Source organism: Dipodomys merriami, unplaced genomic scaffold, assembly GCF_024711535.1.
Source record: "Dipodomys merriami isolate MVZ:Mamm:240054 unplaced genomic scaffold, mDipMer1.0.p SCAF_43, whole genome shotgun sequence".
Taxonomy (NCBI): Eukaryota; Metazoa; Chordata; class Mammalia; order Rodentia; family Heteromyidae; genus Dipodomys; species Dipodomys merriami.
Window position 1 is genome coordinate 9,698,796 of NW_027205937.1, and position 72,089 is coordinate 9,770,884.

Consider the following 72,089-nt stretch of genomic DNA (forward strand, 5'->3'; position numbering starts at 1 on the left):
CTAAAAGCTTCTTGTATCTGAACAGGTCTATCTTTTTGCATTTTTGGGAAGTTATCTGCTAGGATCCTGTTAAACAAATTTCCTAGACCATTAACTTCTGTTTCTCAGTGCTCCTCTACACCCATTATCCTTAGATTAGGCCTTCTGATCGTGTCTTCCAAGTGTTGAGTAGATCTATCATATTTCCTGGACTTGACTTGGATGGTTGTATGTTCTTTCTCTATAATATCTAGGCTGTCTTCAATCCCTGAGATTTGATATTCTGCATGGTCTAACCTGCTGTCGAGACATTCTACATTGTTTTTTATTTCTTTTACTTCTAGTTGGTCAGCTTTAGTGGTTTCAAATTCTTTGTTGAAGCTTTGTTTTAGATCTTGTATGAACTTCTTTACTTCCTTAATTTGGTGTTCAGTGTTTATTCTCAAATCACTTAGTTGATTGGTTATGGTTTCCTTGGACTCCCATTCCTTCTGTTTGGTTCCATTCAGCATTCCCTTTGTGGTCTCCCTGACTTCCTTCAGCTTTTTATTAATGGATTCCATGAATGCCTTTAGTGATCTTTGAGTATTCTCATCTTGCTCTCTCAATTCCTGTATTACTCTTTGCTTACCTTCCTCATGTTCACACCATTCCTGCAGTTCTCTTTGAATGTTCACAGCCTGCTCACACCATTCCTGCCTTTCTTTTTGAGTATTCTCAAACTGCTCACACAAATCTTGTATCAGTTTTTGAGTAGGTTCCTCATGCTCATTATATTCCTGTATAAACCTTTGGATTGCCTCCTCTCTCTCACTATCATGCTCATACAGAGTCCTTTTTTTGTTTTCAATCTTTTCATTTATCATATTTGCCAGCAGTGTTTGTAGAGTTATTTGGGAACTCTACTCTGAATTATTCATTATCTATTCTGTCCTTGATTATCATGAGTGGGAGTTCAATACCCGGAGTTGCCATGTTTCTTGTGTTTCTCTGGCTTACTCTGCCCATTTGGGATGAAAATAACACCAGTTTTGTGCTAGAACACTATCTTAAGGCAAGCATCAACCAAAGTCTCTATTTGCACAGTCTATAGTCTGCAGATACAATGTAATTCAACAGATAAATCTATTCAACATCAAACAACTATATATTAATGGGCTACGAACCGCAAAGAAGAATTTGGTAAACCAGAAATTATTAGGTTTAGGGAGAGATGTGAGTAAAAAATAGGAATAGAGTGATGTTGCAAGGCACAGGGAGAGTTAACTTAACTAAGTCCTATACTCAAAGCAGGAAATAGGTTGGATAGTATGAAAGGAGAGAGAGAAAATAAAGAAGAAAGAGAAAGGAAAAAAAAGAGACCCGATAAAATAGAAAAGTAAAAATTAAAAATATGCAGGATTGAAAACAAACTATTCAGAGAAGAATGTGCATATAATGAGAGAAGAGGAGGTATATAAAGGAGATGTGAAAAACTTAAAATTAGAAATACTTAAAATATCATATAGGTTTAATGAGGTAGTACTGCTATTAAAGAATTTAAGCCTAAGAGGTTTTGAATTGAGTAATAAATTTGTGGTTAAATGTGTACACAATGGGGGATAAGGCCTAATCATCCACTACGGGTTTATCTGAGGATGCGCAGAACAACAATTAAGTCACATAAAGAAGAATGAAGGAGAAGAAAAGGTGAAAAGGATAAGAAAGAAAGAAAAAAGATCTGAAGTTTAGTAGAGCTAAACAAAAAAAAATTAAAGAAAAAAAAGAAAGAAAGAAAAACGCACACACTCATATACCCCTAAAATAAAAATTATAAGAGGAAAAAAAGTTACTAGAAAAAAAATTTTTCAAAAAAGGTAAAAATTAAAAATTTAAAAAAAAGTTTTAGAAAAAAAATTTTTTTATAAAATGTACAAAAAAAAAAGAAAAAAAGTTATTTGATTTTTTTTGGAGGGGTGGGAAAAATTCTGTATCTCCCTTGTGTCCATAACCAGCCTCTTGTTGGAGTCTCTGGTCTGCTTGTGGTGATTGATTTTCCTGTGGCTTGCTTGGTTTCTTAAGTCAGTTTGTTTGAACAGGCAGAAAAATGCTCTGCTTTCTCCAATGTTTTGCCATCCTCCTCCCAGGTTAGTTCAATGGGAGGGAGATCTGCTTTGAGTATCACAAAAGATGGAGATGGGTTTTTCCTCACGTTTGTAGATGCTGTGATGAGGCTAGGTTCTGGGTAGAGTTGAAGCCTTTCAGCAAACAGTAGCTTTTCCCGGGGGCTGGTTTGTGAGAAACTCACAGAGCCCAGCCTGGAGCCACTCTCAGGGTTTATGTTACTCAATTTCAATTGATTGTCAAGGCTGCTAAAGGGAGGGGCAGCCTCTGGCTCTGATAACCCAGTGAAGAAATCCACTCCTGGGGCTGGTGCCCTTGCTGGGTGACTTTTCCCTGGGTGGAGCTGAGTCTGGCAGGTCAAGTTAGGTTCTTGTGACCTGCTAAATGACTCTAGTTTTCTTCCAAGGGCTGAGTTAGAGCTAGCAGCTCCACTGAGCTTTGTCAGTATCCAAGATGGAGATCTCCGGTACTGGGGGGGGGGGCAGTGGCCTTCCCTCCTCTGCTCCCTGAGAAGGAGTGAGGACTGTTAGGCTTCTACTCACTCTGAGTCTTGGTTCCTGTGTCATCTGTGGTCTGCGAACTGCAGGATGAAGATGCCTGCTCCTTGTCTGTTCTTTCTGTGTTGAGTAGAATTTGCTTGCCCACCATGTGTGGCTCCTTCGTCCCGGACTCTGTTTTGCAGGTATGGCGGCTACAGCCACCACTGCCACCGCTGCTGCCACAGCGGCAGCTGCTGGCAAGTGCTCAGATCTGTCTCCTTGCCTGAATTTTCCCTCTCTCGCCTAACTCTCTGTACTGTGATGGTACACTTGGTGTGATTCTCTGGCTTAGGACTGTTCACTGGAACTCTAAAACTGCTTTCTATGCGAGAGCTTGTTTAGCCTCCACCAACTTCCCAGAACTCTGAATATATTTCTTTTTGGAAGTGTCACCCTTTCCCTTGCTCTCTGTTTTTCTCACTCACTGGTTTAGTTTTTATTATCATTATTATTAATATTATTATTATGGTGATGTAGAGGGGTTAGTTACATTCGTGTGGTTATGACTACATTTCTTTTGTCTTTGTGGCTTGAACCTCAGGCCTGGGAACTGTCTCTGAGCTCTTTTACTGAAGAATGGCACTCACATTGAGTGACAGCTGTACTTCCACAAGTACATTTCTTTTTGAACAATGTCACCCTTCCCTTCATCTTTTCCAGTGTTCTCCTCCATCCCTACCAATAAGTTCCATAGTTCATTTTGAACATAATATCAACTGAGTACCACTACGCATCTGTTCATCCTTTGTCCCTCATTTCTAGGTCCCCTTTACCTTTCCAAAGAGATAAATGAAAAAAAATTACAAAAATGAAAGAAAGTAAAGAAAAAAATCATCTTGATTCTGTTCCTGGTCACTGGTTATTTTTGAAGAAGGTTTTCTCTCTCTCTCTCTCTCTCTCTCTCTCTCTCTCTCTCTCTCTCTCTCTCTCTCTCTCTCTCTCTCTCTCTCTCTCTCTCTCTCTCTCTGTGTGTGTGTGTGTGTGTGTGTGTGTGTAAGTTTGTATGTGTCAATACTGGAGCTTGAACCTAAGAAGCTGACTAGCTTTGTTACTCAAGGCTAACAGTCTATGACTTGAATCAAATTTGCACTTCTGGATTTTTGAATAGTTAATTGGAGATAAAGTTTTCACATATTTTCCTAGTTGGCCTTACTTCAATCCTCTTTCCTCAAATTTCAGCCTTCTAAATAGCTTGAGATACAGGTGTAAGCCACTGGTGGTGCTTGGCCTACCTTCTTTATGTTAAGTAGATGAAATTTAAAAGAAAGTTGCAACAGTAGTTCAAATGAAATTAAGTTTCCCAGCTTCATTAAGTTTTAATACTTTGTCACACTTAATGTGTACAGAACAACATTTTTTTGTAGATGTTCCTGCAATTTGGTTTTCATCTTGGTTTTTCCTCATGATGAACTTGATTTTATAGCTTTTACATACGAAATATTGATAGGAATATGTCCTGAGTGCATTAATGATATCTTGTTGGCTTTCATAGGAAATGGTGCAAGCTAAAACTTGTCATGATAAATTTCTGTGCCACACCCTGATGATATACCCACATTCTTACCCAGAAGACAGTAGTGCCTTTTACAAATCATTTAGATGTGACAAAACCTTGACTCAGGCCTTTTCTACCACCTCCCTCTATGTCCTTCTCTTAGCAATCCTGAGTCTCCAGTGACCATGACAGAGCCCTGATGGACCTTCTCAGTACACACAGCCAAGGTCACCAGTCAGGCATGGCATTCACATTGGGATGCGAGACCGGTGTTTGCTTTCTATGATTGCATGAAACAGGAACTGTTAGGTCCCTAAGCTGTCCACAGTCCTAAGGGTTCCTCATTGAGCATTCGAACATAAGAATTAAGGAGATATCAAATTCAGTCTTCTTTCTGCCAGTTATGCACGTTTTTCTTCTGCTGCTGTCATCTTCTGTTGAAATAAATGATCTGGACTCTATAAGCCATTTTGCTTATTCTAGACCCTTAGGGTAAGTCTGGGCTTTATACTTAGACAAAAGATATGTAGTGATAAGAAACTTAACATTTTTTCTATTCTATTATTACCCAAATATGTTTGCAAATTCTACCAATAATGCTTATTATTAAGAGACATTTATTTAACAGTCACTTTCTCAAATTCCTAACTTCCTCAATGAGCTAAGAGAAGCCACAGAAACTCTCAGGGGCAATTCAGTTCGACCTCTTATTCAGGAAGTAGTGCCAGTGTGCTAGACCTCCAAATTGAACAAAGAATACTGCTTATATCTCAGATTACCCACCCAAACTATACCAAAGAAATCTAAGGACAAGAGATTAGTCTGACTTGGGAACGAACAACACAGATTAAAAAAAAAAAAAAGATGAGTTCTAAGTTAACAGAAACAAAAAGATATTTTTGTTTATTCATATAAAAAAGATACTTGGGTAAATTTGGGTGCTCCATTGTGTGGTGAATATTTAGAATTGTAATATCTTCCTGAAGGAGAGATCATTTTATTAGTATGTATTGACCTTCTTTAACTCTCCTACATAATTTTAATTTAAAATCTATTTCATCAGATATTAAGACTCCAAGTCCTGCATTTTTATGTGGGCATCTTGTATATACATTTTTTCAAATTTGGGGAGGGGAAGGGAAATAACAAAATGATGAACAAAGGATATAGGTTGACCCACTGTAACAATTAAATATACTCAACACTATGTTGAAAACGAACTTTACATCTTCAGGGGTGGTGGGAGAGGAGTTGGGAAGTGGGGAAGGAGGGTGGCAGGAGAAAAACAAAGGAGGAGGTAATAGCACTTGATGGGAAATGTACTCATTACATTACTGAAGTAACTGTAATCCCTCTGTACAGTATTTTTACAATAAAAATATATACAAATAAAAAGTTACATTTCTCTTTATCACTTAATTGTGGTTATATGTATTTGGTACTAGCTTCTTGAAAGTCCTAAAGAACTCTTTCACATGAACTCATCTTGGTAATTTTTTGTTGCTGTTGTTGTTGTTTTTTGTTGTTGTTTTTTATTGTGAAAATACCATACAGATGGGTTACAATTACATGGGCATGGTAATCAGTACATTTCTTTTTTTTTTTTCTTTTTTTTTTTTTTTCAATCGTGGGCCTTGAACTCTGGGCTTTGACCCTATCCCTCAGATCTTCAGCTCAAGGCAAGCTCTCTACTGCTTGAGCCACAACACCACTTCCGGTTTCCTGGTGACTTTTTGGAGATAAGAGTCTCACGGACTTCCTCAGTTCACAGCCTCCTGAGTAACTAGGATTACAGACTTGTGCTACTGGCACCCGGCATGAGTACATTTCTTATCAAGCAATGTTTCTTCCTCCTTTGTTTCCCCTTTCCATCCCTTCCCATCACCACCGCGACCCCCCCCCCGGCCAAAATTGTAAAGTTCATTTTTCAACATAATGTCTTTTACATCTCATTGTTGCAATGGGTCCTGTATCCCTATTTAAACAATGTGTTTTTTCTTTCCCCTCCAAAAATTATACCAACATCAAACACAGTGAAAACAGGGGTTGTACCATGGGGAAGGGACATACAAAGCAACAAAGAAATCATCTTGGAAAAAATGATATTAAGTGAAGTAAGACAGGCCCAAAGAAACATAGGTCCCAGGGTTTCCCTTATTTGCAATAACTAGTATATGTCTGAGACAAGCAGAAACGGTCAGATAAGTTGATATTAGGTGAAATGAAGTCCAAGCTTGAGTTTTTTTTAATACATTTTCATTTGAAAAAATCTGTAGAGAGGGGTTTCAGTTACATGAGTGAGGTAATGTGTACATATACTCTCAGGAACTGTTACCTCATCCTTTGTTTTTCCCCTACCATCCTTTCCCTCTCCACCTCCCCAAATACTCTCTCCTTTCCCTCCACAAGTTGTAAAGTTCCTTTTCAACATAGTGTCCTGTACATCTCATTGTTACAATGGGTCAACATCATATCCCTATTCAAACATTTTTTTTCCTTTCCCCTCCCCCAAATAGAAAAATGTATATACAAGATGCAGGGCACGAGAATCAAACCCAGTGAAAACATGTATTATACCGTGGGGGAGGAACATACCAAAGGAAAAAAAATCACATAATACATTATAAATACATTTAAAAAAACTGTAGCAAGCAACAAAAAATACGTGTTCTTGTATATTAACCCCTCTGTACAGCATCTTTACAATAAAACAATTTTAAAAAATATAAAAATTAAAAAATATATGAAAACTCTAGCTAAATAACTAGTGTATGTTTAAGACAAGCAGAAAAATTCAAAAGCTATGTACATATGACCATATAAGATGACAGTAATTCATTGATTTTCTCCCTCTATGCCTTCCCTCCTACCACTCCAGCCCCCATCATTGCCCGCCGCCACAAACTTATTAAGTTCATTTCCAATATAGTGTCTTGTGAGTATCATTGCTGTAATATGACATCTTTTGTACTTCTTTCAGCATTTTGTTATTTCCCTTCTGTTCCCCAAATCAGACAAATACATGTACAAGATGGAGAGTACGATTCAAAGACAGAAATTGCAGGGATACAGCCAATGGAAAAAGAAAAAGGAAATAATAAAAGAAGAAAGAACTAGCTGTAGTACATTGGCTACATCAAGATTGACAAATAAAGAACTACTGTTTCAAAGTGTTGGCATTCATTTAATTTAGCATCATTTTATGTGGTCATATGTTCATACTTCTTGGGATATTATGATCCTCTGTTAGGACTAACTTAGGCTAACACTAATCATTGCAAATGAGAGAAATCACAGAGCCTAGGTTTCTTTGGGCCTGGCTTACTTCACTTAATATGATTTTTTTCCAAGACTTTCCATTTCCTTACAAAAGGGACAATGCCATTCTTTCTGATAGAAGCATAAAATTCCATTGTGTAAATAGACCATATTTTCTCTATCATTCATCTATTTTTTTGGGGGGGGGGTCCGGTCATGTGGCCTGAACTCTGGGCCTGGGTGCTGTCCCTCAGCTCTTCAGCTCAAGGCTAGCACTCTACCACTTGAGCCACAGAGCCACTTCAAGCTTTTTTCTTTTTGCTTATGTGGTGCTGAGGAATCACACCCAGGGCCTCATGCATGCAAGGCAAACGCCCTACCACTGAGCCACCTTTCCAGCTCTCATTCATCTGTTGAGGGGCATGTGAGTTGGTTCCCTATCTTAGCTTTGGTAAACAATTCTGCTACGAACATAGTTGTGCTCGTAGCATTAGTGTGGCCTAGTTTGAGATCATTGGGATAAATACTGAGGAGTGGGATTATTGCATCTTAGGGGAGTTCTATATTTAGTCTTTTTAGGAACCTCCATACAGTCTTCCAGAATGGTTGAAACAGCTTACATTCCCACCAACAGTATAGTAGTGTTCCCATCTAGCCACAACTCTGTCAGCATCTGTTATTATTATTATTCTCTGGATAATGGTCATTCTAACTGAGATGAGGTGGAATCTAAAGGTGGTTTTGGTTTTGATTTGCGTTTCTTTTTTAAAAAATACGCTTTTTATTGTAAAAATATTGTACAGGGAGTAATAGTTACATGATTAAGGTCATGAGCACATTTCCTATTGAGCATTGTTGCCTCCTTTGTTTTTGTCCTACCATCCCTTCCTTCCTCACTTCCCATACTACTCCCCTCCTCCCCCTTGCCAAAGTTGTAAAGTTCGTTATCACCATCTCATTTTTACAATGGGTCAATTGGTATCCCTATTTAAACATTTTATTTTTTCCCTTCCCTTCCTCAAATTACAAAAATGTATATACAAGACACAGGGCACTGAAATAAAACACAATGGAAACAGGGGTTAAACAGTGGGGAAGGAAGTCATCAAAGAAAAAAAAATCACATAGTACATTATAAATACGTTAAAACCATAGCAAGAAAAAATAAACCACTTGTGTCCCTGTCTTTGGCTTCATTTCGTTTAATATCATCTTTTATTGTCATATGTACATAGCTTTTGAACTTTTCTACTTGCCCTAGACTTATACTAGTTATTACAAATTAAGAAAACCATGGGACCTATGTTTCTTTGTCTTACTTCACTTAATTAATTTTTTCCATGTCTTTTCATTTCCTAACAGAGGGATGGTGTCATTTCTGACAGGAATTGCCAGTGCACACTGAAAATAAACAAAGATTAACACAGGAATTTCATGAGCATGAGGAAACTAATAAAACATTAATGCAGGAATTGCATGAGTGGGATGGGAATAGACAAAGATCAATTGAAATTCATAGAATCCATAAACAGACAGGAAAAGGAATCTAGGGAGGCCACAAAGGAAATGCTGCATGAAACTCAACAGAAGGAAAGGGAGTCCAATGAAATCATAGTTAATCAAGTAAGGGATTTGAGAATGAACTCTGAAAGCCAAATTAAGGAAGTAAAGAAGTTTGTACAAGATCTAAAACAAAATTCCAACAAAGAATTTGAAGCCACCAAAGCCGACCAATTAGAAGGATAAGAAATAAAAAAGTAAACAAAGTAGAAAGTCTTGACAATAGGTTAGAGCATACAGAAGATAGAACCCTGGGATTGAAGATAGCCTAGATATTATAGAGAAAGAACAGACAACTTTTCAAGACAAATCCAAGAAATGTGATAGATTTATTCAACATTTAGAAGACACCATCAGAAAGCTTATTCTGTTGATTTGCATTTCTTTTATGACCAGCAATGTTGAACATTTCTTCAACTGTCTATTGGCCATTCTTATTTCTTCTCTAGAGACGTCTCTTGTTTTTACAAATTTCATTCTGTTTTTCTCTGAGGAGCTGGAGAGAATTCTTGTGAATTTCTCTCATTTATTTAATTTTTCTGTGTTTATTAGTAGTGCTTAGCCACTTGACTTCAAGCTCTCATTGCCTATCCCCACAACACTGGCATTCTACCACTTGAGGCTTTTAGTTGTTATTTGGAGAAACAATCTGCTTGGCTTTTCTGCCCCAGATGGCTTTGAATATTGAGGGATCAACAGATCTCAACTTCCTGAGTATCTAGTATTGTAGGCATGAAATGAAACTTAGAAGTTGTGATCCTTAAATGGAGAAAATTTGCCTAATTGCAAAATTATTTGTTTTTTATTTTATTTTTGGAAAAAAGTGTCTCTCACACTTTCCCTTAGGCTGGCTTCAAACTAAATCTCCCTGGCTTCATTTTCTGCATGTTGTGATTACAAGCATGCACCATAATATCTTGCACAAAACAAGTTTTTGAATAACAAACTAGTAAGTCAGAGACCTTCACATTCTCAAAAATAAAAATGAAATGTTACACCAAGACTTCCAAGTAGGAGTTCTCACCTGTAAACCTAGCCACTCAGGATGCTGTGATCTGAGTATTGGTGTTCAGAGCAAGACTAGGCAGAAATATCTGAGAGACCCTTTTCTTCCAATTAGCTAGCAGAAGTCTGGGCCTAGAGCTGTGGCTGAAGTGGTAGAGCACTGTCCATAAAGCAAAGAGATAAGGGTCAGCACCGAAGCCCTTTGTTCAATCCCCCAATGCTAGCAACAGAAACAAAGAGAAAGGCAAAGCAAGGAAAATGATATTTTTTTCTAGGAAGTCAAATGCAAGAGGATTCCTTTGACTAATTAGACCTCCAATTATCTTTCTTTTTATTAGCAAATATTAATTATATAAATTATAAAAATATTAATTATTATATATCCACACATGGATACAATGTATCATAGTCATATCCTCCTCCATCACCTACCCAGTCTTATTTCCAGTTAACCACTAAACAGCTAGAAACAAGAGAGGTAGCACAAGTGGAAGAGTCCTAGCCCTGAGCAATAAACATAATAATAAACATAATAATAAACGGGACATTACCAGGTCCTGAGTTGAAACCCTAGTACAAGGACCCCCCACAACAAAAATAAAACAAGCTATAGCATATAATTGTCTACAGGAAATAGTAATATCTGTCATTAAGCTCCCACACATTATAAATAACATGAGGAAACAAATTTTCAAAGCTTTTTGAATAGCATTTTATTCTCTGAGAATAACAGAGTAACAAGACATTGCTCTTGTCTGTTCTGTCGCATGATATTGGATACAAGTACAGGATATTCTCCAGAAAGAGTCTCTGCACAACTTCTAAGGAAACAGAGGCTGCCTTCTTTTTTAAGGGTGAAGGAAATACTTTGTATCTGGGTTTTGATGCCTGTGAATCTATGGGAATTCATCAACATATTAAAATTACATATAATTTATAGCATTATATCATATAATAATAAAGGTCAATTAAGGTACTTTAAAACTAAGCAAAGAATAAGTTTAATTTCTAACAAATCAACAACAAACAAGGAAAAAGGAAAAGAAAATGAAACATATCTTAAGCAGCAGGCTGGTGGCTGGAACCTAAAACCCCTGTTTTTAAGGTGAGAACAGAAGGACATTGCTTACAAGGCAGCAGGAGCAGCCAAGTTTTGGGGAAATAATATGAAGATCACCAACATAAATTTTAGTAGAATTCAAATGCTGCTGGTTCATCGCTATAATTCAAGCAAGTCTGTAGGGTGAGATCTGAGGACCACCTTTTGAGGTCAGTCCTGGCAGGAAAGTGCATGAGGTTCTAAGACTACAATAAAGCCACAAATGCAAAAAGTAAAGATGTGGGCAAAAGAGACCATGGACAGAACTCTAGTCTGGACTTTAAGCTCTCAGAATAGACAAAAACAAAAACGAACGAAGAAAAAAACAACAGAAAAATGGGTGGGAATAGAACTGATGAGGTCCTGGGTTACTAAATCCAGTAATGTAAAAATGTAGCCTAATCCAAACAAAAAAGAATAAATTTATTACACACTGGTATATAGAAATTTATTTAGTGAGAATACAAAAGGAATGTCAAATGTAAAAAATGCCATAAAGGTATCTTTCTTTCTCTTTCTTCTTGCTAGACGGGGACTCGAACTCAGGACCTGACACTTTGGTTCATTGGCTATCTGTCTACCAACAGGACCACACCTCCATCACCACATTCTAATGGTATCAGACTCTCATGCTTCTCTCTAGCAGCACTTGCGTCCTTTCGTGTGCCTATTGGTTTTGCATGTGACTTTCCAAGGACTGCTCCAGCTGTAGCCTCTTGAAGAGGGAGAGGTAAATAAGGGCCCACTGCAAAATCTCGTCTAAACTGAGTGGGGTTCTTCTTACCTGTGATCTTGCTATAGAGGAAGTGAGGTGTGTGGGTGATGGTAGGAAGGCAGCTCAGATGGGGAAAAGAATCAACTGGGCTCTGCACTTACCACCCTCAGCCCTCAGTTTGCAGGGCCACAGCTGTCTGGAGGTTGGCCTCAGGAGGCCCCACTTTTCCCTGCTCTGTGCATTCTCATGGAGCTCCCCATGAAAGCATGAGTTCCAAAGATTGCAGTGACCATGCTACAGCCCCTCGGATTTCATTCTGCAACTGTAGCCACTACTGAAGCTTCCCCTGCACCTACTGCTGCCTCCTTTTTGGCCACTTGCCCTCATTCCTCGCCTGTCAGTTCCAATAAGGGCCTCCATGATCACCCCTCCACCCATGCACCAAATGTCCTCTGGACTTCCAGTGACTCCTGGTAGTCAGTAGGACCACATGTCCATTAGAATGACATAAAGATAAATGTTACACAGAAACATGAAGAACTACTATGATGGATTGAACTTCATGGCCTCTGATAATGGAAGCTTTATCCCCATAAGTTTTGCATCACTATGAATTTTTTATTTTCCCACAGAACCCAATATATTTTCCTTCTGCTTCCTTTATTGGGTTTTGTCTTACTATTTCCAAAGAATTATGCTATCACAGACTGGTGCCATGTCTCTGGTGAGAAGAACCAAGAGGTAAAGGATATGGGACCTAGAAAATCCCTCCTTACCAGAAGAGTCCACCGCAGGTCAGAAATGCAAATCTTAGGAGAGTGGGCACAGCGGCTGCCTCCCTCTCTAAAGTATGGCTCACATCTGGAGAGGATTTCAGAACACCTCTAAAGCCTTGCCATTAGTTGCCTAAAGGCAGCTATTGCCGAACAGTATATTGAATTAGCTCCACCACCAAAGAAACAACCACATCTAGTACATTGAGCTCACAAGGATAGCATGGAGTTCCAGTGAAAATGATCTTTAAAATGAAGAAATGACACTGTCTAAAATACCAAGAAAGAATGGCAATGACACTGGAATAGGCCGAAATACTTTGTGTGCAAAAGAGGGGGACAAAAGAGATGAATTACAGTTGATTGGGAAATGGGCAGTGACAGAGAAGAAGCTAGTAAAGACAATGAATGTGAAGATGGAGAGTGTGTCATGGAAATCACAGATGGTGCTTCTTGTGCAAGTAGTTAGTCTTTGGCAAGTGATGATAGGAAACCTCAGCTTCCTAAGGCAAGACCTGGCTTTATTGCCTATCTGCACTGAAAGGGAAGAATCTCCTGCCTCAGTTTCCTAAGTTGTGGTATCACTGTCATGCACTACCACATTCCTCTTTGAAACATTATCTTTCATGATAATTATTGATTTTCCACCTTTGACTTTGATAGTCTTGCATCTACATTTCTTTTTTTATGGAGGGGAGGGGGGGGTCTGGTCATGGGGTCTGAACTCTGGGCCTGAGCGTTGTCCCTCAGTTTTCAGCTCCAGGCTAGCACTCTACCACTTGAGCCACAGCACCACTTCCGGCTTCTTTTCTGCTTATGTGGTGCTGAGGAATCGAACCCAGGGCCTCATGAATGAGAGGCAAGCACTCTACCACTGAGGCTACTTCCTAGTCTCCATCTATGTTTCTTGACCTTGGTATAAACATGTCTCTCTTTGGATATAAGGAAAGGAACATAATTCCAACAACTTCCCATACTGAAACACCTACCTTGGATACTGTTAACTCACTTTGCTCATCTGGCTTCTGCGGAGACTGTCAATTTGCTCTGCTCCTTAAGAGGCCTGCCAGATTCTCAGCTGTGTACTAGAGGAACACGGAGGTGGAGGGTTTAAGATGGAAATGTGAATGAAGAAATTTACTTCACTGAAACTTCTGTTATTTGCCATATTTTTGCTTGTCATGTTTACCTTGCTCAGAGTTTACATTATTTTAATAGTATGATGAAGTAATAACATTTATTTTCCTCAGCATTTAAGTTTAGTTCTTCGTTTTCTTTGAGACAAAGTTCTAAGAAAAAAACAACTAACCTCATGTGCATTTCCACAAATGGATGTTTTCCTTTTCATATTCCCTTGTAAGACAATAATTCTTGGTTTTTGGAAAGTTAGGAAATAGAAATAGACTAAAACTTTAAACAAAATTCATTTATTTGTGATGTCAGTAGGCTTTGGATTTTTAGTCACTAAAATGTGTGTGATTGTGTTCAGTCTGGTCCACTCCAGTGAGAGCATCCTTCTTTACTAAGTTATTAACAAGTGAATGGATTGCCTGACAAAATTTGGAGATTTTGTTTTTGTTTTCTTGGCAGACCATTAAAACTTTCTTTAGAGAAAATAAAAATCACACTATCTTATCTTCATAGAGTCCACTATGCTTCAGGTAATTCATCTGTAACCTTTAGCACACAATCCAGTATATTTGCTTCTGGATTTATTGGAGCATTCTAGCTGCCACAAACAAGGGAAAATATGCAGCCAGTGTTCTCTGGGTCTGGATTACTTCCCTTAATGTAATGTTTTCCCAGTCTTTCCATGTTGTTACAAACTGTAGTCTATCGTGCTCTGTGATGGATGAGTGGGATATCTGTGTTTGTGTGTGCATGTGTGTGCAGATGTAAACTTATACATATATACTACATTTGAGTGTTATCTGGGTATTGGAAAGTGAGAGACATGAGCCTTATCAACAGTCTTGAGTCTTGTTACCCTTGTGCATGGCCTGAGGTGACAAGAGCTGATAGGCTATGAGGCATAGAAAGAGGATGTTTCTCTCACCATCAACTTTAAGGTAGATATTGAGCTCAGCTTTCTCTAACCACGGGTCTTCTATTGTAGTAATCCAGCTAAAGATTCAAAGAAACTATTTTATTTTATTTTATTTTTATAGTCCTGCGTCTCTAATTCTCACCAGGGCACTGTCCCTGACCTACATTTTGCTTAAGGCTAGCACTCTACCACTTGAGCCAAAGTGCCACTGCTGGCTTTTTCTGGGATTAACTAGACATAAGAATCTGCCTGTGTATGCCTTGAACTGCAATCCATAGATTTCAACTCCTGAGTACCTAGGTTCATAGGCATGAGACACCAGTGCACAGCTAGAAACTAAATAATGGGAGTATCCATTATATACCTCCACCTATCTTTGGAAAGATTTTCTAGCATGTTCTGACCAGACCAATGTTAACTACTAATCACTAAGAAAATAATTCTTGACACACTCATTACTACAAAAGAAATCATTGAGCTAATCTCCATAATATGACGCAACATTGTATAACTCTTACATATAATACTCCCAATTTATTTCATTCTTGGATCTTCAAACCAACTTCTAATAAATATGAACATTTGTATGTGTAAAAGCGAGTGCATGATTTTGACCTGTGACTTAAGAAAATAGAACCTTGGGTTGGGAATGTGGCTTAGTGATAGAGTGCTTGCTTAGTATGCATGAAGCCTTGAATTTGATTCCTCAGTACCACAAAAAAGCCAGAAATGGTGCTGTGCCTCAAGTGGTAGAGCACTAGCCTTGAGCAAAAGAAGCTCAGGAGCAGTGCCCATGATCTAAGGTCAAGCCCTTGGACTGGCAAAAACAAACAGGACTAGAATAAAATGGGAACTCTTAATCTTGTATGCACTTCTGAACTTTATAACTTGTAAAATATAATTTTAGCAAATTAGATTTGTTTAAAAATTGAAAACCTATATTACATGCTATCTAATATATGTGTTTTAAAATATAATTGATACCAATGAACCCATATTCTTTGAATAACATACTAATCAAACTTATATGCACCTTTGAAGAAGCAAATTAAAAACTTGGAAATTATTTGATTAACTGAGACTTGGAGGATTTTCTACATTCTCAATATACCTTATTATGAACAGGAACACTTAATGTAGAAAGCAAAAAAATAGTGGTTCTCTGAAAGGAAGATTAGTAATATATACCATTGAAAAAATAATTCAGGTAAACACAAATAGCACCCCAATTGAGTGCTCTTGGGGGCTAAAAAAGGTACCTCATTCCCTGGATTGTGAACAAGCATTCTGAAATGTATAGCGACAGATAAATACTATTATTAATGATTACCATTTGGTTTATTCATCTACAGGAAATCTCATTCCGTCTAGTTCTTTATATTGAACAAACATTCAAATTACTAAACTATACACAATGTTTCAAAGTTTACATTTTATGAAAATGAAGTGAAACAATATTGGTGCCCAATGAATGTGAGATGATGAGTTTTAAAGGGTTTCATATATCTTAAGACATTTGACTTACATGAATGGTCTGGGAGTATTTAAGATAAATGGATAAGTAGATTACATACATACACACACATACATACATACACATATATGCATGTATATTTCAACAAGTACAATAAAAATCTTTAAAAACAAATCATGCCACTGGTAGCTGCAGATCAAACAATTACACATAAAGAATTCTTTTTTAAAAGACTGAAAATGGCTCATCAGAATACTTGATGAAATTCATATTAGATGCCCATTTCTTCCAATTCTATTACTGATGTGTCACTTCAATATGTGAATCCATTTATTGAAAGCATTTGTCCCTTCTTTTTGAATTTAATTCTAGGAGTCTCTACGTTCCTTGTTCTTGGTGAATAGCATCTTTTTTTATGTTAAAGGTCAGGACAATGGTTGGGGGGTCTTTGTAGTTATCTGATATGGTAAAGATAGAGCCATCAACTACATCATCTCAAAACTGTTGAAAGTCACAGTGGCTGTGATCCTGGGACGCACAGGTCTATCTAAGTTTACAGGAAAGCCTGGAGAAATCTTCATTTGAACACATTCTCTAAGCTCGATAAAGGGCTTGAAGGGAGCTATCACTTCTGTAACATTCAATAATTCACTACCTAAGGGAAATTCGTGACTGATGGCAATTGTGACTTCAAATATCTTCTTATTTTCTTTGAATACCAGTTCTCTTCCTGGATGAGGAGCTTGTCCACTTCCAGCAGATCTATGCTCCTACTGTGTAATAGTGCTCTGAGGGACTGTTTTGGAATGGGGTCAAAATTCTGTTCCATTGAGCACTGTCTCAGCCCCATAGGCTGAGGAGAGTGGGAGGAGGTGGGGATGGAAGGGAGATGACTCCTTCTTCTAATACAGGAAAGGCTGCTCTGAAAAGAAGTCAGAGGATCCCTCTACAGATTAAATGTCCACAATTAGCCAAGCAGGAAGTACCTCAGCAGGGCTGAGTGAAGGAGTGATTCTAGCGGGAGCCATGACCCTGGGTCTTGGTCTGGCGCAGCCTTCAGCTCTGTCTTCTGCAGCTACTCCAGCTATTTCTCATGAAGCTCCAGTGTAGCCCAGCAGCTGCATGTCTGCTTCCAGCAGTGCCCCAGCTCCCCAGTCCTTCTTTGCTAAGTCACCAGAGCAGACCATGCACCGCTACAAATACAACATGCAGGAGATCATACCCTTGAAGCCCAGTATTCCCCAGACAAAGCCCCTATTCCCTGGGCTACCGCCCCAGCTTCAGCTCCAACTCCACCGGATAAGAAGGGACCTGATGCTCCCCCTATAACTCAGGTCAGATTTGTCACTTCACTAGCCCAGGAGGGGCTGTAAGAAAATATCCCATATTGGGGAAGGCAGCAGATGAGACAGTTCATCTGCAGCCCAGTTCTGGCTCCCAAATTTTTGTGGATTTGGGGGTCTGTTGAAAAAGGTGGCCTGTAATTTTCTGGCTAGAAAGTTCATGCCTTCTCCATTCATAAAGTGTTTGGTGATTCCCAACTTGCCACTGATTACTGGGTATAGACTGGCAATCTAGGGATTCCCTTGCTGGTGGTTCAAGGCAGAGGCTTTCAGGGAAAAAGGACAAAGCTGCTCTTCCTGTTATGCCTGGCCCTTGTCCCTGCTTGACCCCCTTCTACCCTGAGAGAATCCCACACCGTGTTTGTTGCTATGAATGGATCTGTTAACCAGGTCCTTTACCTTGTGTTTACTCTGAAATTGGAGAGAAGTTGAGCCAAAGCTGCCCCTATCAAAGCTTGCCCCCACCCCATTTTGCCTGCCATTCATGGTATTGCAGGTTTGCCTTGGCAATATGTATATTGCCCTCTCTCTCTCTCTCTCTCTCTCTCTCTCTCTCTCTCTCTCTCTCTCTCTCTCTCTCTCTCTCTCTCACTCTCGCTCTCTCTCTCTCTCTCTCTCTCTCTCTCTCTCTTGCTCGCTCACTCTGCATCTCTCCATTTCTCTTTTGCCTTTATTTTATTTACACTACTATGTATATACTATATCTGTATAGTATAGATATAGTATATACTTGTATATAGTATATATAGTATATGCTATATGTATATACTATATATATGCTATATATATACTATATACATAGCAGTGTACATATACTATTATAAATTTTGTGTTTTGTAACTTTGTAGCATTTTAAGTAAGGTTGTGTTTATGCTTTGCTGGGTACAATAAAGATATTCTATTGAATAAACCTAGCATTAGAATGCAAAAATACATGTCTTCTGTTACATTTTTCCTTTATTCATGCTTTCCCTGATTTTTTGAAAAATATCCTCCTCACTGAAATATTCTTTTGTTCCTTGATTATAAAATGAGTCCATTCTCCAGATAGAAGTCTACCAATAATTTTCCTATTCTTTCTGTTTTTATCTTCTTGAAAAAGCCCTCCAATTTGGGCACATGTGAAAGAAATGAAGTTGATTGATAAAGTTGCAGAATATCACTTTCATTAAAATGTTAACCTCTTATAAATACGTTAGAAACAATAACAAGAAAGTAAAAAAAATACTTGTGTCCCTATCTTGGGGTTTATTTTGCTTAACATCATCTTATCTGGTTGTATGTACATAGCTTTTGACCTTTTTTGCTTGTCCCACATATATACTAGTCATTGCAAATAAGAGAAACAGTGGACCCTATGTTTCTTTGTGGCTGGTTTACTTCCCTTAGTATAAATTTTTCCAAGCCTTTCTGTACCATGTGATTTTTTTCTTTGTCTGTTCCTCCTCCATGGTATAACCCATGTATTCACTGTTTTTATTGTCGATACTCTGCATCTTGTATATATAGTTCTATAATTTGGGAAGGGAAAATGCTTAAATAGGCATATAGGTTGATCCATTGTAACAATGAGATGTACAAGAGACTATGTTGAAAACTGAACTTTACCATTTATGGGGGGTGTGGGGAATTGTAGTTGTGGAGGTGGGAGGGGAGGGATGGTAGGGGAAAAACAAAGGAGGAGGCAACAATGCTTGATAGGAAATATACTCATTACCTTGCTCATGTAACTGTAACCCCTCTGTACAGAATTTTTACAATAAAAAGCATATTTTAAGAAGTCAACCTTTTCTGTTTCAATTGTCTATCAATAAAAATGATTCAGAGGCTGTTGCTTCTCCATTGAAGATGAAGCTCAAATGCTTTCATTGGCACTTCATGTTAGTCAAGTATGTGAGAGTTATTTCAAACCTGACATTGAAATCTTGTGTATTTTACATTCATCAGAATGCAGAATTAGGAAAAAGAAGCATTTAACTTTGAAAATAACAGAGAAGTTCTAGATAAAAGTCACTGAGAAATTGCACGATTTTCAATAACAGAGGTAGTACCACATCTGGTTTTTACTAGGGATAAGTGTCATGAATTCTTTTGCCCTGGCTGGGTGCAAAAATTAATCCTCACGGGGCTGGGATGTAGCTCAGTGGCAAAGCGCTAGCCTAGCAAGTGCAACGTCCTGAGTTTGATCCCCAGAACCAAAAAAGAAAAGACAAAAAAATACAGTTAAAAAAAACCCAAACAAAAAATTAATCCTCACATCTCATCTTCCTAAGTAATCTTTACCACTCAGAGTGAGAATCGAGTTTAGAGTTTGTTTTCAAGACTAGTGCTCTACCGGTTGAGCCACAGTTCCATTTCTGGCTTTTTATTAGAGATGTGTCATGGATTTTTCGCACAGGATGGCTGCAAACCTTAATCCTCAAATCTTAGCCTCCTATGTAGTCCTTACTACTCAGGGTCAGATAGAGTTTGTGTCTGACCATTTGGTTCAAGACTAGTGCTCTACCACTTGAGCCACACTTCCACTCCTGGCTTTTTTCCCTGGTTAATTAGCGAGAAAAATCTCATGAAATTTAATACCTGGGTGGTATTTTACCTCGATTCTAAAATCTTAGCCTCCTGAGTAGCTAGTGTGAGCCACCACTGCCTGGTTCTACACTTGGTCCCTAGCTTCAGGCCCCTGCTCTTCACTCCCTTGATATTATTGGTGGTGTCCTCGTTTCAGATTTCAATTGAGCTTAGTGTCCTGCGTCATTCAGTCTCTGGTTCCAGGAATCTATAGCAAGGCTGTTATGACATCTAGCCTAACCATAAGGCAATAAGCCTGGGATAAACAGCGTGGTGTCCAAGCCTGCGGCTTCTTACATCTGTCACTGGGCGAATGATCCCAGGACTCATTTAATGCCACTGCCTTCTTGGAGGCCTCCTAGCTTCCTTACGATCTGACTGCAGGCATGTCATGACCTGGGGTGCAGGGCACTAAGGTTTCTCCTTCATTCCACTGCCATAAATGGGACTTTCAGAAGTCACTTCTCCCTTTTGAATCTTCATTTCACAGAAATTGTGCTTAAAACCCTGCATTCTGATCCTTCCTTCTTCTGGATCTTTGCCTATCTAGCAACTTTGAGCTTTCTTCTGGTCTCAGAAAAGCCAGATGTTCATGCCAACAATTGTACTGATTCAACACCCAGTGACATGGGGGCCCTCTCTACTCCTCCACTTATGCCAGGCTCAAAGGTCTTTCGTACCTAGCATGCATCTTGATTCCTAGGAACCCAGGGCTATGATTTCCCTGAAGAGCCATGGGCTTAAAAACTTTGATGGAGTTAGGCACCAGTAGATCACATGTATAATCTTAGCTACTAAGGAGGCTTTGTTGTAAGAATCAAGGTTCAATTCAGGTTGAACAAGAGTCAATAACACTCCTCTTACAATACCACTGCATTCCAAGACGTGACCCCCCCAAAGATTCAAACCAACTAGAGATGTTCTCATTGTGTGTGGGCACTAGCCTTTCTATGAGCGTATTCCTGAGGGCTCCTCTTGATCCAGGAGCCTTGGAAGGGGCAAAAGCTTCCTCCAGCAGCAGGCTTATTTCCTGTCTATGACCAGCATAGGCCACATCCTCTAGCAAGCAGAACCTCCTTGTCCAAGTTGGGAGAGATGCTGTCTCCAAGATATCTGCTGGGGAGATGCTAGGCAGCTTCATGTGCCTGTGGGTGAGTGGAACCATGGATTCTGCTAGTCCATCCAGCAAGGCTTCATCCAGAAGTCTATCTAGTGCCCAGCCAGCAGAGCCTGGTATCTCCTTGGGTTCCAGCATCCCTACTCTGCAATGTTAGGGAACCCACAGAGCCCACTGTGATGTCTTCGCACTCCAGTTTCAACAATCCATTGCCAGCCACCAGCCTGTCCTTTAACTGTGGGCCTTGGCAGTTTTACCCTCAACAGCATGGGACATATCCAGATAGCAAGCAAGTCTAGATCTTCATTTGAAACCCTGAAGACTACTAATATAGGATCATTGCCTGCCCCCTGACAACCTGGACAGCCTGGCCCTCCCAGCTCCATTTTCCAGCATGTGCTTAGGGGCCTTCGGAGCTCGGCTTCTGCTCCCTACAGCTACACATGTCTCCTGGAAAGAGCCCTTGAACCTGTTGCGCCCCAGAGGTCAGGCCACAGTGAGGTCTCTCTGCCCCCAGCCTGGCTCCTAGCACAACCACAATCAGGGCAGCACTCCCGGGCTCCACTGCAGACCTCTGACTTGGGTCAAAAAAGTTCCTGTGCTTGTGCAGTCCACAGTCAGCAGTCGGTAGTCCTGGAACAGGGGCATCTACTAAGGCCACTCCAGAAGAACTTTTGCACCAAGCAGGTTGATTTTGGAGCAGCTCCTCTTCCAATTGCAGGCCTAGTTTCCATTGAAGCAGAACATGACACTGCAAAAGATCACAGTGCACAATAGAAGAACCTGACAAGCAATGGTCCTGTGCTCAGAAACCTGACAGAGACAGTAAATCAGAGAGAGAGTAAGGCTAGATTGTACCTGCTTCAATATCCTTGCCAAGAAATGTTTATTTTCACCAAGATATAAAGAGGAAACTTCTAACTCTATCTCTGACAAAGTAACTTGTACGAATCTAGACTTCCATAAACAATCACAAAAGTAGAAGGTATGTGAAAAATAAATATATGTATGTAAATATATATATAATACAAATATGTAGGAATATATATTTATATTAGCGTATTCACATATACAATGTGAATATGTATATAATGTATGTATGTATAATGTATAATGTATATTTATGTGTATATATCTATATATATAATGTACAGGAGAGAAAAACTGCATAGTATTTGGAGGAATAATTACCAAAATCTTCCCAATTTTCATTAAAAGCATGAACCCTTATATGCAGGAATCTAGCAGCTCAACAAAAGTCAATTAGCATAATCCCATAGATCCACACTAAAACACATTCTAATTAAATACTCAAAGACAGCAATCCTCCCAAAGCACAGAGACACAACTCCTCACACACAAGTGATCTTCAATGATATTATGACCAATTTTTCATTAGAAAAAAGAGTATTAGGCAGCAAGGGCAACAAATTCAAAGTGCTAAAAGAAAAGGACATATCTAACACCAACCTTTCTTTTATAACATTCCCCCCACCCCAGAGATAGGGGCTGAACTCAGGGCCTTGTACTCACCAGGCAGGCACTCTTCCATTGAGCAAAATCCCCAACCTTACAACTACCCTTTCTAAAACAAAACAAAACAAAAAATATATTTCTTCTAAAAGTGAGAGATGCTAAATACTGAAGGCTCAGGCCTATAATCCTAACTACTCTGCAAGCTGAATTGTGAAGATTGTGGCTCAGAACCAGCCTGGACCTTGTCCCTTCAGGAGTAAATTGTGGGAGACAGGTGTCCTTAAGAAGGATGGAGGACTTTGTGCTGTGTCATTCCTGGAACAAGTCATAGGATAAGGTGGCCATCAAGAATGGAGGCTATTGGCTAGTGTCTCCACAGAAGCAATTTGTAAAATGCAGGAGTGCTCTCATAGGTCAGAGGACATTGACCACTGTCTTAGTGGTTTCAAAAATTCCACGAAAATAACCATAGTAACCTCAAGTCCTCCTGGAATCTCTAGCAACAGTCTTGGAGGCCTAAGAGCTACAGTGTCAATGGTGGCAGGCTGTAATTGGTCCACTTTTTCTCTGACCTCACTTGGTCTGAATCTGATTTGTCCATTTCCCCCATGATGTCACTATGCACAGTTGTGATTGCTCCATTGTGATAGGTCATGTAGGGTATATAGGAAGCCACTGTGCCCCAACATTTGTCAGTTAACAGTGCTGGGAGCTCTCGCTTGGTAAGCTGCTGGATTAACTCAAAGCTAGATTGATGATCTGTTTGGTTGCAGGTTTTGTTGGTTGGATTTTGGTATTTCTTTTTTACTTTTTGCCGGGTTTCCCATTATTTTATTGAGTTAATTTTTCGGAGACTTGCTACCTGCCTTCATAGCAGGAGGATCGCAGAATACAAAGAATCATCCCCGAGCTGCTTGAAGGAGGAGATCATCAAACAATACCAGACAAAAGAACTCCTTGACCAAGTTACCTGAGTGAAACTGTCCCATCACCACTTCACAGACACCGAGATGGCAATTTAAAATACGTCATATGGGAGAGTCCTCCAGGCATTGAATAGAGAATAAGATGGACATTTTTAAGGCTGGATGGCCCAGACACATCATCAAGTTGTACCTGGTGATGGAGAAGAGTATGTATATCTCATCATGGAATTGGCCACTAGGGGCTACCTTCTGAAGTCTATCTGAAAATCCCACCACTTATATAAAGTTGAAGCCAGGAGATTCTTCAAACAAATTGTACTAATTACAGCAGAACACAATCGCACATTGAGACCTTAAGCCCAACAATATCCTTTTGGACAGCAAAGGCAATATCAAGGTTAGTTATTTTGGTCTAATCATCTGGTTCTCCCCGGGGCAGCTGTTGACAAATTTATGTGGTGTTGTGCTATTCCATACCCCTGAAATGTTCCTGCAAGAAAGAAATGATGGCTGGAACTGGCTTCACACCTGTAATCCTACCTACTCAGGAGGCTGAGATCTGAGGATCATGGCTCATTGCCAGCCCGGTGAGAAAAGTCTGTGATATTCATCTCCAATTATCCACTAGAAAACTGGGAGTGGCACAGTGGCTCAATTGGTAGAGTTCTAGCCTTGAGTTGAATTGCTCAAGGACACTGTTCAAGCCCCACAATTGGAAAAAGAAAATATGCCTACAAGGTGGAAATCTGGAGCTTAGGTGTCTTTTTATATTTTGTTATAACAGGAAGATTTCCCTTTGAGGGGAGGATGTTATCCAGGTAGAGTCACTAGTTCTGAGGGCCAAATATGTTGGTCCATATAAACTGTCTGTTTGAGGACAAAATGTAATCTGCCAACTGGTAATTGAGGACCTGAGGGAGAGACAAATATTGAACAAATAATGGAGCACCCATAGCTTAAACAAGTTGCACAATATTCCCTGTGTTCTGATGAGCCAAGACTCAACAAGCTGGAACCCATCATTCTTAAAGTAATGTGTGACATGAGGTACTACCTATATGAGATCCAGGGATCTATAGAGGACAGATCATTCAATTATGCCATGGGCATGTACCTTTTAATTAAAGAAAACTTAGGCTGTCCAAGTAAAAAGAGTACCTTCAACAGTGCCACCGTGCCCAACTCTTGCAGATCCTTCCAACTTACCTCTCCCTATAGAAGGAGAGCCAGTTTACTTACCTGGCTTAACCATTACATCTTGTCATCTGAGTTTCAATTGCTTTATAATGTCAAGCAGTCACCTCTGAAGAGAGGCTTAGGTACCACTCTGCCTGCCATTCCCTTCTGTTTCTTGCAGAAGAACCCCAGTCCTAGCACAGTTCCAGGCCAGGATTCTGTGTTGTTTCCCTTGCCTGGTCTTTCTTTTTAAGCAGCAGTGAAAGATTCCTCTCTGGGGAGCCACAATTTGAGATCATAAACTGTCTACTAAGAAGCAGGGCTGGAGGAGGGCGGTTAGCAGAATATTCCCTTCCTTCTGGGTAGCCTCATAATTAGACCAAAGTATAATTTAAGGCGGAGATTGGGCAGGATGGGTGTGGCTAGCGAATAGCTACCACTCTTCTCAGAATATGCTGCAGTATTCAGGCCCAGGAGCAGAGCAATTCTCGAGAAAGGGGTGGAGAGTATTATAAGACATCAAAGATAATAGCAGTTGAGAGCACAGGGACCTGTTATTGGGATGTGAAAGATTGCAAGAAGTATACTCAAAAACGAATTATAGGAGGGATAATCCCTATACAGCCAAGGCTGCATAGAGAGATCATGTCTCAATCCAAAGGCTGGCTACTGAAGCCAGAGGAACTAATGTTTGCAAGCAATTACAAGTAGGAGATAGTGTTCTACCACTTGAACAACAATGCCACTTCCAGTTTTCTGGTGGTTAAATGGGGATGAGTTTCAGGGACTTTTCTATCTGGACTGGCTTTGACCTACGGTCTTCAGATCTCAGCCTCCCAAGAAGCTAACATTAACAACCTAGGATTACACTCAGGAACAATGCCCAGACACTGATTTCAAGGCCAAAGACCATACAACAAATAATAAAAAAAGGAAAGTAAAAGGGGACAGTGGGTGGAGAGATTCACCATTCATCACATGCATGTCAGGTGTGAATGATCCACAATGTAGGCTAGGAGCAGACAAGGAACCTACCCAAGACACAACTGATCATTTATTTGTGGAAACCAAGTGAAAAGTCAATAAACCAATATATGAAACAACTATAGAAAGATAAATAGTGCAGGTGAGAGTGCCAGAAAGAGTCCTTTGAGTCAAGTGCTGGTGGCTAACACCTGTAATCTTAACTACTCAGGAAGCTAAGATCTGACGATCATGTTTCAAAGTCAGTCTCAACAAAAAATGTCTCTGAAATTCTTATCTCCCATGAACTAGCAATAAAGCATAATTGGGAACTGTGGCTCAAATGGTAGAATACTATATTTAAGATTTTAAAAAAGATAAGCAACAGTGACCAGGTCCTGATTTCAAACCCGTTCAAACCCCAGAATCCACATACATAGAGAAAAGGTTTCTGTGAAGAGGTAGCACTGAAGCCAAGACCTGTAGATTGAGAGGGAGCCAGCTTTGGGGGCATGTGACAGAGGCAATAGCTAGGGTGAAAGTCTCAGGGCTGGAATAAACCCCATATCAGGAGGAAGTGGTGTGTGGCTGGTTCTGAGTGAGAAAGAGAATGAGGTGAGGTACATCTGAAAAATGGGGGCCAGGTGGGCACTGGTGGTTCACACCTGTAATCTAAGCTACTCAGAAGACTGAGGATTTAGGATTGTGGTTCAAAGGTAGCCTGACCAGGAAAGTCCATGAGAATCTTATCTCAATAACCAACTCTGAAAAAGCTGGAAGTGGTACTGTGGTTCAAGTGGTAGAGCACTAGCCTTGGGCTCAGGCTCTGAGTTCAAACCCCAGTCCTCATACTTCAGCTTTCTGAATAGCTAGGATTACATGTGTGAGCCACCACAGACAGGCAACCCTTTAGTATATATTATCTAACTTAATGGTTGTGACTTTCCCATTAGGAGGGCTCACTCTGAGCTCATCCTATTCTCGTTCATTTTCAGTCGATGGCCAGGTCAGTTTCCCCTCTGGAACTAACTTGTCTGTGGGAGGAGGATAAAGCCCCTGAAGCCCCTTCCCTTGTTGGGTGCATCCTATATTGTAAGAGTGATGAAAGAGGTCCAAGATTAAAGCTGGGCTCCTAAGATGGAGTTCCTATTGTGGGCAACCTGGGCTGGTGTGCAGCTTTGAACAAGTGACTCTGGGAAGATATGAAAAATAACCACACTTAAATCCATTTTTTTTCAAAATCCTCTTGAGAGCTAGAAGAGGAGAGGGGAAGGGAAGATATATTCTGAATAGTTTCCTTCCTGTTGTGACATTGATTGATACATTTTGCTCAAGCAGGAATTACTTCTTATCCTGGGAAGGTCCTCAGTTTACCTTCCCGTGGTTGAGAGTTGTATGAGCTAAAATCCTCAGCTGTCAACTCTATTTGGGCTACTTGACCCAGAGAAGAGGGCGACCCTTTTTGCAAACTGCTCTGCTCAGAAGGAGGTCCAATTTTCTGATTTTCAATAATGGGGACTAGGTGCTGCTAGAGAAAAGGATGCTATAAAATAGAGTGAGTTTGGAGCTCACACCCTTCAGAGGGAGGCCCAAACTGAGACCTGCTCTGAGGAAAAATCAAGGAACTGAGAGGAAGTTAATATTTTAGGTCATATGGCCAGGGAAGGCCTTTCTGTGGCAGAACTTCTGATCTAGCTGCTGAAAAGATGAACGAATTAAACAAAGTTTATTTTCCTTTTGTGTGTGTGTACAAGTACTGGGGCTTGAACTCAGGGTCCCATACACTTGCTTAGCTTTTTCCTGCAAGGCAGATGCTCTACCACTTTAGCTAAACTTCTACTTTGAAGTTTTTTGCTAGTGTATTGGAGATAGGAGTCTGTCAGAATTGGCTTTCCAGACTGGGTTTGAACATGGATCCTTAGATCTCAGCCTCCTGATAAGCTAGGATCAAAGACAGGAACTATTAAGCATTCAGGTCCACACAAAGGTGTATAAGAAGTTTCCAGAGAAGAGAAGAACAAATTTGCAAAGGCCTTGCCTGATTTGTCAACTTGTTGGATATTGTTTATTGATTTATTTTTGAACATGGGGCTTGAACACTGGGCCGGGGCACTTTCTTTCAGCTCTTCAGCTCAAGTCTAGCACTCTACCACTAGAGCCACAGAACCACTTTGGATATTCTGGTGGATAATTTGAGATAAGAGTTTCACAGTCTTTCCTGCCCAACCTGGCAATCCTCAGATCTCAGCCTCCTGAGTAGCTAGGATTACAGGCATGAGCCACCAGTACCTGGCTGGATATTTATTTATATAGGAATACAGCAATATCCTTGTAAATAGTATGAAAAATATTTAAGTTGGTCACTCCATATGAGCCTCACTGGCTTTAAGTTTTCTCTTTGATAGTTAATATGAAGGAAAGCCACAGGGGGATTCACCTCAGTTTATTATAAAAGGATGTCTCTGGCATGTTTTTACAACAGTGTGCACAATGTAAAAGATAATAATGTTATTCATGACATTATACACAGTAGTAGAAAGGTAGAAAACCAAATGTCTCTTGATGGGTAAACAAAATGTGGTATAACCAGCCAAGGGAATATTATTCAATCTTAAAAAGGAATGACATTCTGACCATGCTACAACAAGAATGAATCTTTAAAATACTGTGAAATAAACCATATTAAAAATAAAAACTATATTTATGATTCTACATATATAAGGTACCAAAACATAGTCAAATTTGCTGGCTACCAGTGGCCCACACTTATAAAACTAGCTACTTATAGGGCTGAGAACTGAGGATGGAGGCTTGAAGCCAGACTAGAAAGAAATGTTGCTGAAACTCTTATCTCCAAAAAGTGAGATACAGTAGATGTGAGACTCAACAATAGAACTGTGGAGCATATTGGCAGCAAAGATGGTGTTGGGAGGGGGTTGAGTGGGCAGAGCCCAATTTACTATAGAGCACATGGGCAGCCAAGATGGCGCTGGGAGAGAGTAGAGTGGGCAGAGCCCAATTGATCTTCCGATCAGTGCCTAACCAGCCCATGAAGGCTCAGGTGCATGATAGGGTGTGACCTTGACAGTGATTGGTTCCTCTTCCTCCCTTGCCATGCCACCCGCCGTTTTTATATTTAATAAGGGCTGCTCTCTGTTAATAAATGAGTTTTCTACCTGCTGGATTTGGCTCCCCGCTGCGTCTGATTGTCTCCTGGGCTGGGGAACGGGCGAGCGCCACACTTTTCCGCCACACTTACCTTTCCGCCACACTTACCTTTCCTCAGACCCCATCCATCTTTCGTGGGACGGACGAAGACCCAACATAGAACATCAGCCTTGAACAAATAAGTTTAACATAGAGGGGCTGGGAAAGTGGCTCAGTGGTAGAGAGCTTGCCTTGCATGCCTGAGGCCCTGGGTTCGATTGCTCAGCACCACATAAGCAAAAAGAAAAAAGCCGTTGAAGGGTAAACAAAGGAGGAGGCTGCAATGCTTGGTAAGAAATGTATGCATTATCCTGCCCATGTAATTGTAACCCCTCTGTAAGTATGTTCTCAAATAAAATAAAATATTAAAAAAAAAAAAGAAAAGAAAAAAGCCGGAAGTGGCGCTATGGCTCAAGTGGTAGAGTGCCAGCCTTGAACTGAAGAGCTGAGGGACAGCTCCCAGGCCCAGAGTTCAGGCCCCACGACCGGACCTCCCCCCAAAAAAAAAGTTTAACATCGAATGGAGAATAGAGAATGAATGATGTGGCCAGTGCAGGTAAGAAAGAGCAGGCTTTCTGTGTGCAAAGGACTTCTTGGTCAACAGCACTGTGACAGAACACACAAAGACAGTACTAGGCTGAGAAGTAAGGACAAGGAAGACAGGAGAGTTGATTACCCGTTTTTTTTTTGTTGTTGTTGTATTTGTTTTTCCCAGTACTGGCACCTGGACTCAGGGCCTGGGTGCTGTTCCTGAGCCTCTTTATGCTTTGGGCTAGTGCTCTATCACTTGAGTCACAGAACTTCTTCTTTTTCTGAGTAGTTTATTGGAGAAAAAAGTGTCATGTCATGGGCCTTCTTGTAAGGCTGGCTTCAAATGGAGATTAGTCTTCAGATTTTAGCCACTTGTGTTGTATTCCAATTTAAATTGTAGTATTCCAATTTCCCAGGAAGATATGACAGCACTCAGGCAATTTGGCTGGAAGTTCTTTATTTAGCCATATTCCATCTGTCCTCAGCTCACAGAGCTAGAGAACAGCCCTGTTTGTTGTTCAGGGGGGATTTTTACAGGAAGTGCTTTCACATAGGTGATGTTTACCAAAGCAAGCAAGCAAGGTTACAGAAGCAAATCATAGCCTTGAGTCAAACATGCCTTGGGACATTGGACCTTTGCCCTGATGTTGAAGAAGGGGAATCCTTTTCCCAGAGAGAATGCATGTCAGCATGCACCCTCACACCACACAGAAGCTCAGATGGGGACACACGAGTCAATGCCTCTGACAGTGCGCTGAAATTTTCTGAACAGGAATGATGTTTATTACAACTTCCTGAGTAATAAAGAACTCAGTACAGCTGGTGATAAGCATCATAATTGTTAGTGGCATTCAGCAAAATTTGTGATAAACTGCAAAGGTGCCAGTCTGGGAAGCTTGAGGGAGAGAGAGAAGTTTACTTTTAGCAAAGATGTTTCTGAATTTACATTTTTGTTCCCATGGATATCCTTCTTTACCAAGGGAAAGGGGCTCAGGAGAGAAAATTAGCTACCGCAGGAACGATTGAGGCTAGAATAAACTTTCTTCCAGTGAATAGCAAATCAGATATCACACTCAGTAGCTAGGATTACAAGTTTGAGGCAAAACTGCCTATTTTGATTAATTCTTGTGTGTCATCCCCAGGAATGTGGATTCAAGCCAAGGTGACCCAAGCCTTCAAAGTTTTGTTACAGATATTGACTCAAGCTATGATGTCAGAAATACTGACCTTACTGTTCAGCCTGGAACCAAAAGAAACGGGAGGTGAGAGTTATCTATGTTTGTGGCTTGTAAATCACCAGGATTAGTGGCAGGCTGGAAAGAAGAGAATCAAGAGGGCACATGTGGAACATGGCAGACAGGAAGGCATCAGGGAAGAAGCAGTTTCGGGATGAGCAGTGGATCAGGAGGACCAGATTCTCTGTGGTGCAGAAAGTCTTTCTTCAGAGCCCTCACCACATTAGCCTGTCTTGGGTCACTCCATGTTTGTTTAGTGTTTCAGCCCTCAGTCATTTGAACTCTTAGGGCTTGGGGCTTCCTGCACATCCTCCTGGAGCCTGGCACAGGGTCTAGCCCACATTGGTGCTGGCTGATGGTTGCCTAATGGGGTTGGATAGAGACAAACACTAAATTGGAGGTTTCTGGAAGGGATCGGCGTGCACTTAGTGTCCAGAGGACATGCATGGGACTGTACCTTCATGAGGAAGAGGCCAGAGGACAGTGTCATGTTGCCTCCCTAACACTTTGGTAGAAATGGCAGACAGATGTCACAGGCAGCAGGCAATGCTCTCTGGTTTATATATGTGCATGCACACCCAACATCTGTGGCCCATTAGTGGAACAGTACACACTGATCACAGCATGGACCCCATTTCATGGCTGCGGACACTGAAATCCTGGGGTCTTGGTGTCCTCAGGCCTTGGCCAACAGCAGTGGGGAGTCTGAGACCTTGGAGGCAGGGCAATGGCAGGGCTCCAGCAGTATCTGCAAAGCCTGAGAAGCTCGACTCCTCAAGGATAGCTCACAGACGCAGAGGAGGCTGTGAAGAGGGATAGATCCCTGGGGTACACTTGAACCACCAAAACGCACCCTGCTCACTAGCACCAAGCACGTACAGCTTATAGCCCAACAATACAATTCTGGCTCTTTCTCACCTCACTTGGCAAGGGGGGGAGCCATGGAGGAGCAAGATGCACCATTTCAGTTGAGGAGGGATATATCTGATATCAGACCCACACATCACACCTAGATAGACTGGAACTCTCCAGAAGGCCAAGGTAACAGATATATTCGTTGTCTAACAAGTGTGGAAGTGGGAATCTTGACTGTGAGGACTCCATAGTCCCCAACTTGTGGGTTGGTGGCTGCGACTCCCCCCTGAGGTGGTGACTAAGTGGTAGCATCTGGGTTGCTAGCCTGTAAACAGAAGAAGTGAAGGTGGGCTGTGGAGTGGCCTGGTGCCTGGGCCACACTCTTTTGCTGAGTTGTTACTGTTGCCACCATGTGGACGTGCCTAGGCTTGGAGCAAGGTTACAGGGCCTGTGGGGCTGACTGGCTGTGCAGAAGCAGAAGGTGTCACTTCTGCAGGCAGTGACTCTATTACTGGCAGCCCTATGCTTCCTGCTCAACGTGGGGCTGGGGCTCTGCACCATAATCGGCAGCCTGATGGCACCCTGAGGGGTTAGGAGGCAGATAACTGAGTGCCTCAGTATGGTGCTGAGAGAATGCTGCTCCCGAGTCTCCCACCTCTGTCTGGGTTTACTTCAAACCTGCAGCTTCTCCTTTCTCCTCCTCTGTGACCTCAGTGGCAGCACCAGAACAGTCTGTGCTTCTTCCTACTTTTCTCCCAGGTGGGGTAAATTGAGGCTGTGAGGATAGGGATTTGTCCACTCAGTAGAGTCAGAAATAGAACCCAGGGCCCTTGGTGCCCCAGTATGGAAGTCTTATTTCTACTTACCATACTTTACAATCAGTTCTTTCTATTGCCCTCTCCTGTCCCCTGACCTCCTCCAGCATTCTCTTTCTGGAGTGTACCCTGTCTGCACATGTCTGTATCCTGTAGGACTTATGCCCTCATCATCTTTGCTCCCCTCCCTAACTTCCACCTGCATATCCTGTGTCTCTACTCAGGTCAGTCCTTTTCCCATTTAACCACTTGCACAGGGACGCTAGGCCTCCCCACTAATTCTCCCTATTCACTCTTCCCCATCCTATCTGTATTTTAGGTATTGTTGATTGGGGAGTGAGTGCAAAGACCCTCTTGGAGCTGTAGGCCCCTTGGAGGGAGTGAAATGTGAATTTCTGGTTCTTGAGGAATTTGCCACCTTTGACTCTCCAGTAGTCCAGACGTGTTCCTGTGGAGGGATTTCCCAGAATGTCCCCAAGAGCAGTTCGCTGAGGGTGGAATGCCACATGCCTTCCTTCTCTGCCAGGAACTGATGGGACATGGTATTTTTTGGTATTCCAAACTGTGATCATATTTGATTCTGCCTCTTTGAAACTTATGTACCTGCACATCTGTACGTGCATTTGGACTAAAATAGCAATTTTTCTTCCTGTCTGTGTGTGTGTGTGTGTGTGTGTGTGTGTGTGTGTGTGTGTGTGGGTTTTCAGATCTTCAGTCTTAAACTCAGGGCCTGGGTTCTGTCTCTTAGTTTTTATCACTCATGACCAGTGCTCTACCACCTGATCCACATCTCTACTTCTGGCATTTTGGTGATTCATTGGAGATAAGTGTCTTACAGACTTTCCTACAAGGGATCCCTTATTTGTTTGTTTGTTTTTGGTCGGTCATGGGGCTTGAACTCTGAGCTTGTGCGCTGTCCCTGAGGTTTTCAGTTCAAAGACAGCACTTTACTGCTTGAGCCACAGTGCCATTTCTGGTTTTCTAGTGATTTATTGGAGATAAGAGTCTCATGGAGGGCTTGGAAAGTGGCTCAGTGGTAGAGGGCTTGCCTTGCATTCAAGAGGCCCTGGATTCTATTCCTCAGTACCACATAAGCAAAAAGAAAAAAGCCAGAAGTGGCAATGTGGCTCAAGTGGTAGAGAGATAGCCTTGAGCTGAAGAGATAAGGAACAGTGCTCAGACCCAGAGTTCAGGCCCCAGGACCAGACCCAACAACAACAATAACTAAAGAGTCTCATGGACTTTCCTGCCTGGTCTGGCTTTGAACTGTGGTCCTTAGATCTCCCACTTGAGTAGTTAGGATTACAGGCGTGAGCCACTGGTGATTTGGCTTCTTCCATTTTTTGTTTTTCAAGTTTTTCATTGTTATTTAATCATAAGAGACTCAGATTTGCCTGCCCAGGCTGGCTTATAAACGCAATCCTCGCATTGCAAACCTCATGATTGGATTATAACTGTGAGCCACCAGTACCACTCTGGGATTTGTCATTTTTGACAAATGCTAAATGTGTCTATTGAGATGGTCTGAGCATTGAACATTGCACTGCACCCAAGGCAAATTTCAGGAGAATGACAAAGATGTAGAAACCGTTTGGTGCCTCACACACACCATTACATAATGTAAGTTAATGACTTTCTTCCCAGAAATACATAACTCTTATCTTTATACAATGTAAGGTGCTTAAGTGCTTCTTCATATTTATCTAAAATAGTATATACATTGAAAGGAACTCCACCATATGTAAACAAAATATTTTTTGTTAGTGATGGGGATTGAACTCTGGCACTGTCCTTCAGCTCTTTAAGCTCAAGGCGATTGCTCCACCACTTGTGCCACAGCACCATTTCTATCTTTGTCTGTTCATGTGGTGTTGAGGAATCAAACCCAGGGCTTCATGCATGAGAAGCAAATACTCTATCACTGAGCCATCTTCCTAGGTCACTAAACAAAAGACATGTATGTGTCAGCTGGGCACTGTTGGCTGACACTTGTAATACTAGCTACTCAGGAGGCTAAGAGGTGGGGATTGCGGTTCAAAGCCAGCCTGAGCAGGTAAATGGAGCTGTGGCTCAAGTGGTAAAGCACTAGCCTTGAGTAAAAATAGCAAAGGGACAGGGCCCAGCCCCTGAATTCAAGTCCTACTCTGCACTACCAGTTTAAAACTTTTTTTAATGATAAAGCAAGTCATCATCCATGGGTCTAAAACACTTGTGAGCAGTTGCTGACATACATGTCTGCCAACCTACAACATCGGCACATGCAACATGATAGACTTATACATTTCTGTTCATTTCAAGGCTAGGTACAATCACATGATTACAATATATGTAGAAGCTGCAATCAGTTTGAAGTCTACGTTCATTTTCTTTGTCAGTGGTCTTGTAAGTGTGTCTGAGCAGTGTCCCTCACAGGAAGAAAAGAAGCTCCTAATGACTCACCTTAATCTCATGTTGTGAGTAGAAATAAGACCGGGCTGTATGTCAATGCAACATTGCTTGGCTGTTTTTGACTCATCCTGGTTCCTTGAAGGCAGAGCCCCATCTTTTGATTCCATGTTAGGGATCTCAGGGGAGGTCACCATCAAATAGGAACTGAAGAATATAACCAGCTCCCCTTCATTAAAACCTCATTATAGTTGAAGCCAGTGGTTCACATGTGTAATCCTAACTACTCAGGAGGCTAGCAATATATGGTTGTGGTTCAATGCCAGCACTGGGTAGAAAAGTCCATGACACTTTTATCTCCAATTAAACATCAAAAAAACTTGAAGTGGACCAGTGTCCCAAGTGGTAGAGTGCTAGCCTTGAGCAAAAAAGCTCAGGGACAGCCCTAGGAATGGCACACACACACACACACACACACACACACACACACACACACACACACACACACACACACACACAAACAAACAAATACACACACATACACACACACTCAAACACACATACACTCCTTTTTGTTAGCTCATCTAATGCTCCCAACAACCATATAAGTCAGGTATGCTTATTTCCATATTACAGAGGAGGAAAATTCCTGGTGTGTCAGTGGACTCAGACCTCAAATCCATGCCCCTGTCCCACTACTTTTTTTGGGAATAAACCTGTGGACCAAGAGACAAACAGGTTACAGGCATTCTGTGGTGTGTGTGTGTGTGTGTGTGTGTGTGTGTGTGTGTGTGTGTGTGTGTGTGTGCACCAATCCTAGGGTTTGAACTTCGAGTCTGGGTTCTGTCCCTTAGCTTTTATTCTCAAGGTTGGCACACTGTACCACTTGAACCAAAGCTCCACTTCTTGGTCTTTAGTTCTTCATTGGAGATGACTCTCACAGACTTTTCTGCCCAGGCTGACTTTGAATCATGCATGGTTCTCAGATCTCAGCCTCCTCAGTAACTAGGAGTCTAGATGTAACTATTGGCATCAGGCATAGATTCTTCACCCTTCTGGGTAAATCTGTCTTACCTGGATTCCTCAGTGTGAATTGGTTTTAATAATGTTTGACCCTAGGCCAGTTGAGACTTGTATGTCCTTATTACAGAGTCTGGCTGGTGCTTCATTACAGCACTAACTACTCTGCCTGTGATGAAAGTTTTTGAAAAGAAAAAGTAAGCCAGGTGATGGTGACTCACACCTTTAATTCTAGCTGGTGAAGAGGCTGAGATCTGAGGATTGCTATTCAAAGCCAGCCTGGGCAGGAAAGACTGTAAGAATCTGGAAGTGGGGCTGTGGCCCAAGTGGTAGAATTTTAGCGTTGAATGAAGAGCTCAGAAACAGTGTCCAAGCCCTCTTTTCAGACCATAGGACAAACACAAAATGAAAGAAAGAGAAAGAAAGAAAGGGAGTAGGGGCAGGAGGAGAAGGAAAGAGGGAGAGAAGAATTATGGCATTAGTGGCTCAGATATGTAAAAGCAAACCAGTAGTGGAACTGTGTCGCAAAGTGGTAGAGAGTTAGCTTTGAGCGAAAAAGCTCAGACACAGGCCCTGTGATCAAGTCCAAAGAAGACAAAAAAGAGAGGGAGGGGATAGAAGGAGAAAGGGAAGGAAGAAATGATCTAGTTCAAGAGTTGAGTGAAATAGAAACTTCTGGGTATCCGGGAACCTACAGACAACCAGGAGGCATAGTTTTTTAACCACACATCCTTGGCTGGTGCTGACAGTCAGATTCCCCCCACAGAGTCCATGCTGTGCTTGAGTTCAGGCCTATTGAATCCTCCCTGGGCCTTGGGACTGAAGATCTAGCCTTTGCTTCATTTGTAAAGACTAGGAACCCGAGGACATCAAGGACCTCTCATGGCAAGAAGAGTAAGACATGGGTATCCATTCCTTGAAATCAGATCCTTTCAGTGACATGCCTACTCTGATCCTTCTATCCTATCATCTAAAAAATACCTACATCACCAGCACTCCAGGAAAAGAAAGGGAGCCCCCTCAATGAGTATAGGGTGGGTCTCTCTATCCCACAGTCCTGGTCCAGCACAGATTCTGCCAGCCCTCTCCTTCTCTCTCCCTCCCTCCCTCTATTGTTTTGGGGAGTCTTCAATGACCAGAGTATAGAATGGGCTGCTATGTCCCCATTGGCAACAACAGTATTTAGCCATTTTCCTCAAAATCACAGCCAGAGCACGAGTGATTAAAATCAAATTCAAATCTGCCAGCAAGTCATAACATATAGGGCTAGGACATTTATCAAGGCTGTGGGCCTCTAGTGACCTCAAAGAAAGCCAGTGAGATGGGGCAGGGAAGAGGCTGCAGTGGGACTTCTCTTCTCTGCCCTGCACCTTATAAGGCTTCTCAAATCAAGGTCAGGCCAAATAATAATGACAAATAATAAATATTGATTACTAACAACTCCTGTATTGAGACATGAAGGTTTCATTTATTTTATTTTTACCCCATCAAATGTCCATACCCACCCCATGGAGTATTTATTATTATTGATGTTCTTTCTTAAACTTCATTCACATATCAGAAAATGGTATTCAGAGAGATTAAGCCACTGACTAGAGCCACACAGCTCAAAATGCAAATAGTAAACATAAGAATACTTTCTGAGGCAGGTGCTGGTATCTCATGCTTGTAATCTTAGTTACTCAGGAGGCTGAGGTCTGAGGATCATGGTTTACAGCCATGATCTCCGATTAACCACTAAAATGCCTGCAATGGAGCTGTAGCCCAAGTTATAGAGTGTTAGTTTTGAGTGAAATATCTAAGGGACAGTGCCCAGATCTTGAGTTCAAGCTCTGGTACTGGCACCAAAAAATAAAAACAAAAAAAAAAAGGCTCATAACCTTCACCCAAGACTATCTCCCACACACCAACAAAAACCTGGACCTGAAGGTGTGTGTGGCTCAAGAGGTAAGTACTAGTCTCAAGCAGAATAAGCTAAGGGAAAGTGTCTAAACCCTGAGTTCAAGCCTCCCCACTATAAACTTGTGTGTATATGTATATGTGTGTATATCTATATACACATATATAAAATGTGTCCACACATATGTACACATGCATGTATGTATACACATATGTGTATGTGTTGATTGGGGGATATCAGGCCTGATATCTCAAGCAAAAGAAAATTTTTGCATCATTCAGCCTGTAGATGGAGACTCAGAATTTCTATACTGCAGTTAAGTGAGGATACTCAAATTTTGAAATTCATCAAATCATTGGACAAAGCCCATTCTATTTAGGAAGGGTAATCATCTTTTTTTGCTTTGTTTTGTTATGTTTTTGTTTTTTGCCAGTTCTGGGGCTTGACCTCAGGTCCTGCGCACTGTCAGTGAGCTGCTTTTGCTCAAGGACAGTGCTCTACCACTTGAGCCACAGAGTAACTTCTAGGTTTTGTTCATGCGGTATTGAGGAATCAAACCCAGAGATTCATGCATGCTAGGCTAGCACTCTAACACTAAGCCACATTCCCAGGCCATAATAAATCTTCTTTACTCCAAGTTTAAAATTATTTAAATTTATCTATTGAAATTTACCCATGTGATTAAAATGGTAATCACATCCAAAAATTTTTTAATTTCTTTCCTTTTTTATTGCGAAAATACTGTACAGAAGGGTTACAATTACTTGGGCTAGGTAATGAATACATTTCTTATCAAACATTGTTGCCTCTTCCTTTGTTTCCCCTTACCATCCCTTCCCATCTCCCACCCACCGACCCTTAATCCCCCCTCCCTCCAAAGATGTAAAGTTTGTTTTTCTCCATAACGACTTTTATATCTCATTGTTGCAATGGGTCCACCTGTATCCCTATTTAAACAATTTGTTTTTTATTTGTTAGGAAATGGAAAGACTTGGAAAAAATTATATTAAGTGAAGTAAGCCAGACCCAAAGAAACATAGGTCCCAAGGGTTCCCTTATATGCAACAAATAGTATATGTCTGACATAAGCAGAAACGGTCAGATAAATTGATGTTAGGCGAAATGAACCCCAAGATAAAGATTCAAATGTTTTTTCTTCCTTGCGATTATTTCTAACAGCTTTATAAGATGATTACTTTGTTGCTTTGTATGTCCCTTCCCCACAGTATAACCCCTGCTTCCAAAAGTCTTTTCATAGCAACATTTACATTGATGTTTGACTAAAACATGAGGCACTACATGCTAGCAGAATTAATGTGTTAAAATTCACCATCTCTAGCCGTGAGTTGTTCGCTCATGGCTGTAATTCTAGCTATTCAGGAAGCTTAGAGCTGAGGACTGAAGCTTTATGAGACTCATCTCCAATTAACTATCTCAAAAAACTGATGTGGAATTATGGTACCAGTGGCAGAGTGCTAGCCTTAAGCAAAAAAACCAACGGATGGTGCCCAGGACATAGTACAAGCAATAAAACTGTGTGTGCATGAGCATGAACACACAAACACACACACACATGCACACATATAAGCACATGCACATACACACCATTACTACCACTATCACTAGAATATCATGACTCTAGTCACAGGAGATCTGCCACAGTCAAATTGTGAGACAGGAAGTAGAATGGTGGGTTTCCTGAGACTGTGGAAAGGGATGGATGGAAGGTGCTCTTTAATAAGTGCTTAATTTCAGGTTGGATTCTGAGAAAGTTCTAGAAGTTGGTATCAGAGAGGGTGCATGAAAATTTGAATGTACTTAAAGCCACTGAAGTGTACAATTGTAACTGGTTGAGATGACACATTTTATGCTATGGTTATTTTCCCAGGATGAGAGAATAGATAACAATACAGCCAGGGAGGGCCTGGACAAGAAAAGATAGCAGGAGGCGAGGGCCCTTATAGTGTTCACTCCTTCAGTTTCCCACCAACAAATATCTGCTGTTGAGCCACTTGTGCTGGGCTTATGACAGGTTGGAGCAAAGGCAGTGGGTGGCTACCTGTAATTGGCCCTCTATCATTTGAGCCACATCTGTACTTCTGGCTCTTTTTAAGTTAATTGGAGATAAAACTCTCAGATTTAGCTGCCTGGGCTGGATTTGAACTTCAATCATCAGATTTAAAGCTTATTATACTATCTTAAAGAAATGATTGGAACTTGCTCTTTTGTTGTTGTTGGTTTTGGTTGTCAGGCTTGCATTTGGGTCCCAGGCTCTGTACCTGAGTTCTTCTATTTAAGGCTAGCATTCTACCAGTTTTCATTACTACACTACTTTTGGTTTTCTGGTGATTAATTGGAAATAAAGTATCACAGACTTTACTGCTCAGACTGGCCATGAACCTTGATCCTCTGATCTCAATCTCTTTAGTAGTTAGGATTTCAGGTGTGAGCCAATTACACCTTGCTGGGAACCTGCTCCTTTATGAAGGAAGGCATTCTGATTATCTCCATTTTCCAGATATAGAAACACAGGCAACAAATTAAAATGACTTGTCTATGATGTCACACGTTAGTAAATGCTGGAGCTGGGTCTTTTATCCTGGTCTTTCCAATGGCAAATCTCACCCTCAAATAATACTCCATTAGTGTGTTGCCTTTGTTATCCCCTACCCTCACATTCCTGTAGCAAGGAATCAAAAACACCCACAGGTGTGATTAAGTACAGGCTCTGTCTAATGAAGAGAGTGCCTGGGTTTGAGTCTCATCTTCACTACTGAAGTTGGATTGAGAGGTTTGTTGGGCCGGGATTAAAAGTTTGTGTTTTTGGCCCTGGCAAATCATTGGTTTTGTTCCAGTAGCCTGGTCTGTAAAGACTAAGATAATGATTACCTATCTCATAGGTTTATTACCAAGTTCACAAAGAAAAAGGTGGGTTGGTGCCTAGCATATACTCAGCAACCCATTGATGTCAGCTGTTTATTTCATTGAGTAAAGATGGCAGCCTATGGCTGGGTGTCCAGCTCAATAGTAAAGCCTATACTTATTTAGCATGGTGTGGAGGAGGAAGTTTGGGAGGGGCCAGGAGGAAGAATCAAGAAGAAGGAAGAAGAAACGGTAGAATGTGGCCAGGCACCAGCAGCTCATGCCTGTAATCCTAGCTACTTAGAAGGCTAAGATCTGTGGATGGTGGTTCAACCCAGCCTGGGCAGAGAAGTCTCTGAGACTCTCAAGTCTAATAAAGTACTCAAAATAGCTGGAAATGGCATTGTTGCTCAAGGGGTAGAACACTACCCTTGATTGAGCACAATTTGGCTCAGGGATAGTGCTCAACCAATGAGTTCCAGTTCCAGGTATGGCTAAATCAATCAGTCAATCAATAAAACAAGGAGTACAAGTGGAAGATTCGGTTGTGTGTTAGCCATGTATTTTTTTCTTGCTATGACAAAATATTTGACAGAAATATCCTAGGAAGTTATTTTGCTCAGTGTAATAGATTTCAGGCATTAATGGCAGAGAAGAACATGGAGGACATGGAGCATGGGGAGGGGTAAGAGAGGGAAAGGGAGTGCTTCGATGGGAAGATTCTCTTTTCTCTTCATTAACTCCGTATGGAAAGCCAGCATACCGAATGGTGCCACCCATGTGCAGGAGGGATATCTGCTTCGGTTAATCTGTTATGGAAACCCACCAAACACACCCAGAGTTATGCTTTAATTATTAGCTGGGCGCATCTAAACCAAATCAAATCAATCCCATTGAAGCTCATCCTCAAGATTAACCATCACAGATATCAATTTCATTTGCCTCCAAATTTACATTCCTTGTTATCTCTCAACTCACCAATCATTTATAATTCTTGTTTTTTTCACATTTAGGCTAGTGTGTGTGTGTGTGTGTGTGTGTGTGTGTGTGTGTGTGTGTGTGTGTGTGTGTGTGTGTGTGTGTGTGTGTGTGTCCTACTTAATGGTGAAACCACATATACTTTTCTCCTAAAATCAGCAACAAGGGTACCATATCTACTGTCACCACTTGTAAGTTGCAGGAACTAGATTTGCAAGGAAAATCAATTTGACAATAGAAATGTCAATATCTGTGTTGATAGGAAGGAGTGTAATTATCTTTTTTGCAGATAATATTATCTTTTTTTGTTCCATCCTGAGCCTAGAACTCAGCGATTGTGTTTTGTCGCTGAGCTTTTTACTCAAAGCTAGAGTTCTACCCCTTGAACTGCAACCCCACCTCTGGTTTTTTAATGGTTAATTAGAAATAAGAATCTCAAGAGTCTCACATACTTCTTTGTCCAGTCTAGCTTCCAACTGCAATCCTCAGAAATCAGCCTCCTGAGTAGCGAGGATTAGAGGCAGCAGCCACTGGCTCCCAAATCTCAGATTATTTTTTATTTAGAAAATTACAAGACCCAGCAATCCCACTTTTGGGCATTTACGCAAATGTTTACAAACAAGACCACACTAAAGCTACCAGCACAACTATGTTTATTGCAGCATTATTTACCATAGCTAAGATCTGGAACCAACCCAGATGCCCCTCAGTAGATGAATGGATCAAGAAAATGTGTTATATATACACAATGGAATTCTATGCCTCCATCAGAAAGAATGACATTGCCCCATTTGTTAGGAAATGGAAAAACTTGGAAAAAATTACATTAAGTGAAGTAAGCCAGGCACAAAGAAACACAGGTCCCCTGGTTTCCTTTATTTGCAATATCTAGTATATGTATGAGTCAAGCGGAAAAAGTCAGATAATGTGATATTAGGAAAATGAATCCTTAGGTATTTTAATGTTTTTTTTTCTTTCATGCATGTGTTTCTAACGCATTTATAAGTTTATTTCTTTGTTGCTTTGTATGTCCCTCCACCACAGTATAACCCCTGCTTTCAATATATTTGATGTCAGTATAACTTATGGAGGAGATGGGGAAAAACAGTCATTTAAGGATTCAGGTGGACCTGTTGCAACAATGAGAAGTAAAAATTGTCATGTCAAAAAGGAGCTTTACAATGATGGTGGGGGGGGAGCGGGGGGAGAGAAGGATTGGAGGGAGGGAGGAAGCTGGGAAGGGAGGTGAAGGGTAAACAAAGGAGGAGGCTGCAATGCTTGGTAAGAAATGTATGCATTATCTTGCCCACGTAATTGTAACCCCTCTGTACAGTATATTCACAAATAAAATAAAATTAAAGAAAGAAAGAAATGAACCTACAGACCTATAACCAAGTAGTCTTCGATAAGGGAGCTAAAATAATAGAATGGAAGAAAGACAGCCTGTTTAGTAAATGGTGTTGGCAAAATTGGTAAACTACTTGTAGAAAACTAAAGCTAGATCCTTATATATCACCCTGTACTAAAATCAACTCCAAATGGATCAAAGACCTCGGAGTCAAAGCAGACATTCTGAAAACATTACAGGATGGAAAAGGAGAAACCATAGGTCTCCTTGGCTCAGGCCGAAATTTTCTTTTTTTCTTTTTAATTTTATTTTATTTTACTTGTGAACATACTGTACATAGGGGTTACAATTACATGGGCAGGATAATGCATACATTTCTTACCAAGCATTTCAGCCTACTCCTTTGTTTACACTTCACCTCACTTCCCAGCCTCCCCTCCCCCCCAAGCAAACATACCCCCTCCCCCCCCACACACCGACATTGTAAACCTGGTTTTGACATGACATTTTGTACTCATTGTAGTAACAGGTCCACCTGAATCCTTAAACGACTTGTTTGTCCCCATCTCCTCCACATGTTATACTGACATCAAATATAGTGAAAGCGGGGGTTACACTGTGGGGGAGGGACATACAAAGCAACCAAGAAATAATCTTATAAATGCGTTAGAAACACATGCATGAAAGAAACGAAAACATTAAAATACGTATTTAAAGGTTCATTTTCCTAACATCATATTATCTGACCTTTTCCGCTTGACTCATACCTATACTAGATATTGCAAATAAGGGAAACCATGGGACCTCTGTTTCTTTGGGCCTGGCTTACTTCACTTAATATAATTTTTTCCAAACCTTTCCATTTCCTAACAAATGGGGAAATGTCATTCTTTCTGAAGGAGGCATAGAATTCCATTGTGTATATATACCAAATTTTCTTGATCCATGCATCTACTGAGGGGCATCTGGGTTGGTTCCATATCTTAGCTATGGTAAATAATGCTGCAATAAACATAGGTGTGCTGGTAGCTTTAGTGTAGTCTTGTTTGTATACATTTGGGTAAATGCCCAAAAGTGGGATTGCTGGATCATAGGGGATATCTATGTGAAGTCTTTTGAGGAACCTCCATACTGCTTTCCAACGTGGTTGAACAAGTTTACATTCCCACCAACAATGAAGTAAGGTTCCTTTCTGTCCACATCCCCTCCTGCATCTGTTGTTGTTAGAGTTCTTGAATTTTGCTATTCTAACTGGAGTGAGGTGAAATCTCAATGTTGTTTTGATTTGCATTACTTTTATGGCTAGGGATGTTGAACATTTCATCATGTGTCTATTGGCCATCCTTCTTTCTTCTTCAGAGAAGCTTCTCTTTAAGTCTTTCGCACACATATTTATTGGGCAGTTGTTTCGTTGAGGATTTGTTGTTGGGTGGTTTAATTTTTTGAGTTCCAAGTATATTTTAGATATGAGACCCTTGTCCGTTGTATGGATAGTAAAGATCTTCTCCCAATCTGTGGGCTTTCTATTGATCTTGCTAGCTTTGTCATTTGCCCTGCAGAAGCTCTGCAACCTTATGCAATCCCATTTGTCCAACCTTTCTTTGATTTGTTGTGCTTCCGGGTCTCTATTCAGAAAATTTCGGCCTGAGCCAAGGAGACCTAGGGTTTCTCCTATTCCATCCTGTAATGTTTTGAAAGTGTCTGCTTTGAGTTCAAGGTCTTTGATCCATTTGGAGTTGATTCTGGTGCAGGGTGATATATAAGGATCTAGCTTTAGTTTTCTACATGTAGTTAACCAATTTTGCCAGCATCATTTACTGAAGAGGTTGTCTTTCTTCCATTCTATTGTTTTAGCTTCCTTATCGAAGATTATATGGCTAAGGTCTCTAGGTTCATTTCTGAGTTTTCAATTCTATTCCATTGGTCCTGAGGTCTGTTCTTATGCCAATACCAAGCTTTTTTTATTACTATGGCTTTATAGTAGAGTTCGAAATTTGGTATTGATATTCCTCCAGCAGTGTTCTTTCCGTTGAGGAGCGTTTTTGCTATTCGGGGTCTTTTATTGTTCCATATGAATTTTTGGATTGCCTCTTCTATTTCCTTGAAGAATGAGGGTGGAATTTTGATAGGTATTGCGTTGAATTTGTAGATAGCCTTGGGAAGTATTGCCATTTTCACGATGTTAATCTTTCCAATCCAGGAGCATGGGAGGTTTTGTCATTTTTTAAGTTCTGTGTTGATTTCCTTTTTCAAGATTTTAAAGTTTTCATCATAGAGGTCCTTCACTTCTTTAGTTAAGTTAATTCCAAGGTATTTTATTTTTTTGTGGGGCTATTACAAATGGAGTTGCTTTCCTAATTTCAGCCACACTTTTCTCATTGTTGGCATACAGAAAAGCCATTGATTTTTGGGGGTTAATTTTATAACCTGCAACTTTGCCAAAGTTTTGAATCAGCTTGAGTAATTTGGGAGTGGAGTCTATGGGATTCTTTAAATACAAGATCATGTCATCTGCAAAGAGGGAGAGTTTTATTTCTTCTTTCCTTATTTGGATCCCCTTTATGTCTGCATCTTGTCTTATTGCTGTAGCTAGGCATTCTAATACTAGATTGAAGAGAAGTGGAGAGAGTGGGCATCCTTGTCTTGTTCCTGAGTTAAGAGGAAATAGCTTTAATTTTTCACCATTGAGTATAATGCTGGCTGTAGGTTTGTCATATACAGCCTTTATTGTATTGAGGAATGTTCCATGGATTCCTAATTTTTCCAAAACCTTCATCATAAAGGGGTGTTGGATCTTATCGAATGCTTTTTCTGCATCTATTGAGATAACCATGTGGTTCTTATATTTGCTCCTGTTGATGTGATGAATAATATTAATTGATTTGCGTATATTGAACCAGCTTTGCATCCCTGAAATGAATTATGTTTGATCATGGTGTATGATTTTTTGGATGAATTGTTGAAGTCAATTGGCCAAAATTTTGTTGAGAAGTTTTGCATCAATGTTCATCAAAGAAATGGGTCTATAGTTCTCTTTATTTGATGAGTCCCTGCCTGGTTTTGGGATGAGGGTTATGATGGCTTCATAGAATGTGTTCGGTAGTGAGCTTTCTCTTTCAATTTCATTGAAGAGTTGGAGGAGTATTGGTGTGAGCTCTGCTTTGAAGGCCTTGTAAAATTCCGCTGTAAAACCATCTGGTCCTGGACTTTTCTTAGATGGGAGGTCTCTTATTGCTGTTTCTATTTCAATGCTTGATATGGGCCTGTTAAGCTGGTTTAACTCATCTTGGTTTAGTTTTGGCATGTCAATACTTGCTAGGAAAAGGTCCATTTCTGTCAAGTTGTTGAACTTATTAGCATAAAGTTTTGAGAAGTATTCCCTTATAATGTTCTGAATCTTGGTTGTTTCCGTGGTGATGTTTCCGTTCTCATCTCTGAGTTTATTAATTTGGGTGTGTTCTCTCCTTTTTCTGATAAGGTTTGCTAAGGGTCTGTCAATTTTATTAAGTTTTTCGAAGAACCACTCTTTGTCTTGTTGATACTTTCTATAGTTTTTGTAGATTCTAATTCATTTAATTCTGATTTAATTTTGATTATTTCTTTCCGTTTATCTTGCTGCTCTTTTTCAAGGAGGTGTAGATGTGTCATTAAATTGTTAGTTTCAGATCTCTCCAATTTGTTGATGTAAGAGCTCAGAGCTATAAACTTGCCTCTGAGTACTGCCTTTGCTGTGTCCCAGAGGAGCTGGTAATTTGTGTGTTCATTTTTGTTGAATAGCATGAACATTTGAATTTCCTTTCTAATCTCTTCCATGACCCACGCATGATTCAGCAGTGTGTTGTTCAGCCTCCATGTGATACCGGACTTTCTTTGGTGGCTTTTGGTGTTGAGTTCTAATTTTATTCCCTTGTGGTCAGAGAGAATGCAAGGTATAACTTCAATGTTTCTGAATTTAGACAAGTTTGCTTTGTGGCCTAAAATGTGGTCTATTTTAGAAAACGTTCCATGTGCTGCTGAGAAGAACGTGTATTCTGAGGCTGCTGGGTGAAATGTTCGGTAAATGTCTGTTAAGTCTAGTTGATCTATGAAGCTGTTTAGATCGGCGGTTTCTCTGTTGAGTTTTTGACCAGTTGATCTATCTAGTGGGGAGAGTGGTGTGTTAAAATTCCCAACAATTAATGCCTTTGGATCTATATGGGATTTGAGGGAAAGTAGTGTTTCTTTGATAAATTTGGGTGCTCCTTTGTTTGGCGAATAGATATTTAGAATTGTAATATCCTCCTTAAGGAGAGATCCTTTAATTAGTATGTAGCGACCTTCTGTATCTCTTCTCACGAATTTTAATTTGAAGTCTATTTTATCTGATATTAGGATTGCAACTCCCGCCTTTTTATGGGGGCTGTTTGCTTGGTAGATTTTGTTCCAGCCTTTAACATTGAAAATGTGTTTGTTTTTACGGGCAAGATGTGACTCCTGAAGGCAGCAGATAGAAGGGTCTTGTTTTTTAATCCAACTAGAGAGTCTGTGTCGCTTAATTGGAGAGTTCAGTCCGTTAACGTTAAGATATAGGACTGAGAGGTATTTGGGAGTTCCTGCCATGTTATCTACCTTCTTGGGGGCTGCAAAAACTGTGTTCTTCCTAAGGTTCTTGGATTCTCAGTTTGGGTGCAGTTTCTTGGCCTTTCTTGCGGTCTTGTTGGTTTTCTATGTGTAGGACATCTTTAAGAATCTTTTGTAAGGCTGGTTTGGTGGAGATGAATTGTTTCAATTTTTCTTTGCTATGGAAGGTTTTTATTTGGCCTTCAGTTATGAAGGAGAGTTTAGCTGGGTCCAGTATTCTTGGTTGATAGTTGGTTGTTTTTAGGGCATGGCATACGTCATTCCAGGCTCTTCTTGCTTTGATTGTCTCTGCTGAGAAATCTGAGGTGATTCTAATTGGTTTCCCTTTATAGGTGATTAACCTTTTCTCCTTGACAGCTTTAAGGATATTTTCCTTTATCTGGGTTGATCCTGTGTGGATTATAATGTGACGGTGGGATGTCCTATTCTGGTCTGGTCTATTTGGGGTTCTAAAAGCTTCTTGTATCTGAATAGGCCTATCTTTTTGTATGTTTGGCAAGTTCTCTGCTAGAATCCTGTTAAACAAATTTCCTAGACCATTAACTTCTGTTTCTAGGTGCTCCTCTACACCCATTATCCGCAGATTGGGCCTTCTGATGGTGTCTTCCAGGTGTTGGATAGACCTATCATATTTCTTGGACTTGTCTTGGATGGTTGTATGTTCTTTCTCTATAATATCTAGGCTGTCTTCAATCCCTGAGATTCGATCTTCTGCATGGTCTAACCTGCTGTCAAGAGTCTCTACTTTGTTTTTTATCTCTTTTCCTTCTAATTGGTCAGCTTTGATGGCTTCAAGTTCTTTGTTGAAGCTTTGTTTTAGGTCTTGTATGAATTTCTTTACTTCCTTAATTTGGTGTTCAGTGTTTGTTCTCAAATCACTTAGTTGATTGTTTATGGTTTCTTTGGACTCCCATTCCTTCTGATGGGTTCCATACAGCATTCCTTTTGTGGTCTCCCTGACTTCCTCTTTGTGTATTCTCTACCTGGTCTCTCAATTCCTGAATTACTCTTTGATTAGCTTCCTCCCGTCTGTGGGATTCCTGCAGTTCTCTTTCTTCCCATTCGTGGGATTCCTGCAGTTGTCTTTGAGTGTTCTCAGCCTGCTCACGCCATTCCTCCCTTTCTCTTTGAGTATTCTCAAGTTGTTCACGCAAATCCTGTAACAGTTTTTGAGTAGCTTCCTCACGCTTATGATATTCTTGTGTAAACTTCTGGGATGCCTCCTCTCTCTCCCTATCACGCTCATCCAGAGTCCTTTGTACATTGTCAAAATTCTCATTTATCATGTTTGCTATTAGTGATTGTAGAGCAATTTGGGAACTCTCCTCTGGATTATTCTTTATCTGTTCTAATCCCTGATTATCAAGATTGGGAATTGAGATGCCCGAATTTGCCATTTTTCTTTTGTTTTTCCAGCTTACTCTGCTCATTTGAGATGAAGATAGCACCAGTTTTGTGCTAGAACACTATCTGAAGGCAACCATCAACCAAAGTTTGCGTTTGTACAGTCAATAGTCTACAGATACAATCTAGTTCAACAGATACATCTATTCAACATCAAACAACTATATGTTAAAGGACTTCGAACCGCAGAAAAGAATTTGGAAAGCCAGAAATTATTAGGATTAGGGAGAGATGTGGGTAAAAAATAGGAATAGATTGGTGTGGGGAGGCACAGGGAGAGTTAACTATGTCCTAATCACAATGCAGGAAATGGGTTGGGTAGGATGCAAGTAGAGAGAGAGAGAAAAAGAAGAGATGGAAAGGGGAATGAAAAGAGACCAGAAAAAAAAATAGAAACGTAAAAGTTAATGTTCTTATAGAGATTAAAAGACCATCTACTTAGAGAGGAATGTGAATATGTTTAGAGAAAGGGAGGGACATAGAGGAGATGTGAAAAACTTTAAGGATGGGAAGGGAAGAAGAAAAGATCAAAAGTTCAGTAGAGCTAGACAAAAAACAAAAAGATAATTAAGAAAGAAAGAAGACAAGAAAAGAAAGGAAAACGCTCATTCACATATTCCTAAAATAAAAATTATAAGAGGAGAAAAAAAAACGTTACTGGAAAACAATTATTTTTTCAGAAGAGGCAAAAATTAAAGATTAATAAAAGTTTTAGAAGATAAAAAAATTTATGTATATATATATAAGGTAACAAAAAAACAAACGAAAAAAATAAAAGAAGAAGAAGAAAAAAAAGAAAAAAATGTCTTTTGATTTTTTTTTGGGGGGGGAGAGGTGGGAAGAATCCTGTATCTCCCTTTTGTCTGTAACCAGTCTCTGGTTGGAGTCTCTGGTCAGCTTGAGGTCCTGTGGCTTGATTGGTTTCTTAAGTCGGTTGCTTGGAAGAGGCAGAAAAATGCTCTGCTTTACCCAAGATTTTGAGATCCCCCTCCCAGGTTAGTTTTCTGGGAGGGTGATCTGCTTTGAGAATCGCAAAAGAGGGGGATGCGGTGATGAGGCTAGGTTCTGGGTAGTGGTGAGGCCTTTCAACAAACAATAGCTTTTCCCTGGGGCTATTTTGTGATAAAGCTCACAGCGCCCAGCCTGGAGCCATTCTCAGGGTTTCTGTTTTTCAATTGAGTGTGGTGGCTGCTAGAGGGAGGGGCAGCCTCTGGCTCTGGTTACCCTGTGAGGCAAGCCACTCCAATGGCTGGCGCCTGAGCTGGGTGACTTTTCCCTGGATGGAGCTGAGTCTGGCAGGTCACTTCACCGTTAAGTTCTTGTGACCTGCTAAATGACTCGTTTTGTTCCAAGGCCTGAGATGGAGCTAGCAGCTCCTCCGAGCTTTGTCGGTATCCAACATGGAGATCACCGGTGCTGGGGGGGAGGGGTGGCCTTCCCTCCTCTGCTCCCTGAGAAGGAGTGAGGACGTCGGGCTTGTACTCACGCCGAGTCTTGGATCCTGGGTCACTCTGGTCTGCAAACAGCAGGATGAATATGTCCAGGCCTTGTCGGTCTTGTTGGTGTTGAGTAGAATCTGCTCGTCCGCTGCGTCTGGCTCCTTTGTCCCGGACTCTCTGTGTCTCAGGTATGACCCCGAGGTGGTGGTCACCGCCGCGACCCTGCAGGCGCTCAGATGTGTCTCCTTGGCTTCCCTTCTCTTGACTAACTCTCTGTCCTATGATGGCACACTTGGTGTGATTCTCTGGCTTAGGACTGTTCACTGGAACTCTAAAACTGCTTTCTATGTGAATGCTTGTTCAGATTCCAGCCTCTCCTCCTCCATCTTCCCAGAACCACATCCGAAATTTTCTTAATTGAGTCCCGGAAACAACAAATCAAAGAAAGGTTGGACAAATGGGATTGCATGAAGTTGCAGAGCTTCTGCATAGCAAAGGACATAGCTAGCAAGATCAATAGAAAGCCCACAGATAGGGAGAAGATCTTCACTAGCCATACAACGGACAAGGGTCTCATATATAAAATATACTTGCAACTAAAAAAATTAAATCCCCCAACAACAAATCATCAAAGAAACAACTGCCCAGTAAATAAGTGGGCTAAAGACTTGAAGAGAAACTTCTCTGAAGAAGAAAGAAGGATGACCAATAGACACATGAAGAAATGCTCACCCTCCCTAGCTGTAAAAGAAATGGAAAACAAAACAACATTGAGATACCACCTCACCCCAGTTAGAATAGCTATAAACAAGAACTCTTTAAGTCTTTAGACCTCTTATTTATTGGGGAGTTGTTTCTTTGAGGATTTCCTGTTGGGGAATTTAATATTATGAGTTCCAAGTACATTTTAGATATGAGACCCTAGTCCGTTTTATGGCTAGTGAAGATTTTCTACGTGGGCTTTCTATTGATCTTCTAGCTATGTCATTTGCCATGCAGAAACTCTGCAACTTCAAGCAACCCCATTTGTCCAACCTTTCTTTGATTTGTCGTGTTTCTGTGTCTTTATTAAGAAAATTTCAGCCTGTGCCAACAAGACCTAGGGTTTCTCCTATTCCATCCTGTAATGTTCTCAGAGTGTCTGCTTTGACTCTGAGGTCTTTGATCCATTTTGGAGTTGATTTTGGTGCAGGGTGATATATAAGGATCTAGCTTTAGTTTTCTACAAGTAATTAACCAATTTTGCCAGTACTGAACAGGCTGTCTTTCTTCCATTCTATTTTTTGAGCTCCCTTATCGAAGATTAGATTGCTATATGTCTGTAGGTTCATTTCTGGGTTTTCAATTCTATTCCATTGGTCCCGAGGTCTGTTCTTGTGCCAGTACCAAGCTATTTTGTTTTCTATGGCTTTATAGTAGAGTTTGAAATTTGGTATTGATATTCCTCCAGCAGTGTTCTTTCCGTTGAGGAGCATTTTTGCTATTCGGGGTCTTTTATTGTTCCATATGAATTTTTGGATTGCCTCTTCTATTTCCTTGAAGAATGAGTTTGGAATTTTGATAGGTATCGCATTGAATTTGTAGATAGCCTAGGGAAGTATTGCCATTTTCACGATGTTGATCTTTCTAATCCAGGAGCATAGGAGTTTTTGCCATTTTCTTAGTTCAGGTTTGATATCCTTTTTCAAGCTTTTAAAGTTTTCATCATAGAGGTCCTTCACTTCTTTAGTTAAGTTAATTACTAGGTATTTTATTTTTTGTGGGGCTATTACAAATGGAGGTGCTTTCCTAATTTCAGCCCCACTTTTCTCATTGTTGGCATACAGAAAAGCCATTGATTTTTGGAGGTCAATTTTACACTCTGCTACTTTGCCAAATTTTGAATCAGCTTGAGTAATTTGGGAGTGGAGTCTATGGGATTTTTTAAATACAAGATCATGTCATCTGCAAAGGGGGAGAGTTTTACTTCTTCTTTCTTTATTTGGATACTCTTTATGTTTGCATCTTGTCTTATTGTTGTAGCTAGACATTCTAATACTTCATTGAAGAGAAGTGGAGAGAGTGGACATCCTTGTTTTGTTCCAGAGTTAAGAGGAAATGGCTTTAGTTTTGATGGCTTCCAATTCTTTGTTGGAGCTTTTTTTAGATCTTGTATAATTTTTTTACTTCTTTACTTTGATGTTCCGTGTTTTTTCTCAAATCACTTAGTTGATTGTTTATGGTTTCCTTGGACTTTTATTCCTTCTGTGTGGTTCCATTAATCATTCTTTTTGTGGTCTCCCTGAATTTTTTCAGTTGTCTGCTTATGTATTACATGATTTCCTCTATCGATCTTTGTCTATTCTCATCCCGCTCTCGCAATTCCTGTATTACTCTTTGATTAGCTTCCTCATGTTCAAGCAATTCCTATAGTTCTTTTTGACTGTTCTCAGCCTGCTCACGCAATCCTTATCTATCACTTTGAATGTTCTCAGCCTGCTTACACAATTCATTTATTTCTCTTTGAGTGTTCTCAACCTGCTCATGCAATTCCTGAATCACTCATTGAGTAGCTTCCTCACACTTAAGACATTGCTGTTTTGATCTTTGGTTTGCATCCTCTCTCTCCCTATCAGGCTCACACTCAGTCTTTGAAGGTTTTCGATCTTTACATTCACCATCTTTACCAGTATTGTTTGTACAGCTTTTTGGGAACTCTCCTCTGGATTATTCATTATTTGTTCTGTCACCTGATTACCATGAGTTGGAGTGGAGATACCCGGATTTGCCATTTTTCCGGATTTTTCTGCCCATTTGGTATGAAAGTAACACCAATTTTGTGCCAGAAAACTATTTTAAGGCAAGCATCAACCAGAGTCCTATAGTTGCACAGTGAAAAGGCTGCAGATACAATCTAGTTTAACAGATAAAATCTATTCAACATCAAACAACTATGGATTAATGGGCTAAGAGCAGGAAGGAAAATTTAGCAAACCAGAAATTATTATGTTTAGGGAGAAATTTGGTGAAAATTAGGATTAAATGGATCGGGAAATGCCAAAGAGAGTGAAATTAACCAAGTCCAAATCTCAAAGAGGGAAATATGCTGGACAGAATGATAGGAGAGAGAAAAAAAAGAGACGAGAAAAAATGGAAAAACAAAAAATTAATTTAAAAATTGAAACTTGAAGATTATCTAATTTAAAGGTGAAATTGAGAGAATGAGGATAGGATGAGAGGAGGAGTGGGATTAAAAGGACACTTGAAAAACTAAAAAATAAAAATTCTTTTTTTTTTTATTGTGAAAATACTGTACAGAGGGGTTACAATTACATGGGCAAGATAATGTGTACATTTCTTATCAAGCATTGTTGCCTCCTCCTTTGTTTCCCATTCCCATCCCTTCCCATCCTCCTCCCACCCCCCCACCCAAACCTTCCACCCACCAAAATTCTAAAGTTCCTTTTTCCACATAATGACTTGTACATCTCATTCTTAAAAAATTATATAGGCATAAAGATATAATACTGCTACTAAGGAATTTAAGCCTGAGAGTATTTGAATTGAGTAATAAATTTCTGTATTAATTGTGTACAGTATGGTAGATAAGGTGTAATAATTGACGACGGATATATCTGAGGATGAGCAGAACAGCAATTAAGTCGCGCACAAAAGGACAAAAGAGAAGAAAAATGAAGAAAATGAGAAAGAAAAAAAAAAGGACTGAAAGGTCAGTAGAGACAAAAACAGCACACATACATATACACCTTAATAAAAATTTTAAGAGGAAAAATAAAAGATTAATAGAAAACAATTTTTAAAAAATTGAAAATAAAAAATAGGTAAAAAATAGTTCTTTGATTTGTTTTTTTATCGGGGGAGGTGGAGGGGAAGATCCTGTTTCTCACTTTTGTCTGTATCAACTCTCTTGGTTGAGTCTCTGGTCTGCTATGGTGTTTGGTTTTCACGTGCTTTGATTGGTTTCTTAAGTCAGTTTGTCTGAGCAGGCAGAAAAATGCTCTGCTTTACCCAGGATTTTGTAATCCTCCTCCCAAGCTAGTGCAGTGGGAGGGAGATCTGCTTTGAGTATCACAAAACAGGAAGATGGCTCTCTCCTCTAGTTGGGAGATGCTGTGATTAGCCTTGGTTCTGGGTAGAGTTGAGGCCTTTCAGCAAGGTATAGGTTTTCCTTGGGGGGCTAGCTTCTAAGACACTCACAGAGCCCAGCCTGGAGCCATTGTCAGGGTTTATGTTTACTGAATTTCCTTTAATTGTCTAATATGCTGTAGGGAGGGGCAGCCTCTGGCTCTGTTTACACAGTGAAGAAAGCGACTCCTGAGGAGGAGGAGCTTCTACTGCCTGGGCTTGGTTACTTTCCCCTAGGTGGAGCTGATTATGGCAGGTCAGGTCAGGTTCCTGTGACTTGCTAAATGACTCTTTTGTTTTCTTCCAAGGCCTGAGTTGAAGCTAGCTGCTCAGCCGGACAGCTAGCTAGATTTCCATCAAGATGGAGATCTTGTTTCTTTGAAGATTTGTTTTTGGGGGATTTAGTTTTTTAAGTTCCAGGTATGTTTTACATATGAAACAATCCCATTTGTCCAACCTTTCTTTGATTTGTTGTGTTTCTGGGTCTCTATTAAGAAAATTTCAGCCTGTGCCAAGGAGACCTAGGGTTCCTCCAATTCCATTCTGTAATGTTTTCAGAGTATCTGCTTTGACATTGATCCATTTGGAGTTGATTCTGGTGCAGGGTGATATATAAGGATCTAGCTTTAGTTTTCTAAAAGTAGTTAACCAATTTTGCAAGCACAATTTACTGATGAGGCTGTCTTTCTTCTATTCTATTTTTTTTAGCTCCCTTATTGAAGATTAGATAGCTATAGGTCTTTAGGTTCATTTTTAGGTTTTCAATTCTATTCCATTGTTCGAGTTTGATATTTGGTATTGATATTCCTCCAGCACTGTTCTTTCTGTTAAGGATTGTTTTTGCTATTCAGGGTCTTTTATTGTAACATATGAATTTTTGGATTGCTTCTTCTATTTCCTTGAAGAATGCGGTTGGAATATTGACAAGTATTGCACTGAATTTGTAGATAGCCTTGGGAAGTATTGCCATTTTCACAATGTTGATTTTTCCAATCCAGGAACAAGCATGGGAGTTTTTGCCACTTCCTAAGTTCTGTTTTGAATTCCTTTTTCAGGTTTTTAAAGTTTTCATCATAGAGGTCCTTCACTTCTTTGGTTAAGTTAATTCCTTGGTATTTTATTTTTTTGTTGCTATTCTGAATGTAATTGTTTTCCTGATTTCAGCAACACTTCTCTCATTTTTGGCATACAGAAAAGACTTAAAGAGAAACTTCTCTGAAGAAGAAAGAAGGATGGCCAGTAGACACATGAAGAAATATTCAACCTCTCTAGCCAAAAAAGAAATGCAAATCAAAACAACATTGAGATACCACCTCACCCCAGTTAGAATGGCTATAATCAAGAACTCTAATAACAACAGATGCTGAAGGGGATGTGGACAGAATGGAACCATACTCCATTGTGGGTGGGAGTGTAAACTTGGTCAACCACTTTGGAAAGTAGTATTGAGGTTCCTCAGAAGACTCCACATAGAGCTCCCCTATGATCCAGCAATCCCACTTTTGGGCATTTACCCAAATGATCACAAACAAGACCACAGTAAAGCTACCAGCATGACTGTGTTTATTGCAGCATTATTTACCACAGCTAAGGTATGAAACCAACCTAGATGCACCTCAGTAGATGAATGGATCTAGAAAATGTGTTATATATCCATAATGGAATTCTATGCCTCCATTAGAAAGAATGATATTACCCCATTTGTTAGGAAATGGAAAGATTTGGAAAAAATTATATTATGTGAGGTAAGCCAGGCCCAAAGAAACATAGGTCCCATGGTTTGCCTTATTTGCAATATCTAGTATATGTCTGAGTCAAGCAGAAAAGTTCAGATAAGTTGATGTTACAGAAATGAACCCCAAGATAACTATTCAAATGTTTTTTTTTCTTTCATGCAAATGTTTCTAACATATTTATAAGATGATTTCTTTGTTGTTTTTTAATGTCCCTCCCCCATACTATAACCTATGCTTTCACTGTATTTGATGTTGGTATAATTTGTGGAGGGGAAGGGTAAAAACAAATTGTTTAGCTATGCATGCAGGTGGACCCATTGCAACAATGAGATGTACAAGTTGTTATGTCAAAAAACGAACTTAACAACTTCGGTAGGTGTTAAGGGGAACGTTGGGGGGGGGAAGAGTATGGGAAGGGATGGTAAGGGGAAACAAAAGGAGACAACAATGCTTGATAAGAAATGTACTCATTATCTTGCCCATGTAATTGTAACTCCTCTGTATGGTATTCTCACACACACAAAAAGATGGAGATCTTAAGTTGTGGCGTTGGAGGAGTGGCCTTCCCTCTTCTGCTCCCTGAGAAGGAGTAAGGATGTCAGGGTTCTACTCACACCCGGAGTCTTGGTTCCTGGGTAATCTCTGGTCTGCTATCTGCAGGATGAAGATATCTGCTCCTTGTCAGTTCTTGCTGATATTGTGTAGAATGCACTTGCTCGCTCTGTCTGGCACCTTTGTCCGGGACTTTCTGTATTGTATGTATGACGAGTATGGTTGCCACCACTGCTGCTTCAACCATGACTGCTGGCAAGTGCTCAGATCTGTCTCCTTGCCTGCATTTTCCTCTCTAGCCAAACTCTCTGTACTATGGTGGCACACTTAGTGTAAATCTTTGGCCTAGGACTGTTCACGGGAACACTAAAACTGCTTTCTATGTGAGAGCTTGTTTAGCCTCCAGCTTCTCGTCCATCTTCGTGGAACCACCAGGTTTCATTTTTGGGGGGGAGGTTCCAGTCGTGGGGCCTGAACTCTAGGACTGGGCACTGTCTATCAGCTCTTCAGCTCAAGGCTAGTGCTCTATAACTTGAGCCACATTGCCACTTCTGGCTTTTTTCTTTTTGCTTATGTGGTGCTGAGTATTCAAACTCAGGGCCTCAGGAATGCAAGATAAGCACTCTACCACTGAGCCACCTTCCCAGCCCCTTAATTTTTATATTATAGGTTTTTTCACATAATTTAGGATTTGTGATTATTGTGCCAGGTGATTTTTGTTTTTCTGTTTGTGTTACTTTGAAATAGTGATGTCAGGCTTGTATGAAGAGAGAAAGAATATGAAATGTATGTTACTACATTGAAAGAAAGAGAACAGACATTTTAACCTATTTGCTACAAGTAAATTAATATTAAGCAAAGGTAATTAATATAATTACTTATTTACTTTTCAGAAGATGAGTAGAGTACTCTGGATATCTTGGAGTAAAAGACTTTAGATTCATTTCAACTGATGCCTTACATTGAACTTACTTGCTAAACTTTCTTCTTCAGAAAGGAAAAAGCTCCATTTCTTTCATATTTGTACTATACAGTCATAATAGCTGCATGTTAAATTGCTTACCTCTACTTGTTTGAATTCCATTCTTCATCCTTTAGGTATCTAGGGCTTTGAATGACCAATTCCTTAATATACCTATATTGCTCTTATTGTGATGTAAATCTCTGTAATATTAATATGAATTTATCTCTGATTCTCATCATGAGCTACATTCTCATGAAATTTATGTAGTACCAAGCTTGAAACCTGATAATTTTACTCTTTTCTATGTTTTAATCAATAAATCCATTCTCTTTAGAAATATGTTTCCATCTTTTATGTTGCTCAAGTAAACAACATGTATTTCTAGTGCTTTTCCTGAAATAAATATAAAGTTTGGAACAGGAAGAAAAACTCTCCCATTATCAATTTGAAGTAAATCCTTGGGGACTATTTTATACAAATAAATTTTAAAAAGCCGAGTGTAAGTTGATCACGCCTGTAATCTTAGGTACTCAATAGGCTGAGATCAAAGCCATCCTGGGTAGGAGAGTCTGTGAGACGCTTATCTCCAATAAACCACTAGAAAGCCGGAAATCGTGCTGTGGCTCAAGCAGCAGTGAGTTCTCATTGAGCTGAAGAGGTGAGGGATAGCACCCAAGCCCATAGTTCAAGCCCCAAGACCAACAAAATAAATAAATAAATGAATAAAAACTGCAATGCACATGTTTATAAATGAATAATCTAATGGATAAGTCAATTAGACACGAAAACTACCACATCAAGTCTCAATTTACTTAAAGGCACCAAAATATCAGTGTGCACGAACATCACTCAGTTTTAGAAAACGACTAGTAAAAACAAAGTTTTTATTATATTTGAAATGTAAAAAGTGGAATTTAAACCCAGATTTGCTGTGAGTATCCTATTTCCAGGAATACGTTTATTCAGCAAACAGAGAAACAAAAAATAAGGGTTTGTCATATAGGATGAAAGATGTAGAAGCAGACTCTCCTTAAGATGATAAATTACATGCAAAAGTGTGATTTATCCATTCATCTACTGAAGGGCATCTAGGTTGGTTCCATATCTTAGATATGGTAAATAATGGTGCAATAAACATAGCTGTGCTGGTAGCTTTAGTATGGTCTTGGATGTGATCATTTGGGTAAATGCCCAAAAGTGGGATTGCTGGGTCATAGGGTAGCTCTATGTGAAGTCTTTGGAGGAACCTCCATAATGCTTTCCAAAGTGGTTGAACAAGTTTACACTCCCACCAACAATGCAGTAGGGTTTCTTTGGTCCAAATCCCCTCCAGCATCTATTGTTTTTGAGTTCTTGATTATAGCCATTGTGATTGGGGTTAGGTGGATTGTCAATGTTGTTTTGATTTTCATTTCTTTTATGGCTAGGGATGTTGAGCATTTCTAAATGTGTCTATTGGCCATCCTACTTTCCTCTTCAGACAAGTTTCTCTGTAAGTCTTTTTTTATTCTTTTTATTTTTTTATTGTGAAAATACCGTACAGAGGGGTTACAAGTACATGGGCAAGGTAATGAGTACATTTCTTATCAAGCATTATTGCCTCCTCCTTTGTTTCCCGTTATACAATGGAATTCTATGCCTCCATCAGAAAGAATGCAGTGCCCCATTTGTTAGTACATGGAAAGACTTGGAATAAATTATATTAAGTGAAGTAAGCCAGGCCCAAAGAAACACAGGTCCCATGGTTTCCCTTAATTGCAATAACTAATATATGTCTGAGACAACCAGAAATGGTCAGATAAGTTGATGTTAGGTGAAATGAACCCCAAGATAAGGACGCAAATGATTTTTATTTCTTGCTAGTTTTTCTAAAATTTTTATAAGATGATTTATTTGTTGCTTTGTATGTACCTCCCCCATGTTATAAGCCCTGATATCTCTGTATTTGATGTTGATATAATTTGTGAAGGGAAAAAACAAATTGTTTGAATAGGGTTACAGGTGAACCTATTACAACAATGAGATGTACAACACGTTATTTTGAAAAATGAACTTTATGACTTTGGTGCGGTGGGGGATGAGAGGTCGAGGACTGGTGGTAGGGGGGTGTGGAGGTTTGGGAGTGTGGCGGTGGAGAGGGGAAGGGATGGTATGGAGAAACACAGGAGGAGGCAGAAATGCTTGATAAGAAACGTACTCACTATCTTGCCCATGTAATTGTAACCCCACTGTATGATATTTTCACAATAATATAATAAATAAATAAATAAATCATTGATGGGAGAAAGAGAAAATTATAGTTTCCAAATGAGCCATTGGTTATTGGTTTATGTGTGTATTACTAGCTAATCAGAAAGTTGACATATGAGGATCACAACTCAAAGCTAGCCTGAGTAGGAAAGTGATTGAAATTCTTATCTCCAACTACCCAGCAAAAGCTAGAAATCTATTTTCACGATGTCTATTGCTACTAAAATAACAAGGTGGATTTTAATTTTTTGGTTTCTAGGTCCAGTAAATTTTAGTAATTTGGAATAGTAGGATAAATTCATGGAGTTTGACTTGAATGTCAAGTTTGAGGATACTGTCAGGGTATTGTGAATTGGCATGAAGCAGCCAATAACATATTGTGAATACACATAACCCCCATAACCTTCAGCTAAACAGGCCATAGCCAAGAGAGGAGGTGGGGAAGATCCCATCCTCAGCCTTCTTTCTCTGGCACCTGCTATAGCATATGTCCAGCTCAAACTGGTGGAAGGGAGGCTTGGCAGGTGGTATGGGAGTTTGGGAGAGGGGGTGGGACCAAATCATCTCAAAACAGGGCTGTCCTGGAATGGCTGCCACAAGGGTCAGAGGTAAAAATGGAAAAACAAAGAATCAAGGACAGGGGTCTCACTTACCTCGTGGGGTCCTCTGAGGATGGCTGTCACAGGTGAGTGCACACTGAGCAGGAAGTTCATATAGTATAGCTGAAGATCCCTGAGGCTTACCAAGTGGCTGTGGCAGGCATAAAATCTGTTGAGAGAGGGAGGCAAGGACTGCATCTCCAGTCCCATAAATGCCAGTGGAAATGGAGAAAACAAGGAACCCTGGAGCTCTACAAGCCATTGCTGGGAGTGGAGGTGGAGCACACTCCATTCTTCATCCATTAGGTATCTAAGGCTTTAATGATCAATTCCTTAAAATACCTATGTTGCTTATATTGTGATATAAATTTCAGTAATATTAATATGAATTTATCCAGAGTCTGTGGCCTTCACAACTGGGTTCAGACCAGTCTGGTACCACTTCTGTGTGTTGTGAGTTGACACACACACATATCCCCTCACCCAATCATGTTCTCACAGGAGGGGTTGAGCCAGGAGGTGGACAGGGAGGGGAAGAGTGGGCGGGACACCAGGGTCTGAAGTGAGTGGGGATAAGGATGGGCAGGGAGAAGGGAAAAGCTGGGATGAATTAGGCCCCATTTACCTTGATCCAGGGCTGTCCAGTGATGGCTCCTGCAGATAGGCCCACACTGATCAGTAAAGTGGTGGTACCCCATGGTGTTGTTGAAAAGGCAGCAACATTAACTCCAGTACCAGCAGATGCGGTGGAACTGAACAACTAAGCATGCTACAAGGTGGAATGGTGGACAGGGAAGACTCTGATTCCCTTCTCCAATGACTGTTTTATCTTGGTTCAGTCCAATTGCATCGCCTACCTATGTGCATGCCACACACATCCCTTCACTCAGGAGGGGCAGGGATGGGGGGCAGGTGGGAATGGGTGGCAGGGGAAGCAAGGGATGAGGGATGGTGTGGGGAAAGTAAAGAATAGGGGAGCCCCTAGGATGAGGAAGCATGGTTTGGGGTGGGCAGGGGAAACAATTGGTTGGGGGAAGGGGAAGCATGGGGTGAGGAAGGGGGTGGTAGGGGGTAGTGAGGAAGAGGGACATGGGTGGAGAACCTAGCAATAGAAAGGAAGAGAAGAAGAAGGGTTCAGCCCACTTAACATTTAAGAACCCTGTCCCAGGGACGGCTCCTGCTGGGGGGCACAGGAGAGAATGGAGTAAAGGGCAATGGAGGGGGGTGAGAGGAGAACACTCACTTACATTGAATCTGGGTCTTTGGTGATGGCTCCAGCAGTTGACTCCACACTGACCTTTTAATTGGAAGTTGGCTGGCTGGTGAAGCCTAAGAGGCCCTGGAGGACCACGTCCCTGAACAGATGCAGAGGTGGGAAAGGTGGCAGCTTCCTCAGCTCCAATCCCTCCATCAGTTGCTTCATAGAAACGGTGACTACTGAGACCATGACCATGAGGGGATGGAGTGAACTCTAAGCTCCTATCTTCCATCAATGGAGGAGCTACATCCCCTCACCCATGAAACTTCTTACACTGAGAGGGGCAGGGCCGGGATTAGGGTGAGGTTCAGAACAACAGGTGTGGGGAAGAGGAGATTGGTGGGAGTGAGGCGCTATTACCCTGGAACTGGGTTTTCTAGGGTTGTCTTTGGCAACTGGGTCCACACATCTCTAACCCAACGAAAGTTTGTGGGACAATGGAGGGCCAGAGAATGGGGTATGGGTGGGCAGTGTGATGAAGAGCATAGGATGTGGGTGGGCCTGGTGGTGGTGGAAGGGGGAACCTGGCAGGGGATATTGGGGCCCAGGAAGAGTGTATGGGCAAACTTCAGTTGAAACTGAGCTTAGATGGGAGGCTCCCACAGGGGAGCAGAGAAGAAAATGAAAAAGAGAGTGGGTTAGGAGAGGGGGCTCTGTAACATCAAATCACAGTCCTCATGGGATATTATCTGTGGCTGGGCCCACACTCAATAGAAGGATGGAGATCCAGATAGTGAAGCTGAAGATCCCTCAGGAAGATGCAGCACTGGTTGAGGAGATTGAGGCAATGTCTGCATCTCCATCCCTGCAACTGCCAGTGAACTCAGGTAAAACAGAGAGCCCTGGGGCTGTCCAGGCCTTAGCCAGGCAGGTAGGAGGGACTGACTCTGACCTGGGCCTTCCTTCTCTGTGGCAGCTATAGCTCATGTTCAGAATATTCTGGCAACTAGCATTGTGTAGTGAGTGCTGGGCAAGTACACATTTCCCATCCCATGCAAGTGTTTCCACGGGAAGGACTGGGCCAGGCAGTGAAGAGAAAGCAGTGGGGCCAGAAGGGGTGGGGCCGGAAGGGGTGGGGCCAGAAAGGTGGGGTGGAGGTAAAAGTTTGGCTGTGAGATGATTGGGTCAGGAGAATGGATGCAGCTATGAGGGGGTATCTGGCCTCAAGAAGCAGTCCAATCCAAAAGTGGTAGTAGGGCACATAGCATGGTGGTGGGCTTAGGAAACACGGGGTGACCATGGGCCAGCAGGTGGGGGCGGGAGGTGGGCTGATGAGGGGGAAGTATGGGACAAGGAGCCTAGCAGAGGGGATCAAGGAAAGGGGTTGGGCACACTTAACTGGAAACAGGGCTGTCAAGTATGTCTCTCTCCATGTACTATGCTCATCTGTGCTCTGTCGGGGTTAAGCCTAGCAGGTTAGAGTTCCCATGCCCCACAATTTAGACTAGAAGAAAGGAACTCTAACTATTCACCTGGAAGGGGCATAATCCTCTGGCACCTGAGAAGAGGTTTATTGTGAAGACAGGAAGTTAGAATGGGCCACATCTGGCGTTACAGACTCATATCACCTTTACCCATGAGGCATAGGTAATATGTAAATGCACTCAAACACTAGGTCCTTGTTTTTTCCTCTTCCGTTTCTTTACCTCTTTCTTCTTCTAGTGCTGGGGCTTGAACACAGCTTCTAGGTGCTACAAAAATTCCCTGCCCAAAGGCTTATTGTTCTTCACCTCCTAGTCCTCCATCTTCTTGGTCCCTATCAGTCCAGGTACCATGGCCAGATGGCCCCTTTCAAGGCAAGTATGTTCCCAACAGCCTTCTCTCTGAAGGAACCAAAAGGAGGATTAAGGGTTTTGTGCTTTGGTGTGTACATTCACATGAATATTTCCTTCCATCAGTGGGACAGTTCTAAGTACTCATCCTCTTATTGATCTTCAGCTATAAATCATTTGAAAATGGAGGCACGGGAGCAGGAAGGGAAAAAAATCAAAACAACAAAACAAAAAACATATCCCACAATCACTGGATGACTGAATGAAGGCAAGTAAATCTCAACCTAACAATATTTTACCAAATCTGTTACGTTTGAATGGTGAGAGCTCCATAGAGGGAGATGCCAAAGCAGCCAGGCAGTGTCATTTCGATATGTACAAGGATGCTGTTATTAATATTTAATCATTAATATTTGCTCATTCATCCAGGAAGGGGAGATCAGTTACTATGGTACTTTGATTGTGTTAAATCCAATTACCATGTTATAAAAATAGCAAGCTTCCATAATAAAAAATAAGGTTCTTCTACCCAGCACCAGTTATCTTTAGTTCACTTCCAAGCCATACACATTATAACCATATCCAGAGAATACACGGAAGGGAGGTAAGGAAGCAGCATTCTGGTGTATTAGCTGGGACCAATACTTTGCTCAAGTTGAACTGTTTATGCTCTGTGGTATTACTTTCTTCCTATTTTTGGATATATCCATACATATATTCTGACTGAAGGTATATGTCTATCAATTGAGATGTTAGCTTGCAAAGGTTCATTTTTTTAAAATTAATTTTATTTTATTTGAGAACATACTGTACAGAGGGGCTACAATTACATGGGCAGGATAATGCATACATTTCTTACCAAGCATTGCAGCCTCCTCCTTTGTTTACCCTTCACCTCCCTTCCCAGCCTCCCCCCTCCCCCCACCCAATCATACCCCCCTCCACCCCCCACACCGACATTGTAAAGTTGGTTTTGACATGACATTTTGTACTTCTCATTGTTGCAACAGGTCCACCTGAATCCTTAAACGACTTGTTTGTCCCCATCTCCTCCACATGTTATACTGACATCAAATATAGTGAAAGCAGGGGTTAAACTGTGGGGGAGGGACATACAAAGCAACAAAGAAATAATCTTATAAATGCGTTAAAACACATGCATGAAAGAAACGAAAACATTAAAATACATATTTAAGGGTTCATTTTCCTAACATCACATTATCTGACCTTTTCCGCTTGACTCATACCTATAATAGATATTGCAAATAAGGGAAACCATGAGACCTATGCTTCTTTGGGCCTGGCTTACTTCACTTAATATAATTTTTTCCAAACCTTTCCATTTCCTAACAAATGGGGAAATGTCATTCTTTCTGATGGAGGCATAGAATTCCATTGTGTATATATATACCAAATTTTCTTGATCCATGCATCTACTGAGGGGCATCTGGGTTGGTTCCATATCTTAGCTATGGTAAATAATGCTGCAATAAACATAGTTGTGCTGGTAGCTTTAGTGTGGTGTTGTTTGTAAACATTTGGGTAAATGCTCAAAAGTGGGATTGCTGGATCATAGGGGAGATCTACGTGAAGACTTTTGAGGAACCTCCATACTGCTTTCCAAAGTGGTTGAACAAGTTTACATTCCCACCAACAATGAAGTAAGGTTCCTTTCTGTCCACATCCCCTCCAGCATCTGTTGTTGTTAGAGTTCTTGATTTTTGCTGTTCTAACTGAAGTGAGGTGATATCTCAATGTTGTTTTGATTTGCATTTCTTTTACGGCTAGGGATGTTGAACATTTCTTCATGTGTCTATTGGCCATCCTTCTTTCTTCTTCAGAGAAGCTTCTCTTTAAGTCTTTCGCCTACTTATTTATTGGGCAGTTGTTTCTTTGAGGATTTGTTGTTGGGTGGTTTAATTTTTTGAGTTCCAAGTATATTTTAGATATGAGACCCTTGTCCGTTGTATGGCTAGTAAAGATCTTCTCCCAATCGGTGGGCTTTCTATTGATCTTGCCAGCTATGTCATTTGCCCTGCAGAAGCTCTGCAATCTTATGCAATCCCATTTGTCCAACCTTTCTTTGATTTGTTGTGCTTCCGGGTCTCTATTCAGAAAATTTCGACCTGTGCCAAGGAGACCTAGGGTTTCTCCTATTCCATCCTGTAATGTTTTCAGAGTGTCTGCTTTGAGTTCAAGGTCTTTGATCCATTTGGAGTTGATTCGGGTGCAGGGTGATATATAAGGATCTAGCTTTAGTTTTCTACATGTAGTTAACCAATTTTGCCAGCATCATTTACTGAAGAGGCTGTCTTTCTTCCATTCTATTGTTTTAGCTTCCTTATCGAATATTAGATGGCTATAGGTCTGCAGGTTCATTTCTGGGTTTTCAATTCTATTCCATTGGTCCTGAGGTCTGTTCTTATGCCAATACCAAGCTGTTTTGATTACTATGGCTTTATAGTAGAGTTTGACAAAGGTTCAATTTAACATACAGCAGCTGTATGTCAATGGAATTGCTCCTGTGTCCCATGTACATCTCTCCAAGTTCTACACAAGATAATGCCTCTGACGATTTTACCTATGTTGCTGCTGGCATTACCAGTCTTCCTTCTCCCAATTCTCCCTCCTGCCTCCCTCAATACCCTGCAGCAAACCACAACCTTTATGGTTTTGTTTCTTCAGTGTTGATTGCCTGAGGTTTTATTGGTCCAGTTCTAACACACTTGGTAGCTATGGCAGGTGAAGGGGGTGGCCTTTCTTCTTCTAACTTCCCTGACACATACCAGGAGAATCTGTCCGTATTTCAGGAGTTTTACTTGAATTACTTTCCACTTTTTGGGCTTTGCCACCTATCTGATATTGTCTCTTCCTTTGTGTTAGTGATGATTGAACCTAGGATGTTTAATTAGCTAGGCAAATACTCTCACTTAAGTATAACCCAGCCCCAGAACGTCTTTTTAAATTCTCCCTACATCTGAATGTAGGATGGAAAGAAAAGTTTATTCCAGCATACTGGAATGTTTCAGATTTTTAGGTTTTGATTAATCTAGCTATATATAGTCATGGTCTAGAAACAAATATATTGGTAGAACTTGATAAGACAGGCTTTCCCTCACTATACAGCTCTTGCAGGGAAGGGATTTTCCTACAGCATAACCTTGGAAACTTAGTGGTGAGGGCTTCAACATCAATTCATCAGGGACATGAGTTCAACCCAAGTGAGTTGCTGTGGTCTGAAGCCTCCCCTCAGGTTCCTGCTATTCCATCTTGCATACTACATTCCAAACTAGTAATAACCACCATGCTCAGTCTGACTGCTTTGATTTGTTGAAAGGTTGTGAGTGAATGTATGTCATCTTAGACGACTTAATCATTGAGTCATGTGAAGAACTTCACCAAAAAAGAGATCACTCTTCAGTTGCAGTGATGCTTTATGACAAATTTTCATAACAATCACAAAGCTTCCTTTTTTTAGCCCAAACACTTTAACTTGCACCAAAATGATATTATGGAAAAATGATCTAATAATAGGGTTTCTAAATCCAAACACAAAGTACTTTTGCTTAAGGAAGAATTAACTATGCCAGCCAATATATTCCCAGAATTATTATCTCTGTTTTGACCATATTAAAGAAATTTTGTGTTTGTTTTTGTTTTTATGGTCTTGGGGCTTGAACTCTGGATGAAGGCACTGTCCCTCAGCGATTCAGCTTAAGGCTGGTGCTCTACAACTTGAGCCACAGTGCCACTTCTGGTTTTCAGGTGGTTAATTGCAGATAAGAGTCTCATGGACTTTACTGCATGGGCTGGTTTTGAACCGCAATCTTTTCTCTCAGCCTCATGAGTAGCTAGGATTATAGGCGTGACCCACTGGTGCTTGGCAACTATGTACAATTTCTAACCATGATTGAAAATGTTGGGAAAAACTACAGAATACTTGTAAACAGCAGCAGTTACATGGGTATAAGTATATGTAATGTACCAAATATTTTTGCATAATTGAAGTCCTTGGTGATCAAATACATAACAAAACTCATTTGGATCTCTTATTGAACATAGTTTATTAATTTTTCTATTCAGAAAAATATATATATGACACTACAAAACTATAGAAATAATGCTTTAGTATTTATGGGCACAATCCTAAATAGAGAGAGAGAGAGAGAGAGAGAGAGAGAGAGAGAGAGAGAGAGAGAGAGAGAGAAACACAAAATCCCAAACATTAAACTTACAGGTTGGAATTCTGTAATTCCCAATTACATATTGTACTGAAAGGGAAATTACAATGAAATCGAAAATTAGACCATTCAGCAAGGATTCCAAAAAAATAGTTCTTACACATTCCTTGTTTGTTATCTTGATGTGTTTGTGACTAGTTGGGTCATCTGGTTTTCATTAGGATGTAAACAACACTATCTTGTTCTTAAAATCCAAGGGAAAATTACAAGTGTGCAATTGAAAGAGGTGTATGTATATTTGGATCAACCTTTATTTGCTTAGTTTTCAAATATTATGTCATGTTCCCAAATAATAGTGGATTTTGCAAATATAAAAATTTGTGTTGATGTTTTTTTTTAATGTATTTCTTATGACCAGATAAGACGTGTTAAGACCCCAAGATAGCGACAAAGGTTGTTTTATTCCCTTGCGATTTTTTCTAACATATTTATAATGTACCATGTGATTTTTTTGTTTCTTTGTATGCTCCTTCCCTACAGTATTACCCCTATTTTCACTGTATTTGATGCCAGTGCCCTGGGAGGGGAGGAAAAAAACAAAATGCTTAAATAGTGATTCAGGTTGATCCATTGTAACAATGAGATGTACAAGACACTATGTAGAAAAACGAACTTTACAATTTAGGTGGGGGAGGGAGGAGGAGTGTAGTTGTAGAGGTGGAAGGGAAGGGATGGTAGGGGAAAAACAAAGAAGGAAGCAACAACGCTTGATAGGAAATGTACTCATTTCCTTTCTCATGTAACTGTAACACCTATATACAGTATTTTTACAGTAAAAATGTATTAAAATGTATTTCTTAAAATGAAATATTTTTAGATTCTTATGCATATTTCCAATTAGGCAGTTCAGATGATGTATATATGAATTGCTGTTAGTTAGAATTTTGTGTATATGTGTGGTGGTCACTGGGTTTGAAGTTAGGCTCTGTGTGGTGTCCTCTGTCCCCACCCCCGATTTTTGCTTATTCAAGGTTAGCACCACTTGAGTCACATCTTCCAGCTTTTTGGTTTTCAGTTAGAGATAAGAGTCTCTATCTTTCCTGCCTGAGCTGGTTTTAAACCATTGTCCTCAGATCTCAGCCGCTTGAGTAAGTTAGCACTTAAATTTATTGTTTTTCTTTTAGTAAAATATATTTTTATTGTAAAGATACTGTACAGAGGGATTACAGATACATGAGTAAGGTAATGACTACATTTCCTACGGAGCATTTTTATCCCCTGCATTGTTTATCCCCTACTATCCTTTCCCTACCCACCTTCCTAATTCTTCCATTCCCTCCCCCACGCGCAAAGTTGTAAAGTTCGTTTTCGATTTAGTGTCTTGTACATCTTATTGTTACAATGGGTTAATCGGTATCCATATTTAAGCATTTTAGTTTTTTTTTTTCCATTCCCCTCCCCAAATTAGAAAAATGTATATATAAGATGCAGGGCACCAGAATCAGCAGAGTGAAAACAGAGGTTATACCATGGGGGAAGAACATACCAAAGAAATAAAAAATCACATAGTATATTATAAATACCTTTAAAACTATAGCAAGAAAGAAAAAAACCACGTGTGTCCTATCTTGGGGTTAATTTTGCTTAACATCATCTTATATGGTCATATGTACATAGCTTTTGACTACTTCTGCTTGTCCAAGATATATACTAGCTATTGCAAATAAGGAAAAACATGAGACCTATGTTACTTAGCTCCTGGCTTACTTCACTTAATATAATTTTTCCAAGTCTTTCTATTTTCTAACAAATGGGACAATATCAGTATTTCAGATGGAAGCATAGAATTCCATTATATATATATATATATATATATATATATATATATATATATATATATATATATATATATATATATGTCTATCACATTGTTTTGATAGATTCATCTACTGAGGAGCAACTGGGTTGGTTCCATATCTTAGCTATGGTAAATAATGCTGCAATAAACATAGTTGTCCTGGTAGCTTTAGCCACTTACATTTAAATCAGGTGATCTACTAAGTGTTTCCCTGTCCTCTTTTGTGAAAATACACCTTCCAAACAAGTTAAAAGAACAAGTTAAAAGTTGTTCTGATACTCCCAACCCAAAGAAGATACATGACATAATTATTTAAATGCTAAGGTAAAAAATTTGGAGTTGTTGAAAGACTGAGTTTCTTTAGTGACATTTTGGGAAAAGTGAATCAAATATTCAAAGCATTCCTAAAGAGAATAAAGTAGACTTGTTTTTTAAATGAGAAGTAATGAGAAGAAGAACAGTTTTTGTGTCAGTAATGTAGCCTATTTGAAAGAGTTTGAAGGTACAGATGATCATGTATACTTTCTGTGTAGCAATCACTTAATTCTAAAATTCTTAGTTTTCCTCTGCATTTTCAATTTGTTCTCCACAGGTGTTTTATTTGAAACATATACCTTGGTACCAGGGGTTTCTGTAGTTATTTTACTTTTACAAAAGTAATTTTAGGTTTTTTTAAGCCAGAAAAACTAATAATGATAATCATTCTCTGATATCCTTTACCAAGATCTCCACATTTCATTCTATTTGTTTAATATGATATCAGTATATTTATATGCTATAAAGTTTGGTTTTGCTTTTGGTTTTTGGGCTGGTATTGGGGTTTGAAGTCAATACATTGGTCTGTCACAGATGCCATTCATTAATGTAATTCTGGCTATTAGGAGGCTGAGATATAAGAATCAAGGTTCAAAGCAAGCCTGGGTAGGAAACATTACGATACTCTTGTCTTCATGACTAAAACGCTAAAAGTGAAGTGTGGTTCAAGTGGTAGAGCACTGGCCTTGAGCAAAAAAGCTAAAGGGTAGTACCTAAAGGATAGTTCCCAAGTCCTGGGTTTAAGTACCACTACCAACACACAAACCACACACACACACACACACACACACACACACACACACACACACACACACACACAAACACACACACACGTTTTCTTTCTCCCCAAGCAGGTGGTTCTGTGTGTGTGTGTGTGTGTGTGTGTGTGTGTGTGGTTCTTTTTTATGTGACCCTGAAATCCACTTTGCTTTCTTTTTCATTTAGTTGGTGGTTTTTGCACAGGGAGAGTCCTGGGTGCCAGTGATTCCGCTGGGATGCCTGAGGTCTGACTTAGTGAGAAATGGGACACCAGGAAAACTCCACAAAGCAAATGGATGGAAACGTGAGAAGATATGCATTCAGGTAATTCTTCAGTCTATCTTCCTCCTGCCAATTGTCTTTCTCTCTCTGTGGGGTGAGTTCTTTTTCTTACCAGGTAAACTTGAACATTGTATGGCTTTGTGTGTGTACCCATATGCGAATAAGTCTTTTGTAAAATTTCAGCCATCACAAACATGCTCTTTTTTCTTCTCTCACTATTAGCGAGTTTGTTGGCAGCTTTCATTGTTCTGAGAAAAGTGGAATGTTCTAGATAATTTCATGGGATATTTATAGACGTAGGTCAGAATTTATAGTTCTTTTGCTCTAGTGAATTGAGAAACATCTATGTGAATTTATAGGTAGCCTATAGTTAACTAATTTCTACAATATAGAAAATTTTTGGATACGATATCTTTATGGAAAATCAAAGACATCTTTAAGTACTTTGTCTAAATGAAGCAGAAATTGAGAACACTTCAAAATTTTCAGTTTTAATCAGAATCTTGTAGTCATTTGGCATAAAATTTTTTTTGGGGGGGTCCGGTCGTGGAGCCTGAACTTCTGGGCCTGGGCACTGTCCCTCAGCTCTTCAGCTCAAGGCTAGCGCTCTACCACTTGAGCCACACCGCCACTTCTGGCTTTTTTCTTCTTTTTGCTTATGTGGTGCTGAGGAATCGAACCCAGGGCCTCAGGCATGCAAGGCAAGTGCTCTACCACTGAGCCACCTTCCCAGCCCCAGCATAAAATATTTTTAAGTGCTGCAATCAATTGATTTCAATTGAATGTCCTTTTAGATATAGTGTACGTTTTTCCTTTTGATTAATTAAGAACATTATGTTTAATTCCAACTAAGGTATTGTGAGAAATATCAAGATATGAGATTGTTTCTCCAATAATTAGATTAAATTAGTAGGAAAGGTCCTCTGTTTGCAGTAAAAATTGCAATATAGTATATAAAATGTGTATGGTCAACACATTTGTGTACTTGTGTAGTTATAGAATTTTAATAAATTTCTTCAAGCACAAGGAAAAGTTTAAGACATGTTAAAGTTTTACACACAGCAAAGAAAATACCAGGTTGTTTTTAACAAATGTTTTCATTTTTCAATGTGTGTTTTTGTGTATGTGTGTATGTTGGTACTTGGGCTTCAACTTAGGGTATTGTGCCATACTCATTTCCAGTATTTTTTTCTATTTATTGTCAATATGAGTATCATAGACAT

At 40.3% G+C, this 72,089-nt stretch overlaps 1 long non-coding RNA gene across 1 annotated transcript; it reads left to right on the plus strand.

The window, feature by feature from the left end:
* Positions 1-23,268: 23,268 nt before the first annotated feature.
* LOC138807734 (uncharacterized) lies at positions 23,269-55,626 on the plus strand. Its single transcript, XR_011366251.1, has 3 exons — positions 23,269-23,874; positions 30,497-30,616; positions 55,533-55,626. It is a non-coding gene; the product is annotated as an uncharacterized lncRNA (long non-coding RNA).
* The last annotated feature ends 16,463 nt before the right edge of the window (positions 55,627-72,089 follow it).